This window comes from Pristiophorus japonicus, chromosome 5 (genome assembly GCF_044704955.1).
Source record: "Pristiophorus japonicus isolate sPriJap1 chromosome 5, sPriJap1.hap1, whole genome shotgun sequence".
In the NCBI taxonomy this organism is placed as follows: Eukaryota; Metazoa; Chordata; class Chondrichthyes; family Pristiophoridae; genus Pristiophorus; species Pristiophorus japonicus.
This window is the reverse complement of record NC_091981.1, coordinates 201,984,158-202,056,246: the sequence shown is the minus strand read 5'-3', so window position 1 is coordinate 202,056,246 and position 72,089 is coordinate 201,984,158. Positions and strand designations below refer to the sequence as shown.

Here is a 72,089-nt window from a genome sequence, read left to right as displayed (position 1 = left end):
CCTATCGGGTGTAACTTGTGATGGGGAAGGCAATCTAGACATTGCATCAGCATTACTGTGATCAGCTGATTGTCTATATTCAATATCATATGTATATGCTGACAAAATCAAAGCCCATCTCTGCATTCGGGCTGCAGCTAATGTTGGAACTGGGGACTTTGGATGGAGGATTGCTGTTAGGGGCTTATGGTCCGTAACAATGGTAAACTTACAACCATGCAAGTATTTGTGAAACTTCTTGACCCCAAAAATGAATGCCAAAGCTTCCCTTTCAATTTGCGCATAATTACTCTCCACCGGCACTGAGAGTGCATGAAGCAAAAGCAATTGTTCTCTCCTCCCCACTACGTAATACATGAGAGATTACTGCCCCAACTCCATACGGAGAGGCATCACATGCTAGCTTAATCTCCTTAGATATGTCATAGTGAACTAACATGGTGCTCACTACCAATTTTCTTTTACACTCCTTGAATGCTGTATCGCATTCTTTTGACCACTTCCAATGGACCTGTTTTTTTCAAAAGTTCATTCAGTGGATGTAATAATGTAGCCAAATTTGGTAGGAACTTCCCATAATAGTTCAAAAGACCCAAGAATGAATGAAGTTCAGTGACATTCCTGGGAGTGGATGCATTTCTGATTGCATCCAGTTTTTCCTTGGTCGGATGTAAACCATCTTTGTCTACTCTGTACCCTAAGTAATCCACTGAGTTTTTAAATAACTCACACTTATGAGCAGACACTCGTACTCTGTGCTTCTCTAGCCATTTGAGGACTTAATTCAATATGTTATTATGAATTTGCCTATTTGGTGCTGAAATTAGTGTGTCATCCAAATAACATACTACCCCTTCAATACCTTGCAAAATCTGGTTCATCACCCCTTGGAATATGGCAGGGGCGGAAGACACTCCAAATAGTAGCCTAGTAAATTGATATAGGCCTACATGAATATTTATAGTCAAACATGACTTGGACTCCTCATCTAGTTCAAGCTGTAAGTAGTCATTCGTAAGATCCAGTTTTGAGAAGATCTGACCACCTGTCAGTGTTGTGAACAAATCTTCTATATTCGGCAATGTATTGGGGACATTACCCTCTAGAACCTGGTTTACGGTTACTTTATAATCACCACACAATCTTACCTTACCATCGGACTTAGGTACAATAACAATGGGTGTAGCCCAATTACATCAATCTATCTTACAAATAATGTTCTCAGTCTCTAGTCTTTTGAGTTCTTGCTCAACTTTCTCCTTGAGTGCATATGGTATGGAACGTGGCTTGTAGTAAACCGATCTAGCGTCCTTCTGTACCCTGACACTCGCCTTGAAGCCTTGGATCGGACTGCCCATTTCGCAGAACATCTTCGGATACTTCTTGATAACCTCATCCATTGATGAAAATCTCGCTTCCACACAGAACATCTCACTCCAATCCAGCTTCAGTGAGCTCAACCAATTTCTTCCTAGTAAGGCAGGCTTGTCTCCTTTCACTACCATTAGAGGCAAATTCTGAAATTGATCTTTATATTTCATCGGTACGGTGATACGGCCTACCACAGGAATTTTCTCTCCAGAGTAGCCTCGCAGCTCTATCTTGGATTTCTCTAGTTGGAAATCACGCAATTTGTCGAGGTACAGCGACTCCACGACTCCAGTACTACACTCATGGATGCACCTGTGTTGATTTCCATTGGTATCTTGAATCCCACAACAACTATTTGGATTTTGATACTTTCCGAATCGCTGTCCGTTAACCTTGTGCTCCTGGTGACGTGTAACTCTAACATCTCCTCATCCTGTTGTTGTTCTTCCATGCTATGTAGTCTCTTAGAATTTCTACTCATAGCTTTGAACACTGGATTCATAGCTTTGAACGCTGATTTACCCTTCAATTGGCATGCCTTCGCAAGATGCTCAATCTTTCTGCAGAAGAAACACTCTGCCTTCACGTATGGACAACTTTGAGCAATGTGTTGTCCCAGGCACCTATAGCACGACTTTGACGCTCTGATATAATTTCCAGTTTCTGAGACTTTGGGCCGCCATCGTCTTTTACTTTGAACCTGCAGGTGATTTACCTCGGTTGACTGACGACCGTAATTATTATTTAATTCTCGGGAATATTGTTCGGCCATGCCCATCGACCTCGCTGTCTGACAAGCAATCTCAAAAGTCAAGTAATCCGTCATCAATAACTTCCTTCTGATCACATCATTTTCCACCCCACAAACAAAACGATCCCGTAATGCTCGGTTTTGAAAGTTTCCAAAATTACAGTACACCGATAGCTTTTTTAATGCAACGATGTAATCACTGATACTTACATCAGTCTTTTGATTCCGATTCCCAAAACGATAGCTTTCAGCAACGGTTTGGGGTTATAGTGCTGCTCCAGCTTCATTAAAATCTCTTTAAGCATTGTGTCCTTTGGCTCATCAGGTACAAGCAGATTTACCAGCCTTTCATACAATGCTGGATCTGCCTCCGATAAGAAGATTGCATTACAATACCATAGTACTATTTCGAAGAAGAGCAGTGGAGGACACAGGACGGCATTTTCCTGGAGGCGGGTCGGGTGGGAAAGTTGATATTTTTGGGAGAGAGACGGGATCCCGCTGTCAACCCATTCCCACGCATCTTTCTCTCGGACGTATTTGCTGGTACGGCAGCGACACAACTGGCAGAGGCAGGTAACCTAATTTAAATCATTATAATCTTGTTTTCAAACAGTTAAGCACCTTTTTCCCCCTACATTTTGGGCCAAAATTGGGTGCCCGGGGTGGCGCAAACGTGGCGCAAATGGTCTTTTGACTGAGCCCGGCAATAACATCGACTACCGGCATATTCGGCAGGATTTTGCGGAGGCGCCACAGCACTATGGAGGCGATGCTTAAAGGCGAGGTGGCTGAAGTAAGTAAAAACAAAACTTACCTCTTTCCTTCCAGCTTTTCTCGTAGGTTCCAGCCCGTGATCGATCAGCCTGGCACTCTGCTTGAGTGCCGTGTTGATCACTCGGGATCACGGCTGCCGTCATGGTCCAGGTAAGTTGTTTTTGTTTTGCAGAGGCTGCAGCAATGGCCCTTCCCTTTAAGAGAGGGAAGGAGCCTTTCAATGCGGCAGTGCTGCACGGCCCAGTGTGCAGCGTGCACACCTAACGCCTCGCCTGCTGCCGATTGCACTCCAGGAAGGAAGTGGAGCTCCTGATTTAGCGCTTCACTTCCTTCTTGGAGTGCAAACGGCGAAGTTTTTAAAAGTTTGAAATCTTTAGCGCCTGATGCTAACTTTTCAAACATTCAAAAGATAGCACCCCAAATGGGCCGATAGTCAATTGCTCCCCTTTAAAATTTCAGAGTAACTATTTGTACCAACTGCTTTCTGCGCACGCATCCTCCCGACATCTGAAACCAGAACCAGAAGTGGGGCCCCGAACACGTTCATTCCCAAACCACCGAGCCCTAAGCCTCCGATCAGGCCCCGGCTGTGGTGGGGGAAAGAGAGAGAGAGCCTTGGGGGTGGGAGAGAGGGAGAGAGAGCTTTAGGGGGGAAGAGAGCAAGCCACGGCGGGGAGGGGGGAGGGGGAGAGAGAGCCTTGGGGGTGGGGGAGAGAGAGAGAGATTTGGGGGGAAGAGAGAGAGACACGGTGGTGGGGGGGGAGGGGGAGAGAGAGCCTTGGGGGTGGGAGAGAGAGAGAGAGCTTTGGGGGGGAAGAGAGAAAGACACAGAGGGGAGCGGGAGAGAGCTTTGGAGGGGGGGAGAGAGAGACATGGGGGGAGAGGGGGAGAGAGAGACACAGTGGGGGGAGAAAGATGTGGTGGAGGGATCGGAGGGGAGAGAGGGAACTCAGGGAGAACGGATCACGTTCTTCCAACCCCCTTTACACCCACATCCATTTTCTCGGAAAGCGTGGTGCGTGTGCTACAAGGGACATCGTTGGACTGGATGAAATCCAGAAGTCAGGAAACTGTCACTATTCACGTCATACCCAATAAACCTGTTAACAATCCACACACAATGCCCCATCTATGGGCGTGAGAGGGGGAGCAAGGGACTTGCGCTGGGGTAAGGGACTTTGGCTGGGGGAGAGATGTGTTCTCTCTGACCTCTGAAGTCAAAATGGATCATGTTACAATGTGCAAAGTTAGGCTGGGTGGTTCCATTTACAAATTCCAGAGAAACTTCAGGGTGTGGCTTATCAGCCAAGGGGACCAATCAGCAATAGGTCATAATGGAGAGCCAATCAGAGCTGCCATTCAGTTACTGCAAATAGTTGCATCCTTAAAATTTACCTGGATGGTCACGTGAACCAGGTCTGTCAAGCTGAGGTGGTGGTTGAGTGGCCATTGCTCCAGCTGATTAGTTGATAGCATGAAATGTACTATAAAAACTCATATCTGTCAGCTGATCACTTTCCTCAGGCAGAAATTGTTGCTCACTGCGTTCCCAGCACAGATTCTGCAGGCTGCAAGTCTTTCTAGCAAAGCCTCCTCATTGGCAGATTGCTTCTGTTATCTCTACTTCACCCGCCATCTATTCCATTAACATGGGTGCCTTTTATACTGTCTGAACTTAATCCTCAGAATCTCACCACGATGAACCCCAGCAGCACCAGCAACAACACCATCAACCTTCTCAACAATCATCTGATGCTGCACAGGACAGAGGGCATCAGCACCCAAGCACATTGATGCCTGAGAGGCCAGGGATGGCCCCATCATTGCCAGATTTACATAACTTGACACTGTACATCCATATGGCTGCCACATGATGCGCCAGGTTGGCACCACCCCACACAAACACCATAAAGCATCCCTATAATGACCAAACCATTCCTTTCACACTCAACACCATTGCTGGAGGTTCTTTTATGTCTCACCATTCACTGCAACTCATTAAGCCACTTCCAAAGTTGCACACAAATGTGTCCAATGTGGGAAAGTGATGACATCACATTAACAGAAACTTTACATAAACATTGGATAAAACACCCAAGTGGCTACCCTTATGAATCTATCTGTGTGTCATCTTTCTCTTCCACGTGCTTCTATGAGATGCTAGCCCAGTGGCATCAGCAGAGGTAGAGACAGGCTGCTCACTTCCCTGTTGCCAAGGAGCTGGACAGCACAGTGCTGCACAGCAGTGGGGCCATGAGGACCCACAGCTACACTGACATCCCACCTAGAGTGAAGGTGTATGAGTCTCTGCCATCTATTCTCCATAGAGACCATGTGCTCCTGTAAGTGGCGCATTAACTGCTCCACATAGGTGGCCATCCTATCCATGGAGCAGCCTACAGTCACCATCGCCTGCGAGTGGTCTAATGTTGGAGATGCATTCCTCCATTCTCTGAACACTGGCAGTCACTTTGGTTGAAAAACCTGTCAGAGACTCCTGCACTTGTTCTTGCAACTCCAGGATCGCCCTCTTTTTGGATGGCCCCCAAGGCTCAGCGTCCACATGCAGCTGATCAGAGCTGGGAACATCCTATGGCCTCTGGCAAGGACTCCCCATTGCTGCCCTGTCTCCACCATCTGCTCTTGCTCACTTGTGAGTTGTGATACACCAGGTGACAAAACTACTCTATCTCGCGTGGGACCCACCAAAGTGTGCGCATCTGCGCTGGTGCCGGGTGCGCTTATGTCTGGCGATGATCATGGCTGGGGGAGACAGCACTTGCACTGGGGTAAGGGATTTTGGCTGGCGGTGGGATGCACATTTCAAAGAAAATAACCCCAGCCTATCCAATCTTTCCCCATAGCTAAAATTCTCCAGTCCAGGAAACATCCTCTGAGTCAATTTTGGATCCAAATTGCCACTTTGCCCTGGATCCCATGGGTTTTTACTTTCATGACCAGTCTGTCATGGGGGACCTTATCAAAAGCTTTGCTAAAATCCACATACACTACATCAAACATTGAACCTCCTTGTTACCGCCTCAAAAAATTCAATTAATTTAGTCACGCATGACCTTCCCTTAACAAATGCATGCTGACTGTCCTTGATGAATCAATGTTTTTCTAAATGAAGATTTATCCTGTCCCTCAGGATTTTTTCCAATAAATTCCCCACCACCGAGGTTATGCTGACTGGCCTGTAATTACTCGGTCTATCCCTTTCTCCCTTTTTAAACAAAGGTACAACATTAGTAGTCCGCCAGTCCTCCAGCACTACACCTGTAGCCAGAGAGGATTGGAAAATGATGGTCAGAGCCTCTGCTATTTCCTCTTTTGCTTCTCTTATCAGCCTGGGATTCATTTCATCTGGGCCTGGGGATTTATCCACTTGCAAAGATGCTAATCCCCTTCATATTTCCTCTCTAACTATGTTTATTTCATCTCGCATTTCACACTCCTCCTCCCTGATTGCAATATCTGCATCGTCCCTCTCTTTTATGAAAACAGACGCAAAGTATTCATTAAAAACCATACCCATGTCTTTTGCTTCCACACAAGGTTACCTTTATGGTCTCGAATAGGCCCTACTCTTTCTTTAGTTATCCTCTTGCTCTTAATGTATTTATCAATTATCTTTGGGGTTTCCTTGATTTTACTTGCCAATATTTTTTCATGCCCTCTCTTTTTTTTCCTAATTTCTTTTTTAATTTTACCCTTGCACTTTCTATACTCTTCTAGGGTTTCTGCAGTATTGAGCCCTCGGTATCTGTAGGCCTTTAAGGGAGCAGCAGCCACTAGGAACACTTGGTATTTGTCCTGAATATTTAAATGACCTGAAGCTGGAAATACAGATGGGTTTGTGGGCATTGAGACAAAGCACACCTGGAGTGCACTCATCCAAAGTTGAAGTCATGCAAGAGGAGGGGAGGACAACTGATTCCCAGATGTGCACATGTGTGTGTGAGGGGGAGGGAATGTTAATAGTTGTATTCCCAAGTCACACGAGTATAAGTAGCATTCTGCAGGAAATACACAAAAAGGTTCCAATCGCCCATCCCCAATGCAGAAACTGCCAAGATTTATCAGCGTGTTTGGATAACGAGTGAAGGACTGAAACAAGGGATGTTATACTTGGCAGTAATAAAAGAAAATTTGCTGAAGAGACAGAGGGACTGCGGTGTACTTCTGGGATTCTGCATGTCCGGGCAATCAGCCCTTGTACATATCATTTCTTTGAAACTAAAGAATTCCATATCACAAGGATTGAAAAACACTTCATCATTTTAAACATGTGATAGTACACACCAGAGTTTAATGTGGGTCATGTCACCATTCTGGGTTTTGTCTCACTCAGAGCTTAAAAGCACTGATATAGTAATATTTAAAAAGTTGAAGGTGTGTCCACAGTGCGGGAGGGGGAGGCAGGTCCAAGTTTGTGATATTAAGCTCTGCCCCTTATTTACCTCGGTTCCCTTCACATGGAAAACACATGCAGGGAGTCATCGCCCGTCTCTGTCTGTTTGCTACTGATATCCTGATTCATATCTTTTCTACCTCCAGCCTCAACTACTCCTCTACTGTCCTGGTCGGCTTCCATTCTCCATCTTTTATAATCTTCAGCTCATCCAAAATTCTGCTGCTCATAACTCATGTTCTTCCTCCACAACCATTTTTGCTGGCCTACATTGGTTCCTCGTACCCCAAAGCCTCAAATTTAACATTCTCACCCTTTTGTTTAAATCTCTTCAGTAACACATTTCTTCCTATAACCTCGTTAAGCCCTACATTCCCTCCTACCCCCATCCCCCAAAGTCTCCATTCCTCCAGGGAATACTGCGGAAGGGGAATTCACATCAGTGGGTGTAGGGGATTGAGGCATGGAGCAGCTGGCCTGTGGGTGAGGAGAAATATAACTAGGGGGAAATTGTGCATTTAAAATCTGGTCTAGAGGGAATTACTGTAAAAGGGGAAATAAAATCTGTTGGGGGAAGCCTGTCAGGGGGAATTGCAGCTCTTAGGGGGTTTGAGAGAGAAAAGATAGACCAGCCATTGGGTGGAGTGGAATGGGAAATGCACCTAGTGGTGGAAAAGGTTGAAGAATTGGTCATTGTGGGGGGCTACAATCTTTTTATTGGGAAGGAAGGGGCTGAAATCTGGTTGGCAGGAAGGGGGCAAAACATTGGTCATGGGGGTGGGGTGAAGGAAACTGAAATTTTATTTTGGGTATTAAAGGTTGAAAACTTGCTTAATCTGGAGGGATTGAGAGCAGAAAACCTGTGCTGTGTGGAGGGAAAGGGGCAAAATGTTTAGCTGAGAAGGTGATGGCTGCACTTGCTGTGCATTTGGTATGGGATTGTCGCATTATGGTTAGATTCATTCCTGTTATAATCAATTGGTCACATAACGTTTCTGGATTGATGTTGCATGATTAGGAGAAGATATGACATCTGTTGTGTTCTTGTTGGACACAAGGAGACTTGGCTTAGCTGCACTGCGAATTGGGTGTGCAAGGTCATGCGTCTGATCTTGCGACTTGCACACATGCATTGCAAGGCTTCAGGGGCAGCATGAGCCTTACACAATCAGTCCTCACATGGTCAGTTCTTGAAATGGGCCTGAATGGGTCCTGAATTCAGAATCAGAAGTGCTGCCAACTGAACTAAGCTAATCTTAATAAATAGAAACGTGTAACGCGCAATCCATGCACTTCAGTGCTTTCATGCTCAACATTTATTTTCATTGTTTTATTCGCAGGGTGTCGCAGCATCAACTGCAGGAGAGATGAGAAACAAAGTTTATCGCAGGATGAATTGTCCAATTAGTGCTGCCAGCTTAGACAATTTGGCACAGAGGCCAGCATGCCTGATTCAACATACTTATTATTAACTTTGATGGAGTGATAATCATGCAGGGCTTGCTGACCTCCATACTCGAATTATGAATGTGCATTCCCATTGCGCAAAGCCCTGTTCCAGGAATACTAAATAATAATACGAACCCATAAAAAACTTCAGAGTAGTCAAGTCCACTGCCTTTGTTGTTGCTGGGTCCAAAAATCCGCAGTGGCTATTCCGGAGTAAGTGTGAGATTTGCCACCACCGAATCTTCCGTGCTGACTCTGCAAAAGTTCTACTGTTGGTTCAGGGGATGCTGGATTAAAGTACTCCCTACTTTTTAAGGTTTTTTTAGGGGGGGGCTTTTATTCTTCTGGGGTTGAGACCAGAATCTAGGCTCAATAACTCCCCAATGGGGCCCACAGCCATCATTTACCAGGTACACCATTGGCAATGATCCACCTGGCCTCTGTTAAGTTGGGGACGTGGGAACTCTTGGCATTGCGAGTCCCCCCTCCTGTCTCAATGGCCTTGTTTAGTGCAGGTGCAGACTCCACCTGAACAAGGTCAGACAGAAACTCTGGGCCAAGGCATATCTGGGTCCCAGCCTAATTTTCAGCCCTTCTGGCACACTCCTGCCCTACTGTGTCTAACTTGGAAGCAGATGCCTGAAATCTGTTTGTTTTGTTGGGTATTACTTTAATGTCCAATGGATTGGTGGGGTTAATACAGGTAAAGGGGTCTGGCTTGCTTGGGCTTCTTCTTGTTCCTAAGAAGTCGTGGGGGTGAAAAAGGTTTAGGCCCGCAAATGGTACAGGGAGCGAAGCGTGATCTGCCAACGCCTGTTCAAAGTGGTGCAAGCAGCACGCAAAATTTATTTTGCCTGCTCCTTGGAATGATTGCAGCGCTGAGCTCAGTGCTAAACGCGCTGCTGGTTGGCTCAGCGCTCTGGGGAGGGGTTGGGGGGGGGTGTGGAGAGCAATATCAGGTGCTGTCCACTGGCCAATAAAATTCTGCCGAAGCTCTCTGCACTTCTTTGTTGCAGAAGTGCCTCATTGTTACTGTGGATGTAGCCATGTTGAAACAGGGAAGAGAAAGGGCAAGGTGCTTCTCAGATGCAGCACTGGAGGCCTTGGTCCAGGGGGCACACAAATGAAGATAGGTCCCCTACCTGCAGGGGGCAGGAGGCTTTTCAAACAGAATGTCAGAAGGCAATGGGAGGAGATAGCCCAAGATGTCAGTGCCACCAATGTCGTCCCCAGAACCTGGATCAAGTGCCGCAAGATGTTCAATGACCTCATATGAGTGGTCAAGGTGAGTAAATGCATTTTCAAATGCCATATCTGCGCCACTAGACGCATACATTGCTCAATGCATCACCCACCCCCGCCCCCCATCACTTTGGGTGGGGTTGGCTTCCAACGCAGTGTTTTTTAAAACAATGCATGTGATCACAGGAACTCAATTTGTGCTGCATGTAATTTGTGCCTAAAATTCCTCAATCTTTTGCGCTGGTTTGGCCAATTTGGGGCAAATTGTGCTGGAAAAACCAGTACAACCTAACGCAAACTCTACCCCCAGATGTTGGAGATACTGGGTCTGTTTTCCTTGGAACAGAGGAGGCTGAGGAGAGACCTGATCGAGGTGTATAAAATTATGAGGGGCCTGGATAGAGTAGATAGAAAGGACCTGTTATCCTTGGCAGAGAGGTCAGCAACCAGGGGCCATAGATTTAAAGTAATTGGGGGGAGGTTTAAAGGAGATATGAGGGGAAATTTTTCACCTGAAGGGTAGTGGTGGTCTGGAACTCACTGCATGAAAGAGTGGTCGAGGTAGGAACCCTCACCACATTAAAAAAATACTTGGATGTGCACTTAAAGTGCCGTAACCTACAGGGCTATGTACCAAGAGCTGGAAAGTGGGATTAAGCTGGATAGCTCTTGGTCGGCCACCACGGACACGATGGGCCAAAATGGCCTCCTTCCCTGCTGTAAATTTCTATGATTCTATGTATAACCAGAAGGCACACTTAAAAGAATTTGACATGTACTTTATAGATAGCCCAAAATTGCGTGCCACAAAATGTTGCCAGTCAAGCTTCTCCACATTTATTGCTCACCCATGACAAGTTCTCATACAACTTTCCACTTCCTCTATAATATCTTACACATACCCATAACTCAGTAGAGCACACCTTTATGATTCATCTTACAGTGAAAGCTCACACCTTCCAGAGCCTCATAGCAAAGAGGTGTAAAGTTAACAAAGTAACTATTTGTACTGCACTTTTCTTTGACAGACAGGCCCACACACCCACCCACTGCCCACATTGCACTTTTTTGACTGACAGGTGATAAGCCCCGCCCCTGTTAAGCTCCACCCCCCCCCCCACCCCAGCCCGAATCATTGCTTCCACATGGTGCCGAGAACCGGGATTGAGGACTGAGACTCTGCTGATTCCTTCACCGACTCGCTCCATAGCCAACTCGCAGGACTCGCTCCCTCGGGCGTGGGCCTGAGAGTGACCGGCGGTCCTGGGCACGAGAGAAGCTGGGGGTGGGGCAGAGAAAGAGAGAGACTGGGGGGAGAGAGGCTGGGGGCGAGAGAGAGGCTGGGGGGGGGGGGTGGTGAGTGAGAGGCTGGGAGGGGGTGGAGAAAGAGAGAGACTGGGGGGAGAGAGGCTGGTGCGGGGGGAGGAGAGAGAGAGACTAGGGGGAGAGAGGCTGGGGGAGGGGGAGAGAGGCTGGGGAAGGAGGAGAGAGGCTGGGGGAGAGTGAGAGAGGCCGGGGAAGAGTGAGAGATGCTGGCGAGGGGAGAGGCTGCGGGGGAGAGAGGCTGGGGGGAGGAGAGAGGCTGGGGGAGGTTGGAGAGAGAGAGAGACTGGGGGTGAGAGGCTGGGGGAGAGTGAGAGAGGCCGGGGAAGAGTGAGAGATGCTGGCGGGGGGAGAGGCTGCGGGGGAGAGAGGCTGGGGGGAGGAGAGAGGCTGGGGGAGGTTGGAGAGAGAGAGAGACTGGGGGTGAGAGGCTGGGGGAGAGTGAGAGAGGCCGGGGAAGAGTGAGAGATGCTGGCGGGGGGAGAGGCTGCGGGGGAGAGAGGCTGGGGGGAGGAGAGAGGCTGGGGGAGGTTGGAGAGAGAGAGAGACTGGGGGTGAGAGGCTGGGGGAGAGTGAGAGGCTGGGGGAGAGTGAGAGGCTGGGAGAGAGTGAGAGAGGCTAGGGGGAGAAAGAGAGGCTAGGGGGAGAAAGAGAGGCTGGGGGGGGGGTGGAGAGATAGAGAGCTCGGGTGGTGGGGAGAGAGAGGCTGGGGGAGAGTGTGAGAGGCTGGGGGTGAGAGAGAGGCTGGGGGGTTGGTGGAGAGAGAGAGAGAGAGACTGGGGGGGGGCAGAGAGACTGGGGGGGAGAGAGAGGCTGGGGGGGAGAGAGGCTGGGGGTTGGGGGGAGAGACTGGGGGGAGAGAGGCTGGAGGAGGTGAGAGTGAGAGTCTGGGGGCGTAGAGAGAGCCTGGGGGGGAGAGGGAGGCTGGGGGGGCAGAGAGATAGAGAAACTGGGGGGGTAGAGAGACTGGCGGGGGGGGGGGGCGGGGAAAAGACTGGTGGGGGGGAGAGCCTGGGAGGGAGAGGGAGGCTGGGAGTGGGGGGGGCAGAGAGATAGAGAGACTGGGGGGGGAGAGACTGGTGGGGGAGAAACTGGGGGGGAGAGAGGCTGGGAGAGAATGAGAGAGACTGGGGCAGAGAGGCTAGGGGGAGAAAGAGAGGCTGCGCAGGTCTATGATGGCGACAGCTGCAGGGGATGTGTACCGGGCGGCCGGCTGCTCACAGGGCAAAATTAAATGGGCAGATGTCTCTCACTGTGCTTCTTCAATTTGCAGCATCTCAAGATTATTTCTTTGTTTTTACAACATTTCACTCAAGGGGCACAAATGCAACTTGATGCAATTCTCCCTGGTCACTGGGTAGGTGGCAAAGGCACATCTCCTCTGACATGCACTAGGTAGGTCTGAAGGGGTCTTCAAAATGATCTATTTGGTTGATGTTGTGTCCGTGCAACCTGCCTCAGGTGCAGGCAGATCCCCTCAGATCATGCCTCTTGAAATCCTTGTCCTCTAGCTGCCTGAAGGCGCATGTGTTATGCTCCTCCAGGGCTGACCAGTCAGAAAATACCAGGCAACCGCCATATTTCCAGTGCTTGGTCCAATTTAAGGCCCCATCCACCCCCGCCAACATGCCCAGTGTAGAGGAGCAGAGCATCTTCCCTTATGTTTCATTGACAGTACTCTTATTATTGGGCAACCCGATAGATGAAATTGCACTGCAAAACATCAATAAAAGTAAATAAAAACATCCGCAATCAACTTCTAACTTTCTAAGAACAAAAGATTATAGTTATTTGATCATGTATCTGCACACTTTTACAGTGCAGTGCCAAGAGTGAGTAACAATTGTAATGGGTATCCTTCGAACACTTGCAACGTTTTCTTTAATAGTGTATGAATATATAGATGTAATTATCAATTGACATATCTGCTGGATCAATCAAAAGAGGCAACCAAGAGCAAGACCATCGGCAGGCAGCATATGTAGAACTGCACATACTCCTTCCAAATGCTGTCCCCATCCCTTTCTGTGTGACCATTGCCACATACATTTCCAGGAGGCTCCAGGGGCCTGCTCCTCCAGCATATTTTACATTTTAAACACAATTGATACATTTTCAACGTGACCTATTATTAATAAAAGAAAGAAGTTGTACTTATATATTGCTTTTCACATCCTCAAAATATCCCAAAGCACTAAACAGAATGACATTTAAAGTGTACAACAACAGCTTGTATTTATATAGCGCCTTTAATGTATTAAACATTCCAAGGCGCTTCACAGGAGAAATTATCAGACAAAAATTTACACCGAGCCACATAAGGAGATATTAGGTCATATGGTTTTAAGGAGCATCTTAAAGGAGGAGAGAGAGGCAGAGAGGTGCAGAGGTTTAGGGAGGGAGTTTCAGAGTTCAGGACCAAGGCAGCTGAAGGCATGGCGAGCGATTAAAATCAGGAATGCTCAAGAGGCTAGAATTGGAAGAACACAAAGATCTCGAAAGCTTGTAGGATTGGAGGAGGTTACTGATACCACTGTGAATATTTGCACAGGGTCTTCTGTGTCCTTTTCCATATGTGCACTGTATGGGGGATGGGCGGCAGAGCCTAATCGCCATCCTGCCTCCCCAGAACTCTGCATGTGCACCTGACGTTATGGCTGCTCAAGCACACCAGAGGTTCCAAATGCCCATGCACTATGGCCTGCGACCTAAACCACGTTTCCTCGGCTTCCTCTGGAGAAGGTCAAGGGATTGGAGGGGTGTGGGGAGAGGAAGGGGGAGAGGAGTGGAGCTCAGTGGGGGAAGCAGGGGGCGGGGGGGAGAGAGGAGCTTGCAGGGTGAGGGAAAGAGGAGCTTGGAGGGGATGAACAGGTCAGGAGCTTGGCGGGAGGGGGGGGTGAAGGTCGGGAACATGGAGGAGGGGAGAGCAGGTCAGGAACTCGAGGGAGGGGGAGAGCAAGTCAGGAGCTCGAGGGGGACGGGGGGCAGGTCAAGAGCTCGAGGGAGGGGGAGAGCAAGTCAGGAGCTCGGTGGGGGAGGGGAGAGCAGGTCAGGAGCTCGAGGGAGGGGGGGCAGGTCAGGAGCTCGAGGGAGGGGGAGAGCAAGTCAGGAGCTCGGTGGGGGAGGGGAAGCAGGTCAGGAGCTCGAGGGAGGGGGGGCAGGTCAGGAGCTCAAGGGAGGGGGGGCAGGTCAGGAGCTCGAGGGAAGGGGATTAGGTCAGGAACTCGGAGGAGGGGGAGGATTTCAGGAACTCGGGGGAGAGGGAGGGACTAGGTCAGGAACGCGGGGGAGGGGGAGGATTTCAGGAACTCAGGGGAGAGGGAGGGATTAGGTCTGGAGCGCGGGGGAGGGGGAGGATTTCAGGAACTTGGGGGAGAGGGAGGGATTAGGTCAGGAACGCGGGGGAGGGGGAGGATTTCAGGAACTCGGGGGAGAGGGAGAAGTTCAGGAACTCGGAGGAGGGGGAGAACAGATCAGGAACTCGGGGTGGGGGGTTGATTAGAGCACGGAGAGAAGTGTGAATGGGGGAAGAACATGATTGAGGCCTAAGGCGGGGGGAAGGAGAAATTAGAGTGAGAACATGATTCAAATGGGAAGATGGATCACCTTCTTCCCCTCAGTTAGACGGAGCAGGTGAATGGCCTCTCCCCAGTGTGGATTTGCTGGTGTGTCAGTAACATTCGCGCCACACAAGTGACAGGCAATGACTATCTCCAACATTCAAGATTCTAACCACTGCCCCTTGATATTCAACGGCTTTACCATCGCTGAATCCCCCACCATCAACATCCTGGGCGTAACTATTGACCAGAAACTTAACTGGACCAGCCACATAAATACTGTGGCAACAAGAGCAGATCAGAGGCTGGTATTCTGTGGCGAGTTTCTCCTGACTCCCCAAAGCCTTTCCACCATCTACAAGGTACAAGTCAGGAGTGTGATGGAATACTCGCCACTTGCCTGGATGAGTGCAGCTCCAACAGCACTCAAGAAGCTCGACATCATCCAGGCCAAAGCAGCCCACTTGATTGGCATCCCATCCACCACCTTAAATATTCACTCCCTCTATCACCGGCGCACCGTGGCTGCAGTGTGTGCAATCTACAAGATGCACTGCAGCAACTCGCCAAGGCTTCTTTGGCAGCACTTCCCAAACCTGCGACCTCTACCACCTAGAAGGAGCAGGGCAGCAGGCACATGGGAACACCAGCATCTCCAATTTTCCCTCCAAGTCACACACCATCCTGACTTGGAAATATAGCGCCGTTCCTTCTTCATCGCTGGGTCAAAATCCTCGAACTCCCTCCCTAACAGCACTGTGAACGAACCTTTATCACATGGACTGCAGAAGTTCAAGAAGGCGGCTCACCACCAACTTCCCAAGGGCAATTATGGTTGCGTAATAAATGCTGGCCTTGCCAGCGATGCTCACATCCCATGAACAAATTTTTTTAAAGGGACTAATCAGAAATCTGGTCCAATCTGTTGCAAATAAACAGTGCCTACAGAGATGGGGAGGGGTAAGGCCATGGAGGGATTTGAAAACAAGGATGAAAATTTTAAAATGAAGGTGCTGCCAGACTGGGAGCAAATGCAGGTCTGTGAGCATAGAGTTTTGGATGAGCTTGTTTATGTAGGCTGGAAGTTAGGAAGCTGGCCAGGTGAACATTGGAATAGGCAAGTCTAGAGGTAACAAAAGAAAGGATGATGGTTTCAGCAGCGGATGAGCTGAAGCAGGCTTGGAGTTGAGAGATGTTACGGAGGTGGAAGTAGGTGGTCTTAGTGATGGAGAGGATAAATGGTCGGAAGCTCATCTCAGGGTCAAATACAACACCAAGGTGGCAAACAGTCTGGGTCAGCCTCAGACAGTTGGCAGGGAGAGGGTTGGAGTCGGTGGCTAGGGAATGGAGTTTGTGGAAGACTACGGTTTCGGTTTTCCCCATATTTAGCTGGAGGAAATTTCTGCTCATTCAGTACTGGATGTCGGACAAGCAGTCTGACAAATCAGAGACACTGGAGGGGCCGAGAGAGTGAGGACACTTATATTGAAGACACAATGGGTCCTTATAGATTTATCCACATTCAACAGACTAATATACAATTTCCCCCCAAATCTATCTGACCATTCACTCTCCCCTTCACAAAGGCACTCCCTTCCACATTACACAGAGACAATCTCACTCCTTGACAATCTTCTCACTGCCCATCCCAGCTGCAGCTCGACCCGATGCTGCTGATTCGTTTGAGGAGCGAACTCTGCGCTGCTGATCTATCATGAAATCTAGAATAGACACTTGTGTCCCACAGCACAGTTCCCGCTCCCAAAGCAAAGCAGCTGCATCAGCCAGGACCTGCAGCCCGGACCAGCAGTGAGGAGATCATCCAGGAGCGAAGATTCAGTGATTTCTCAGCCAGATCCCTTGGGGCAGTCAATGAGACACTGCAGAGCTTAAAGTTATACAGAGTTGCTGCAATCTATATGCCTGGCTTTGTCCCTGTCCAATTTTTAGGAAGATTTAAATTTAATCCACAAACTTGTTTACTCTTGCACAGACCACAGGCATTTTCCTACTTGCTGTGGCAATGACCTTAAATGAAATTGCAAAATAAAGATGTTGGCATACAAATCAAGAGGAAGAATTTTGATAGAGTTGATAGAGACAGATTGATTTCACTGGCAATTTCACGGTTGATAACCAGAGGACACAGATTTAAAGTAATTGGCAAAAGTGCCGTGGTGGGGGGAGGGGAGGGGGGAAGGTGATAAGGAAAACTATTTTTTACGCAGCAAGTTGTTATGATTTGAAATGTACTGCCTAAAAGTGGAAGCAGATTCAATAGCAACTTGAAAAAGGGTATTATATACTTGAAAAGAAAACAATTGCAAGGCTTTGGGGAAAGAGCCAGGGAGTGGGACCAATTGGATCGCTCTTTCAAATAACTGGCACAGGCACGATGGGCAGAATGGCCTCCTTCTGTGCTGTGTGATTCTGTGAAATGAGACAGGCTATTATATTGAGTTCAGTTGACCATTTATAACTAATTAATGAATAACACAATGACAGCAGTGTTACAAGGCTGCAATACAAGTTAGGTTCAGATGATTGAGCCAAATCAGTGATCCTGACTAAAAGCAGAAAATGCTGGAAATATTCAGTACGTCAGGCAGCATCTGTGGAGAGAGAAACGGAGTTAACCGCCGGAAATTTCTGGAGTCCATGTGGGTGGGATTGGATGCGGGTTGGGTGGGAAATTTGAAATATCTTGGAGCGGGTCGGGATCCCGTACTCACGTGGCTTTCCCTCGGGCGCATTTGTCAGTGCAGCAGCGACCCGAACGGCAGAGGTGGACAACCTCATTTAAATAATTATCAGATAGTTGTCAGATTCTTAAGTGCCTTTTTATGCTGACTTTTCAAATTTCCCTGCATGGCCACGCTATTCATGCAGCTCGGGAACTACATCTGTCAACCTGAGGCGGGAGTTGATTAGTTGACAGCATAAAATGTACTACAAAAGCTCCCAGCTCACAGCTGATCACTTTCCTCAGGCAGAAGCTGTTGCTGACTACATTTCCAGCACAGATTTAGCTTTCTGCAGGCTACACGTCTTTCCAGAAAAGTCTCCAGCCACTGTCACTTCATTGGTACAACCTCTCTCACCATTGGAAGATTGCTTCTGTTATTTCGACTTGACCTGCCATCTATTCCATCAGTATGGGTGCCGTTTACACTGTCTCACCTTGGTCCTCAGAATCGGACCACAATGAGCCCCAATACCAGCAGCACCAGGCACACCAACAACAACACCACCAACCTTCTCCTCAATCACCTGATGCTGCACAGGACAGAGGCATCAGCGCAGGCCGACACCGCACAGAGGGGGACTGGGGGGGGGGGTACTCCCAACACAGGGTATACAGGCAGAGGAGGAGCTCCCTCAATATGACGGAGCAGCAGTGCCAAAGGAGGCTCAGGCTATCGCGCCAGATCATCGCAGACATTTGCACATTGCTGGAGCAAGATTGCAGTTCAGAAGAGCGGGTGGCTACGCCTTACCAGTAATTGTCAAAGTAACCTGGGCCCTCACCTTTTTTGCCTCAGGCTCCTTCCAGGGATCTGTAGCAGACATTTGTGGCATCTCGCAGTCGGCCACCCACAGATGCATCGCACAGGTCACCAATGCCATCTTTGATAAGTCAGCCAGTTATATCAGCTTTGCCACTGATGAAGCCAGTGTTACTGAGCAGGTGCTCAGCTTTGCGGCTCTGGCTGGTTTCCCATGGGTGCAGGGCATCATCGACTGCACACATGTCACCATTATGGCACCCATCATAACCCAGGAGTCTTTGTCAACTGCAAAGGCTTCCCTCGCTCAATGTGCAGCTGGTCTGCAACCATGGGAAGATCATCATGCATGGTGGGACAAATTCTCAGGCAGCTTCCATGACTCTTACATCCTGCACCAGTTCACCCTCCCTCAGCTCTTCACTCCTCCAAACAGACTTTCTAGCTGGCTGCTTGGAGACAAGTGCTATCCACTGAAGATGTGGCTCATAACACCCTTGATGAGGCAAAGTACTAAGGCCAAGAAAAGATATATGGAAAGCCACATTTCCACCAGATGTGTTATAGAACAGACAGTAGGCATGCTGAAAATGTCTTCACAGATCTGGAGGAGCCCTTCAGTACGCACCAGCCAGGGTCTCCAGGGCTGTTTTTTCCAATCTGCCTTTGCTCAGCCTTGAATATAAGAACATAAGAAATAGGAGCAGGAGTAGGCCATACAGCCCCTCGAGCCTGCTCCACCATTTAATACGATCATGGCTGATCCGATTATGGATTCAGGTCCATTTCCCTGCCCGCTCTTCATAACCCCTTATTCCCTTATCGATTAAGAAACTGGTTATCTCTGACTTAAATTTATTCAATGTTCCAGCTTCCACAGCTCTCTGAGACAGCAAATTCCATAGATTTACAACCCTCTGAGAGAAGAAATTCCTCCTCATCTCAGTTTTAAATGAGCGGCCCCTTATTCGAAGATTATGCTCTCTAGTTCTAGTCTTCCCTATCAGTGGAAACATTCTCTCTGCATCCACATTGTCAAGCCCCCTCATAATCTTATACATTTCGATAAGATCACCTCTCATTCTTCTGAATTCCATTGAGTAGAGGCCCAACTTACTCAACCTTTCCTCATAAGTCAACCCCCTCATCTCCGGAATCAACCTAGAATATAATTAGCATCCACAGTCTCCGGATCACAATCCTCTGAGTGAAGAAAGTCCTCCTCATCTCAGTCTTAAATGGCCGACCCCTTGTCCTGAGACTGTGACCCCTAGTTCTAGACTCTCCAGCCAGGGGAAACAACCTCTCAGCATATACCCTGTCAAGCCTTCTCAGAATCTTATATGTTTCAATGAGATCACCTCTCATTCTTCTAAAGTCCAGAGAGTACAGGCCTCTTCGACTCAATCTCAGATCACAGGACAATACTCTTATCCCAGGAATCAATCCAGTGAACCTTTATTGAACCGCCTCTAATGCAAGTATGTCCGTCCTCAGATAAGGAGACCAAAACTGAGCACAGTACTCCAGATGTGGTCTCACCAAAGCCCTGTACAGTTGTTGCAAGACTTCCTTATTCTTGTACTCCAACTCCACTCCAATAAAGGCCAACATGCCCTTTGATTTCCTAATTGCTTACTGTCCCTTCACGCTAACTTTCTGTGTTTCTTGTACAAAGACACCCAAATCTGTCTGAACACCAACTTTTAAAAGTTTCTCACCATTTAAAAATATTCTGTTTTTCTATTCTTCCTACCAGTGAATAATTTCACATTTCCTCGTATTATACTCCATCTGCCACTCGCTCAACCTCCCTATATCCCTTTGCAGACTTTTTTTTTTGGGGGGGGGCAAATTGTAACCACAAACAAACGTATGAGTTGGGGTCGGGTGGGAAGTTAAAGTATTAAGGATCTGAATCCCACCCAGAACCCGCCTCCAACCTGCCCACTTCCAGCAGGCAGATATAAACACCATTTTAAATTTAACTGTAGATGGTCAGGTTTCACATGCCTCGGGAAGACGAAGACTGCTGGATCTAGGAGGTAAGTGCCTTTACATTTACCTGCTGTATCCAACATACCTGCTTAACCAACCGCACCCCCACCCCACCCCCCGCGATAGGAGATCCCCCCTTAAGGCCTCCGATCTACCCGACCCCCTCCCAGGCCTCTGATCACCTTCGTGGCCTCCCTCCCTCCCTCACCACCCCCATCCAATCATCTCCAAGCCCATCGATGTTCTCTCCCTTCGCCCGACCCCCCTCCTTCATGCCAATCTCTTTCTCTCCCTCCCCTACGCCTAATCCTTCACCCGGGCCCTCGCAATGCCCCGGCCCCCAATCGATCGCTCGATCAACCAGTTTCTGCATTTCTAGTGTTTCATAAGAGTAGGGTTACTGCAGATACACTCCCAGTCTTAGGGATATCTCCCCCCATAACCCCATGAACGTCGATAGAGTCAGAGGAGTTCAACAGTAGGGGCGATCCTGGCATTATGGCTGGATTGCACCACTGCAGATTTTCTAGGCCAATTGCATTGTGAATGAGAAACTTCTGCAAAACCTCAATTGGAAGAACTTCCTCTCTGATTGCCAAATTAACTTCAGAACAAATTGGTAAAAAACATAGAAGCTGCAACACAGATGCTGGCCATTCGTCTCAAACAGTCCATGTCAGTATTTATTCAAACAAACAGTCTTCATCACATTTACCCACTGCAACAGAGAACCAGTGGATGCGGTGTATTTAGATTTCCAGAAAGCATTCAATAAGGTGCCACGTAAGAGGTTACTGCACAAGATAAAAGCTCACAGGGTTGGGGGTAATATATTAGCATGGATAGGGGATTGGCTAACTAACAGAAAACAGAGAGTTAGGATAAATGGGTAATTTTCCTGTTGGCAAATAGTAACAAGTGGGGATCGGTGCTGGGGCCTCAACTATTTACAATCTATATTAATGACTTGGAAGAAGGGACTGAGTGTAAAGTAGTCAAGTTTGCTGATGATACAAAGATGGGTGGGAAAGCAAATTGTGAGGAGGACACAAAAAATCTGCAAAGGGATATAGACAGGTTAAGTGAGTGAGCAAAAATTTGGCAGATGGAGTATAATGTGGGAAAATGTGAGGTTATCCACTTTGGCAGAAATAATAGAAAAGCAAATTATAATTTAAATAGAGAAAAATTGCGAAGTGTTGCAGTTCAGAGTGACCTGGGTGTCCTTGTGCATGAATCACAAAAAGTTAGTATGCAGGTACAGCAAGTAATCAGGAAGGCAAATGGAATGTTGGTCTTTATTGCAAGGGGGATAAAGTATAAAAGCAGAGAACGGCCTACTATAGCTGTACGGGGTATTGGTGAGGCTACACCTGGAGTACCACGTACAGTTTTGCTCTCCGTATTTAAGGAAGGATATACTTGCATTGGAGGCTGTTCAGAAAAGGTTCACTAGGTTGAATCTGGAGATGAGAGGATTGACTTATGAGGAAAGGTTGAGTAGATTGGGCCTATATTCATTGGCGTTCAGAAGAATGAGAGATGATCTTATTGAAATATATAAGATAATGAAAAGGCTCGACAAGGTGGATGCAGAGAGGATATTTCCATTCACAGGGGAAATTAAAACTAGGGGACATAGGGCCAAATTTTGGCCATGACTTGCATCAATTTTTTTGGAGTAAGTTGTTTTTTCTGGCGTAAGTTAAAAAATGCCATTTCACCCCCCAAAATTTGCTCCAGAGTATGTCAGCTAGGTATGATTTTTTTTGGTCAGTTTTATTTTCAAAAAGGGGCGTTCCCAGACACGTATGCCAGTTTTGGCCATTTATGCCACTTTGGCCAGCAAAAACTTACTCCAAATCGACATAGGGGTCAGCGTATGTGGCCAGCTCTGAAAAACCTTGCGGGCAGTGAAGAAAAAGCAGTGCACAGTCGGCAGACATTAGGGCAGGGATAGGGGAGGGAAGGGAACTGGAGAGGACCTCAACATGCAAGCACCAAACATTGCAAGGAAAAGCTCAAACAATTAAAATACTAATAAAAATGAAGTAAATCCTACCGGAGAAATGTGAGCTGCTGGCCGCGATGTCACGAGGCGGGCGGCGGGGGGGTGGGGGGTCGTGGTAGCCAGAGAGAGAGAGAGATGCTGGTATACAAAACACTCTTTCTCTCCCCTCACCACCCAAAAACACTCTTTCTCCAACCCCCAAAACTCTCCTCCTCCCCCCCCACCCCATGCACACTTTCTCTCCCCTTCCCCAATCCCAATATACTCTTTCTCTTGCCCCCCCCCAAAACTTTCCTCCTCCCCCCGCCTCCCCCCACTGCCAAAACTCTCCTCCTCCCCCACCCTAACCCCAGCCCACCTCAAGCATAGCCACTAAATAAAAAGTAGAACTAAAGCCCTACCTCGCTCGGGAACTCAGCGGGCCGGCCAGCCGGTGCAGGAGGCCACTCGGCCGGGGATAGGGTGCGGCGAGATCGGGTGTCCCTTCGGCCGGGGATAGGGGCACATCACAGTAGCGGCAGGAGACAAGCCTACCTTGATAGGTAGAAACTGGTTGGGATCACTGAAGCTAGATTGGAATGAGATTTTTCGCGTGGAAACGAAAATTGCATCGAAAGATGACGTCATCAATCAGTATCCGAAGGTGTTCCACGAAACAGGCATTCCGATCCAAGACTACAAGTTGATACAGGAGAGGATGGTCCCGAGGCGGGAATGTGCTTTGAGCCAGAAGCAAGATCTTCCTCATGGCTCTCATGTGTCGTTGGCAATGGGGGTGCAGCACCTTGGGGTGCAGTGCCTCGCTCTGGAACCAGTGTTCCTGGCTATCACCTCCAGGGCCTCCACCATCCGCGTCACATAGCCGGTCATGGTGGCGGACATGCTGACCAGCTGTTGGGATATGCCCCCATTGTCTGGAGGATCTGCTGACTTATCTCAACACTCCTCCTGGACAAGTGTACCATATCCCCACTCAAATCAGCCTCTCGTGGAGCAGGCCTACTGCTTCGAACCAACCTCTGTGGGGTCGGCGCCATCATCGAGACACCTGGTGTGCCCTGCAGCAAGGTGCTTGGGCCCATTACCTCCACGGTGGAGGAGGGCATGGCCGCAGGAGCACTAGATGTAATCGGTGTCGAATGCATTATGGAGCTTGGCGATGCACACTCCTCGAAGTCGGCACTGTCATCCATAGAGAAGACACCCAGCAGCTCTACGGGCGATAATCGGGGCTCCTCAGCACCAGATGTCCGATCGCCCGGCGAGTCCGGCCACGCACCCCCACCTTCTGGGCTCGGTGGTGTTGCATGGGGCCATGCTGCTGGCTGAGCTGAAACACATAAATGAGGTTATTAGAGGAGAAGGGGGTGCTAGGGTCACAAGGTGATTCCGACGCTACACACAGCATATGCACGACAAAAGCAGCACCAATATCAAAATCATCACAGACATCTCATTTCATGATCATGACCAAATTTTGCATTGCAATGATTCTCATGAGGCCATCATTATTTAGAGAACACTTTTATCAATCATCTGTCATATATTATTGGTCGGATATGAGTTGATGTGGCATCTATTGACTTTACATCACGCAATAGTGTAACATCAAGTTCTGCTGCTGCATGCGTGGCCGACCGGGGGTGGCTCCCCACTAGTGCCAGTGCCAGCTCCTCGATATTGGTGAGCTCGCTGATGACTGGTGGCCCACCACCCATTCGCCTCTGCTTGGCCCTATCCTTTGAAACCTTCTTCTGTAAAAGTTAACACCAGCACGACATGGCATGAGATAATTGTGTGAGATCATTGCTAGGTACTGTCACAGAGACTGATATAACACATAACCGACAGATTTAATCATGATTATTATGAAATTATCATTATTTACCTAAAGACGTACACCGTCAACGCAGGCTTTGAATAAAACATTCCCGGTATAAATGCAAGATATCACATCTGATTTTAATCACTCATTACACTCATAATTCAATTTATATAAATATATAAGTAAAAGTAAATAAATGTAATACTTACTCTGGCGAATCCGACAAGGTCGTTCCAGCGCTTGCGGCACTGGTTGCCCTCACGGACCTTTTTCGTCACCGATGAAACCACCTCAGCTATGTCGGCCCATATCTTCTGATTGACCTTTGGGATGGGCTTCCCACGCAAACTCCGGGTCAATTGACCCCAGCGTGACTCCATCTCCTGTAGAAGGGAGGCATTTGCCTCGTCAGAGAATCTCCGAGCTCGTTTTCGTACCCCCAATAGTTCCTCTCCCACCTCACTGCTTTCGCCAGCGCCCTCAGTCTCCACAGCGTGCTGTGTCGCCTCCTCCATCCCTTCCATTTTAACTATATATTTTTCCCCCAAAACTCCATGGGAACAATGTTATTTATGATCACAAGTCTTTTTGCTGCTGGTAAATCTCCCTCTTACCTCCCACAACAGCCAAACAGCCACACAACATGCCCACACACGCTTTCAGCTCCTCTCTGCTCCCTCTCCCTCCTCTTATGCGCATGTATTGATGACCCCTGACCTCCTGAAACTCGGAAAACAACCGTTGCCATGGTGTTGCTATGGACGCCGACAGTTTACAGCAGAAGATTGCTTGCGGTAACACCCATTTCATAAAATGGAAAGCTGGGGTTTTGAAAATGGACGATAATCCACCGATCTCAAAACCCATATTTAATCATGGAAATAACGCCCATTTTTTGGCAATCTGCACAAAAGTGGAAAGTCTAGCGCTGCTTCAAAGGGTGCAGCAGTGTGCACAGTACAAATTGTAAAATGTGCCCTCATCAACCAAAAGTTTGTCGCCATCCTCTGCTTGCTCCATGACGACATGCAAGCCGTGATCCTGACCAACGGATCCACCACTGACCCAATCCACGCCGGACCGGGGTCAAGCAGGGCTGCGTCATCGTGCCAAGCCTCATCTCGATCTTCCTCACTGCAATGCTCCACCTCACCCATAACAAGCTCCCTGTTGGAGTGGAACTAATCTATAGAACCAGTGGGAACCTGTTCAACCTTCGTCGCCTCCAGGCCAGATCCAAGACATCCAATCCTCTGTCGTCGAGCTACAATATGCGGATGACGCTTGCGTCTGCACACAATCAGAGACTGAACTCCAAGTCTTCATCAACATCTTCACCGAGGTGTACAAAAGTATGGGCTTTACACTAAATATCCGTAAGACAAAGGTCCTTCACCAACCTGACCCCGCCACACAGCACTGCCCCCCAGTCATCAAGATCCATGGCATGTCCCTGGACAACGTGGACCACTTTCCATTCCTCGGGAGCCTATTAGCAGCAAGGGCAGACATCGACGATGAGGTTGAACACCGCCTCCAGTGTGCCAGCTCAGCCTTCAGCCACTTGAGGAAGATCGTGTTCGAAGATCAGGCCCTAAAATCTGGCACCAAACTCATGGTCTACAGGGCTGTAGTGATACCCACCCTCCTGTATAGTTCAGAGACGTGGACCATATACAGTAGACACTTCAAATCGCTGGAGAAATACCACCAACGATGTCTCCGCAAGATCCTGAAAATCCCTTGGGAGGACAGATGCACCAGTGTTTTTGTTCAGGCCAACAGCCCCAGCATTGAAGCACTGACCACACTCGACCAGTTCCATTGGGCGGGCCACATTGTTCGCATGCCCGACACAAGACTCCCAAAGCAAACGCTCTACTCGGAACTCCTACATGGCAAGCGAGCCCCAGGTGGGCAGAGGAAACATTTCAAGGATACCCTCAAAGCCTCCTTGATAAAGTGCAACATCCCCACCGACATCTGGGAGTCCCTGGCCAAAGACCTTCCTAAGTGGAGGAAGAGCATCCGGGAGCACCTCGAGTCTCGTCGCCGAGAGCATGCAGAAAATTAGCGTAGGCAGCGGAAGGAGCGTGCAGCAAACCAAACTCCCCACCCACCCTTTCCTTTAACGACTGTCTGTCCCACCTGTGACAGAGACTGTAATTCCCATATTGGACTTTTCAATTACCTGAGAACTCACTTTTAGAGTGGAAGCAAATCTTCCTCGATTTCGAGGTACTGCCTATGATGATGATGATGGCTCCAAATCCAAGGAAACGGCAGTTGTCGTTGGATCACAAACTGGCTAATTTTCTGATTACTTATTGTAATACTCCTCATACAACAACTGGTAGAACACCAGCAGAGTTGTTTCTCAAACGACAGCCATGAATCAGGTTCTCATTGTTAAAGCCAACTTGGCACAGTCAGTAGAAGAGAAACAATTAAGACAGAGAGAGAATCATGATAGAGGTAGAAGTAAGAAAGAGAAGCGTGAAATTGAATCAGACGTTTAGAGTGAAGAACCATCACCATAAATGATTAAAGTGGTTACCAGGAAGAGCAGTGAAGATATGTGGTTCTCGCACATATTTGGTCAAGATGTTTGATCATGGAAAGGTTAGGTTTGTTCACATTGATCATATTTTATCTACAGATGTTGAAGGCGTTGAAAATTGGAATGATTCAATTATTTCTGATGAGTCAGACAGTCTTGTTACAAGTAGAGTACCAGTAACAAACCCTACATCAGATGTACTAGAAACAAGTCCAAGAGAATGTCAGAATTTAAGTCTGAGTCCGAGTCAGACAGACAAACAGTCTGAAGTTGTAAAGAGTCAAAAAGTAGATCAAGGGTTGCCCTCGGGGAAAAACTTTCCTTAGGCTCAGTCTAGAATGAGTCTAAGTTTGACACCAAGTTTGGAAAGTTCTGTTCAAGAGAGAAGGGGGCTGAAATTCAGCTCCCCAAAAAGGCCACTTACTGTCGCAAAGCATCGGCCAAGTGGCGGTGTCAAGTGGCCACCAACTTCCGGTCCACTGGTCACTGCCAGTGAAATTCAGCTCGGGGATTTTCCGACGGTTCCCACTTCAGCCCCACCGCTGCCGACCAGTCCTATGCGACTTATAAACCTGTATCATGTTCGTTAGCTTGTTAATAAGTGTTATTTTTTATTGAGTGTGGAAACGACATGAAGGGTTCTTCATTCAATAAATGCCATAACAAATTTTAATGCCAGATGTTGTTAACATAAATCATTTTATGTGTGTGGCAATATTCCCTCTAATTTATGTTCATGCGCAGTCTCTTTAAATTTTCTATGCAGCTGTAGTATCTCTTCCAGTGGCAAAAGCTCTTTAAAGTTGGATTTCTATTACTAGTTTGAGCATTTAATCATGTTTAATGGGGAATATTGTCACAGGAGAAGTACGTTCAATCAGAGTTGATGCTGAACTTTATACTTACATTTCAGAGCTGGGACTGACATTAAAGAGTGGGAAGGGTGCCAATCCCTTCTCAGATGTACGGCATGTAGACTAAAACAGACATATTGCTAATGTTGTTCATTTTTAGGATACCTCTGGGCATTCTTAGAGCACTTTTCCTACAAAGTGCAACACAAAGGGAAATATTGAAGATGGTTGAAAACTAGTACAGCAGATTCAAAAGGGAAGCTAGAATGACACAACTGAGAGAGACGGAAGACTGACCACATAGTCAAAATTACAGCACGCAATTACATCATACTCAGCTCTCAAACATTCTCACAAACTTTCTCTAGACAAAGTAGTTTGCATTTAGCTAAGCATAAGGCCATAAAACTGGGTTCTGCCTAAAATACAGAGTAGAAAATATTCACTTATTAAATCCAAATTTATAGAAATAGGATTTCTTTTAATAGAAGTGCAGACAGTGGAGGGACTTAGCAAGCCCATACGTCACTGTGATTCTATCATGGAGGTCATTGGTTGGGCAGCTTTAGAACATAAATGGAAGAAAAATATGTTCTAGGTTTGTATAATTGTAATCCTGTAGTTTCCATGTATAAATATGTTTCAGCAGCAGTAGCGTTACACCACAAAATCTATGTACTGGTCTATGTAACTGGTCACAGATTTATTAGGTCCCTGTTTCTCCTCTTTACAGATATAGGTCACAACTCCAGGAGCACGGTGCTGGTCCCTCTCAACATTAAATATCACCACACCATTCATCACACCTTGAAAGATGCACCAGACTATAGATGCTGACCCTGATTTTCCTTGTTGGATAGCTTCATTAGAAGAAGAACTAGTATTTATCATACAATCATAGAATCTTACAGCGCAGAAGGAGGCCATTCAGTCCGTTATTCTTGTGCTGGTTCCTTGAAAAGCTGTCCAATATGGTCCCACACCTCAACATTTTCCCCACAACCCTGCAAATTAGTCCTCTTCGAGTACATAAAAAGCCCATCAGTTGGAGCGGCAGGAGTTCGTCGAGGAGGCGCAGGAGGTCGGAGGGAGGCCTATAAAAGGCCCAACAGTTGGAGCGGCGTGAGTTCGACGAGGAGGCCAGCTGGTGCAGGTGCAGGGAGAGAAGGCAAAAAGAAGTAGAAAGAAATCGAAGGGTGACATCACAGCCAATGGGGTAAGTGATTGGCTGGTGATTCGTGAGTAGTTTTTCTTTTTCTTTTCCTTTATCAGTAGGTAACCTTTATCACTGTTGTTGCCAAATTAAGTTAATCTAGGGGTTAAGTCATGGCAGGAGAACTTGGACACGTGTCACGCTCCTCCTGTGCTATGTGGGAACTCAGGGACGCTTCCAGTGTCCCTGCCGACTATATGTGCGGGAAGTGTATCCTGCTGCAGCTCCTGACAGACCGCATTGCGGCACTGGAGCTGCAGGTAGATTCACTCTGAAGTATCCGCGATGCTGAGGATGCCGTGAATAGCACGTTGAGTGAGTTGGCCACACCGTAGGTAAAGGTTACACAGACAGGTAGGGGATGGGTGACCAGCAGGAAGAGCAGTGGAAGGAATGTACGACAGGGATCCCCTGCGGTCATCCCCCTCCAAAACAGATACACCATTTTGGGTACTGTTGGGGGGGATCACTCATCAGGGGAGGGCAGCAGCAGCCAAGTTCATGGCACCATGGGTGGCTCTGCTGCACAGGAGGGCAGGAAAAAGAGTGGGAGAGCAATAGTGGTAGGGAATTCTATTGCAAGGGGAATAGGTAGATGTTTCTGCGGCCGCAATTGAGACTCCAGGATGGTATGTTGCCTCCCTGGTGCAAGGGTCAAGGATGTCTCAGAGCGGCTGCAGGACATTTTGGAGGGGGAGGGTGAACATGGTTCATATAGGTACCAAGGATATAGGTAAAAAACAGGATGAGGTCCTACAAGCTCAATTTAGGGAGCTCGGAGTTAAATTAAAAAGTAGGTCATCAAAGGTAGTAGTCTCAGGATTGCTACCAGTACCACGTGCTAGTCAGAGTAGGAATTGTAGGATAGCTCAGATGAATATGTAGCTTGAGGAGTGGTGCAGAAGGGAGGGATTTAAATTCCTGGGACATTGGAACCGATTCTGGGGGAGGTGGGACCAGTACAAACCGGAAGGTCTGCACCTGGGCAGCACCAGAACCAATGTCCTAGGGGGAGTGTTTGCTAGTGCTGTTGGGGAGGGGTTAATCTAATATGGCAGGGGGATGGGAACCTATGCAGGGAGACAGAGGGAAGTAGAATGAGGGCAGATAGAAAGAAGAAAAGTAAAAATGGAAGGCAGAGAAACTCAAGGCAAAAATCAAAAAGGGACACATTGCAGCAAAATTCTAAAGGGGCAAAGTATGTTAAAAAAGATAAGCCTGAAGGCTATGTGCCTCAATGCGAGGAGTATTCATAATAAAGTAGAAGAATTAACTGTGCAAGCAGCAATTAACAAATATGATATAATTGGCATCACGGAGATGTGGCTCCAGGGTGACCAAGGCTGGGAACTTAACATTCAGGGGTATTCAACATTCAGGAAGGATAGACAGAAGGGAAAAGGAGGTGCGGTAGCGTTGCTGGTTAAAGAGGAAATTAACGCAATAGTAAGGAAGGACATTAGCTTGGATGATGTGGAATTTGTATGGATGGAGCTGCGGAATACCAAAAGGCAGAAAACGCTAATGGGAGTTGTGTACAGACCACCAAACAATAGTAGCGAGGTTGGGGACAGCATCAAACAAGAAATTAGGGATGGGTGCAATAAAGGTACAGCAGTTATCATGGGTGACTTTAATGTACATATTGATTGGGCAAGCCACACTGGTAGCAATACGGTGCAGGAAGATTTCCTGGAGTGTATTTGGGATAGTTTTCTAGACCAATATGTCGAGGAATCAACTATAGGACTGGCCATCCTAGACTGGGTGATGTGTAATGAGAAAGGACTAATTAGCAATCTTGTTGTGCGAGACACCTTGGGGAAGAGTGACCATAACATGGTAGAATTCAGTATTAAGATGCAGAGAGATACAGTTAATTCAAAGACGAGGGTCCTGAACTTAAGGAAAGGTAACTTCGATGGTATGAGACATGAATTGGCTAGAATAGACTGGTGAATGATACTTAAAGGGTTGACGGTGGATAGGCAATGGCAAACATTTAAAGATCACATGGATGAACTTCAACAATTGTGCATTCCTGTCTGGAGTAAAAATAAAATGGGGAAGGTGGCTCAACTGTGGCTGACAAGGGAAATTAAGGATAGTGTTAAATCCAAGGAAGAGGCATATAAATTGGCCAGAACAAGCAGCAAACCTGAGGACTGGGAGAATTTAGAATTCAGCAGAGGAGGACAAAGGGTTTAATTAGGAGAGGGAAAATACAGTATGATAGGAAGCTTGCTGGGAACATAAAAACTGACTGCAAAAGCTTCTATAGATATATGAAGAGAAAAAGATTAGTGAAGACAAACGTAGGTCCCTTGCAGTCAGATTCAGGTGAATTTATAATGGGAACAAAGAAATGGCAGACCAGTTGAACAAATACTTTGGTTCTGTCTTCACGAAGGAAGACACAAATAACCTTGCGGAAATAATGGGGACCAAGGGTCTAGTGAGAAGGAGGAACTGAAGGAAATCCTTATTGGGCAGGAAATTGTGTTAGGGAAATTGATGGGATTAAAGGCCGATAAATCCCTGGGGCCTGATAGTCTGTATCCCAGAGTACTTAAGGAAGTGGCCCCAGAAATAGTGAATGCATTGGTGATTATTTTCCAACAGTTTATCGACTCTGGATCAGTTCCTATGGACTGGAGGGTAGGTAATGTAGCACTACTTTTTTTAAAAAGGAGGGAGAGAGAAAATGGGTAATGATAGACCGGTTAGCCTGACATCAGTAGTGGGGAAAATGTTGGAATCAATTATTAAAAATGACATAGCAGCACATTTGGAAAGCAGTGACAGGATCAGTCCAAGTCAACATGGATTTATGAAAGGGAAATCACGCTTGACAAATCTTCTAGAATTTTTTGAGGATGTAACTAATAGAGTGGACAAGGGAGAACCAGTGGATGTGGTGTATTTGGACTTTCAAAAGGCTTTTGACAAGGTCCCATACAAGAGATTGGTGTGCAAAATTAAAGCACATGGTATTGGGGGTAATGTACTGACATGAATAGAAAACTCGTTGGCAGACAGGAAGCAGAGAGTGGGGATAAACGGGTCCTTTTCAGAATAGCATGCAGTTACTAGTGGGGTGCCGCAGGGCTCAGTGCTGGGACCCGAGCTATTTACAATATATATTAATGATTTAGATGAAGGAATTGAGTGTAATATCTCCAAGTGCAGATGACACTAAGCTGGGTGGCAGTGTGAGCTGTGAGGAGGACGCTAAGAGGCTGCAAAGTGACTTGGACACGTTAGGTGAGTGGGCAAATGCATGGCAGATGCAGTATAATGTGGATAAATGTGAGGTTATCCACTTTGGGGGCAAAAGCATGAAGGCAGAATATTATCTGAATGGCGGCAGATTAGGAAAAGGGGAGGTGCAACGAGACCTGGGTGTCATGGTACATCAGTCATTGAATGTTGGCATGCAGGTGAAGAAGGCAAATGGTATGTTGGCCTTCATAGCTAGGGGAGTTGAGTATAGGAGCAGGGAGGTCTTACTGCAGTTGTACAGGGTCTTGGTGAGGCCTCACCTGGAATATTGTGTTCAGTTTTGGTCTCCTGATCTGAGGAAGGACGTTCTTGCTATTGAGGGAGTGCAGCAAAGGTTCATCAGACTGATTCCTGGGATGACAGGACTGACATATGGGGAGAGACTGGATCAACTGGGCCTTTATACATTGGAGTTTAGAAGGATGAGAGGGGATCTCATAGAAACATATAAGATTCTGACGGGACTGGACAAGTTAGATGCGGGAAGAATGTTCCCGTTGTTGGGGAAGTCCAGAACCAGGGGACACAGTCTTAGGATAAGGGGTAGGCCATTTTGAACTGAGACGAGGAGAAACTTCTTCACTCAGAGAGTTGTTAACCTGTGAAATTCCTTGCCGTAGAGAGTTGTTGATGCCTGTTCATTGGATATATTCAAGAGGGAGTTAGATATGGTCCTTACGGCTAGGGGGAATCAAGGGATATGGAAAGAAAGCAGTAAAGAGGTACTGAGGGAATGATCAGCCATGATCTTATTGAATGGTGGTGCAGGCTCGAAGGGCCAAATGGCCTTTTCTTGCACCTATTTTCTATGTTTCTCTGTTTCTATGATTAATCTCATATCTTTGTCCATTGTCAACACCATGACCACCGCAATTGAAAACATAGACAGTCTAACTCGGCACAGGTAAGTACATTTAAAAGTTCGAAAAGGTTGATTTTTTGTTTTGAGGGCATTTTTGTCAGTCAGTTAATTATTTTTTGTCATGAGTCATTGTTTGATTTTCTGCAGGACCATGACAGGCATAAATAGGTTATCCCATGGGAATTCACTGATATCAAGTGGTGAGAAAAACAGAAGGATCACCAGAGGGATGGTAAAAGAAAGAAAGATTTGGATTTATATCGCACCTTTCACGACCACCGGACGTCTCAAAGCATTTTACAGCCAAATAAGTACTTTTGGAGTGTATTCACTGTTGTAATGTGGGTAGGCAGGTTAGGATGCACAAGAGGTGCACTATCCAGTTTGTTGGATGGTTACACCTTTCATGTTGAATTCGGTGGTTGGTTGCTGGGGCCATCACCAATAACAAAGGAAGCAAGTGCCCCCCTTTTATCAGGGCGCAACAAATAAACTGCAAATCAAACCAAATTTAAATGAAACCTAACAAATTATATTTTTGTTTCTGGGGGTGATGAAGCACTACAGTCCCTCCAGTGCCCACTGGTCACGGAAGGCCTCAAGCATAGCGGCAGAACCTGCACGCTCCATCTCCAGGGACACCCGGGCGCAAACATAACCACGGAAGAGAGGCAGGCAGTGTTGGATGGTTACATGTCATACATTACATGGTATTACATGAAAGAAGCCATGCAAGGGTAATCATCAGCTATCAAAACCTGATTTATTTCACCTGCCGAGATGCTACCGATCATAGTTAGAGCCATTTTCGCAATCACCTGGCAACAGCTGTGGAAAACTGTCTTCACAAATATCAGGCCAGCAATCAAGATGCAGAGCAGTAAGTATACATACAGCATAGAACAGTGGCAGAACCATTCAGTTGCTCCCTAAATCTCATCCATGGAGCCTCCATTTCCTTCAGTTTTGTCTGTCGCTTAGTACCCTGGTCTTTCAGTCCCATGCAAGGGCTGAGAATGAGTTGAGCCCTTCCAAAGGGTTTTAGAATTTCTGTTCCCCATGACAACACTTCCTCTTAATTATCCACAAATATCTACTACAAGCGTGTGCCTTACACTTGACCTGTTCTGCACCTGGATCTGTAACTAATTCTACAAATAAGCTGATCCAGGAAATATGAGTGCCACTCAGATAGAATTAGCAGCAGTTCATAACAGTTTAGATGTGACATACACCAGCAGAAAAAAATCACCCCCACATACACCAAAGTTTGTGTGATTTAGAAATGGAAGCATAGGGTGAAATATGTCTTTAGGTTGTGGAAGGGCAGTGGTGGTGGCTGATAAAGGGACAGCTGCTGTTGAACAAAGGCTTAGCATAGCCCTGTGCACTATTGAGTCACTTTGTTATTCTAGCTTCATGAGGCCAGCCATTGAATGAGGGTACCTCATGAGCACAAATGGGTTCTCCAGAGACTTGTCTCCTTGCAGACCATGTTGAATACTGGATTTGTTACAATTGTGGATTCTACTATCCAGTTGCATGTTGTTGTGAAGCAAGTTTTGACTGTTCCATGAAGCATCATTGAGCAACATGCAACATCAGTGGCACTGGCTGGGGTGACCTCTGCCATGCAACAGTGAGCAAAGTTGGATCATCTCTGTTGTTGTAAGTAGTTTTTAGCAATGTGTACTGAAAGTCGGGCTCTAATTAATGTCATTTACAATGGGTAACTGAGCCAACAATAACTCATAAGTAGAATTGAAAGATATGGGAGGTGAGGGTTATGGGGAGTGGGCAGGAAAGTGTTGATGCCAAGATCAGATCAGCCATGATCTTATTGAATGACGGAGCAGGCCGAGGGGCTAAATGGCCGACTCCTGCTCCTATTTCTTATATTCTTATGAGCTAACTATAACAGGATGGTTCCAGCAGCAGGAGGGAGGATAAATCAAAAAGTTGGAACTCACACATTTCTAAAATGTTGGTAACCACGAACCATATTTAGGGAGATTTCAATTAATCTAGGATCTTCAAAAGATTTAGTTTGCTCGTTATAAACACTATTAATCACAGCATTAAAGAAACTGATTGTAGCTGGAGATGGGCTTAACATAAACAGATAAATACTGAGCTTAACCATAATGAAAGTATTAGTTTGGAGACGGCAAGAATTACCCAGGGATACTTCAGGTTTCATGTTTGTACAAGCAGGATGTGGTTCGCACTGTTTAACCTGCAAAACTGTTTATGCGAAGGGGGACCAAAATACTCTTGTTGTTTCTTGTGGCAGTGTGGTTACATTGATTAACCTAGAGAGTCCTCTGCAGTCCTGCTATGTCCCAGTGGGTATTCAAGTGTCTAGACATTAGAACTGTCAGTTAAAAAATAAATTAATGTGCCATTTATAGTGACAAATGGGAACTGAATGAATGTAGAATTCTGCTTTTATTTGCCATTGTAAATGGCATGAATTCAAAATAAGTTGACTTTTTAGGTGTTCGGCCTTCTTGGCAGAATTTTAAAGTCAAAGATGACCAATGTAACTTCAAGATTTGTTTTATTATCACTATAGAAAAAGTGACTGTGATAAAATCAAACTTGGGAATGCCCCAAAAAACATGCAAATGATCAAACTACTCCAGGCCACTCTTTTCTTGTTCATCTCAGTAATGCAGCAGTTTTTCAGCACCAGTATTGTTAATGATTTTAAAAGCACTGGCCCAGATTTTCCTGGTGACTTGAGTCATTGTAATGATACATCTACATCGAAGTTTCCCTTGAATGCCGCAAAAGAAAGAGGAAATTATGGGCTGGTTTTGCGGTAAAAATAGCGGTGAGGCTAATAGTGCTCACTGTTATTAACGTGTAAACCGGACAACAACTTCGAGGACAGCACTTGCGCACATAAATGCGTAAATCAAGCAGTTGCTGTCTGAGATGCCCTGCTCCTCCAAAAGCTGCATGATAACGGTATCTCATTGAGAGACTCACCATTGAAATACATGAAATGGTGTGAAGTTGCTGTTCTTACCTGATAAATACAAACTAAACTCACCAGAAAAAGGTAGGGCTTGCCTATTCCATATAAGTAGACCTTTAACAGTGTGATGCATCTTAATTACTGCCCAATAACCTCTCGGGCTCTGAAAATTAACTTTAACAAGTATGGACTTTCATTCCTTCAGATTTTAATAAATGTTGGAGATTGAATTTCTTTTGCATTTTTTAAACTTTTTTGTGCCTTTTATTTCTCTCTCTTAATCCAATATTTCCCTCTCTTTATTTTGCATTCTGTACCTGATTGATTTGAAGTTGAATTCAATATTCCAACTAATCTAGACTCTACGCTGCTCATTAACAATTTTTCAATCTGACTGATTAAGGAGATATACAGTTGCTTGACCTGTTCACACAGGTCCCAGATGCTCTGTAGAGGGCACAGTGCTTTTTGGATGGATGGCTGACAGGAATTTCCAGTACAAATGCCCATAGTTCACCACTGACCTCAAAATGCAGCACTCTGGAGTAAGTGAATTACAGCTTTGGCCCGGATTTTTCTCTCCGCGACAAAGGAGATTTCCACTAATCTACTGTCTTTTCCAGTGCGGCACTATCTACAGGGGATCTGTGGCATCTGTGAACAGGACAAGCAACAGCGAGGCTCTTCAACTAATCAGATTGAAGTATCCTCACTAAGAGTGCAAACCAGGAAGTATAAAGTAGGAAATATAACTAGTTTAAATGATGTACAGAAAGATAAATAAAGATAGCAAATACAGATGGGAATAAGAGAGAGAGATAAAAGTTACAGATAGAAAAAGTAAATCCCATTCACTAATTTTCTTCTGAGAGACTCCACACTTCTAAAATTACTTTTTTAGGGCTAGAAAGGTTGTTCAGCAGTAATTATCAATTATCACGCCGTTAAAAATTCACTTACTCCTGAATGCACCAGCCCTAACTTTTTCAGCCATTTTTAATGCGGAACTAGTAGACAAATACAGCAGGTTCATGCCATTGTAATTATTTCAATGCCGTATCTATTGGCAAGGACTGCAACAGCGCATCCTGTGGAGGAGCAGGGTATCTCTAACAAGGCAGTAACAGGTATTAAGTATGAGTATAAGCAAAAGGAAGAGTAGCAAAGTGTCCTGTTGAGATTGGAGGACAGGCTTGAGCAGCAAGGCAGGCAACAACTGGTAGCACTGGGACAATGCGTAGTGTTACATAAGAACATAAGAACATAAGAAATAGGAGCAGGAGTAGGTCATACGGCTCCTCGAGCCTGCTCCGCCATTTAATACGATCATGGCTGATCTGATCATGGACTCAGGTCCACTTCCCTGCCCGCTCCCCATAATCCCTTAATCCTTTACCGGTTAAGAAGCTGTCTATCTCTGTCTTAAATTTGTTCAATGCCTCGGCTTCTACAGCTCTTTGAGGCAGTGAATTCCACAGATTTACAACCCTCTGAGAGAAGGCATTTCTCCTCATCTCTGTTTTAAATGAGCGGCCCCTTATTCTAAGATCATGCCCTCTAGTTCTAGTCTCCCCCATCGGTGGAAACATCCTCTCTGCATCCACCTTGTCAAGCCCCCTCATAATCTTATACGTTTCGATAAGATCACCTCTCATTCTTCTGAATTCCAATGAGTAGAGGCCCAACCTACTCAATCTTTCCTCATAAATCAACCCCCTCATCCCCGGAATCAACCTAGTGAACCTTCTCTGAACTGCCTCCAAAGCAAGTATATCCTTTCATAAATATGGAAACCAAAACTGCACGCAGTATTCCAGGTGTGGCCTCACCAATACCTTATATAGCTGTAACAAGACTTCCCTGCTTTTATATCCATCCCCTTTGAAATAAAGGCCAAGATTCCATTGGCCTTCCTGATCACTTTTTGTACCTGCCTATATCCTTTTGCATTTCATGCACAAGTACCCCCAGGTCCCGCTGTACTGCGGCACTTTGCAATCTTTCTCCATTTAAATAATAACTTGTTCTTTGATTTTTTTCTGCCAAAGTGCATGATTTCACACTTTCCAACATTATACTCCAGCTGCCAAATTTGTGCCCACTCACTTAGCCTGTCTATGTCATTTTGCAGATTTTTCTGTCCTCCTCACACATTGCTCATCCTGTCTTATTACACAGGACCAGATCGAAGATAACCTGCCCCCTGGTTGGTTTCATTACATACTGTTCAAGCAACCCGTCCTTTATGCACTCTATGAACTCTTCCTCAAGGCTACCCTGACCAATTTGATTTGTCCAATCAATATGGAGGTTAAAATCACCTATGATTATTGCTGTTCCCTTTTTACAAGCCCCCACTATTTCCTGATTTATACTCCAACCAACAGAGTTGCTACTGTTAGGGGGCCTATAGACTACTCCCACTACTCCCACTATTTCCCCTTATTATTCCTTATCTCCATCCTTGTTTCAACATCCTGATCATTTGAGCCAATATCGTTTCTCACTATTGCAGTGATTCTATCCTTTATCAATAGAGCTACCCCACCTCCTTTTCCTTTCTGTCTGTCCTTCCGGATTGTCAAATGCTCCTGAATATTTAATTCCCAGTCCTGGTCATATTGCAACCATGTCTCTGTGATGGCTATCAGATCATACCCATTTGTATCTATTTGTGCCGTCAACTCACCTATTTTGTTATGAAGGCTACCTGCAGTTAGACAAAGTGACTTTAAATTTGTTTTTTTACCCTTTTTTCCTGCTTGTTTTCTCTCTCCTTCAAGCTCACTTTCTTTATTTTTACTTTCTAAATCCAGCTTTACTCCCCTCTAATCTACTGAATCTATTTTCAGGTTCCCATCCCCCAGCTAAGCTAGTTTAAACCTTCCCCAACAGCACTAGCAAAGCTTTCCACGAGGATATTGGTCCCGGCTCTGTTGAGGTGTGATCCGTCTGGCTTGTACAAGTCCCACCTCCCCCAGAAGCGGTCCCAATGCCTCAGGAAACTAAAGCCCTTCCGCCTGCACCATCTCTCCAGCCACAAATTCATCTGCTCTATCTTCCTATTTCTCTACTCATTGTAGTGTTGTAGAGCTATATTCAGAGTAAGAGAGTTGTGAAGAGGAGTCTGACCTTGGCATACCTGGCAAGGTCATTAAATCTTTTGCAGTACTCCAGCCTTGCCCTGGGTGTTGTGCTGTTAGCTCTAACTTACTCAACCACCACTCTAGATATGTTGATTTATATTGGGGGGCGCCCATCTGCTGTCTTAGTGTTAAAGGAACTCCTTCCTAGCCCTGACTTCTTCAATAAACACTTCCACTGCAGTATTGGAAAAATAGGGTGCCCTAGCTGTCAATATCATGCCAGTTGCGCCACCAGTGCAATTTCCATACACCACCAATGAAAACTACGATTCCCCCTTAAGAGGTTCAGGTTGGCTTTAAGAAGCAACTGGCTTTCCAGATTTCCTGCCCTCCCAAACGGCGAGCTGCCTATATGCAGGAAGATTAGTGTTGGCAGCTTGTCACTCATAATAAAATGAGGCTGGATCAACAAAATCGATTGGGCCTTCCTCCGACATTATCAGGAGGTCAGAGTGAATGTCCCGCCCACCGCCCACCTGATCTGTGCCTGAAACAAAAATCAACCCGCACAATTGAAAAGAGAAATAGGCCAGTAGGAATTGCAATTATAGGGGCCCTCAAACCTTTTCAGTATCAAAGAGATTGAAGTACCTTTCCCAATGTCGGGGTATTAGCAACTTCATGAAACACTTTCAGGAGTATGAGATCCAATACAAGGGGCCATCATTTTGCAAATGACTGTAAGAAAACAAATGGAGCCCTGTAAACCTGAAGGAAGCTTTTAACTTAAAGGATCTGATCCATGGTGAGAGTTGAGTTGAAAGAAAAGGGTATAAATAGTCCTGAATATCATCACAGAATCATTTATAATTCATATAGATCAGAATAAAACCATCGAAACTTCTAATTAGTATCCCCAGGATTAATCGCAACCTGGCCACTCCCAAATCACACCACAGGAATGGCCTAAATAACATAATGTTTCTTCAAATCAGATGTCAATTGTTAGTGCTATTTTCATAGCAACACTCTCTGGTAAGCTGAGTTAGTCACTCAAAGTTATTGGCCGGGAGAGGATCCAATTCTCTCAGGCCTCCTGAAAAATAAAAAATAAATTCCTGTATTTTCATCTGCTGGGCAGGTTTGAAGATTTGAATCCATTCCTCCAATTGTAGCTGTAAGCCTGTGCTTATTTCGTTTTATTAAAGGCATAGGCAATAATATATCCTGAGTGGTACCATGGCTATCTCCCAGAGATAGTATTAGGTTCTAAAACTTGAGGAAAACCAACAAGGCAGATATTGAGGTTCTCAGAAGCTGCCAGGGTTAGAATTGCTGCAAGATGATCCAGGAGCCCCATCATGCCAATTTTATCAGCCTTAATCTCAGAATTAAGTAGCTCTGGAATAAAAATTAATTAATCGTTGAATAGGATTGGTGATAATTAGAGTAAAATATGCAATCCAAAACTCTCAGGTTACACCTTCACCACACATTCCAAGACCATGCTGAAAGACCAGAGTCATACCAGAGTGAGAGATAAACTGCTGAGCATCTTACTTACCGAAGGCTTAAGAACATAGACTCCAGTTTTCATGAGTTGCAAGGCCCGCCCATTTGCCGCCCAAATGACCACCGATGGCTGCCGAGCGACCAGGCAATACTTTGCCTGAAAGATTCCTCTAAAAGATGTGGCAGTACCGCCCAGCGGCCAAATAACAGCGTACGCCGTCAATCTGGGCAGCAGCGGGCGAGAGTTCTCAATCTCGGTGGCAAATGAGCTTGCCGCCCAAGTGCCACCGAGGATGGAGTTGGGCCCAGGGAGTGGGGTAACTCTGAAAAATAAAAAACATTACCAAAAAAAAATACCGGAACACCTTCAGGGGACCCCATCCAGGAAAGTCGCTGTAAAAAAAAAATGTTTTTAAGACATTCACTAGCCTTTTCTTGTAGATCTTCATACCTACCAACGGAGTTGGACCTGCCTCCACGCAGCAGTCTTTCCCCCTACTGGCGCCGACTCCCGCCCGTACCAATCTGGTATCTCGGCGGGCAGGAGGCCACTTACGCGACTTGGCCGCCAGAGGACGTCAGTGGGCGGTTCCCAGCGATACTCCCCACCCGCCCACTCCAGCCCAAATGGAAAATGGCGAGGAGAGGAAAATGGCAGCAAATCTCGGCGGCAGCAGGAAAGGCCACCAGAATCAATGCCATTATGTAAACCTGCATCCTTAATTGAAGTATAAGCTATGTATGGTCCCATGACAAGAAAAAGGTGCGAGGCAAAGGCAGGAGAATTTAAGGACATAGGAACATAAGAATTAGGAGCAAGTATAGGCCATATGGCCCCTCGAGCCTGCTCCGCCATTAACAAGATCATGGCTGCTCTTCGACCTCAACTCCATTTTCTCGTCCGATCTCCATATCCCTTGATTCCCCTAGAATTCAAAAATCGATCTATCTCAACCTTGAATATGCTCAATGATTCAACATCCACAGCCCTTTGTGGTAGAGAATTCCAAAGAGGGAGACTCAGTGTTAAGATATGTAAACAAGTAATAAAATAATTGGCATACTTTTTAATAGGCTTCTGAGGAAGCTCTCAGCAGAGACTGGAACCCAGCATATCTGAGTCCCAGCCTAATTTATGGGCCTTCTCCCATGCTGCTGCCTGACTTACAGTGGGACCATGCCAGAAACCATTGTTTCTTATGATCAGATGTGCACTCCCATAGGTACAGTACTTTCAAAAGCAGTTGTGCGCTATAAATTGGGAATAACATTGGTCAATCTTTGTCTGATGCAGAATATCTTAGTGTATACACACCAATGCGTAACATGAATTAAGATTTCTTTCATATAAGGGCATTGTGATGTAAGTATTTTTCTCTTTAAACTAAATTCTACTTGTTTTGACCTATTAAATACTGATTCCAATCCATCTTATTCTTTGTAGGCTGTATATGTCTATCCTTATCTGAAAACTATATGGATGCACAGCTTTACAGTGTCAATCCAAATCCCAGAGAGTGTCATTATTATTCTTGTTTCAGTATTCATGAACAGCAACAATACACATTATTAGTTTCTGGAGACCTCCATCTGATTATGCAACTTTTTAACTAATTGAACTTTAATATTCATGATGCAATTAATTAAGCAATGGAGATGTGGAGGAACATCCCACAATTTGGACCATGTGTGCTATTTTCTAGTTGTACCCGCCGATGAATCACATGGTTAGATTATTCTACAGTGATAATATCAAAATAACCTCTCACGATCTTCAATTTGTAATATTTCATCTCTATTTTTAGCTGTCACTTGCATTATTTACATTTTACTGAGACTATATTATAAATAAGTACAGATGGTAGAAAATGAGTAATAAGTCTGTAATTTCATGTCATAGTCACAAAAGGTATCCATAAACCACTTAAATTTTGCTCATGGTTTATTTCATTGATTAAATTACAGACATCACTCACTCTCAGCTCTATCATTTTTTATTCATTCATGGAATGTGGGTGTTGCTGGTGAGGTCAGCATTTATTGGCCATCCCTAATTGCCCTTGAGAAGGTGGTGGTGAGCCACCTTCTTGAACCACTGCAGTATGCCTGGTGAAGGTACTCCCACAGTGCTTTTAGGAAGGGAGTTCCAGAATGTTGACCCAGTGACGATGAAGGAACAGCGATATATTTCCAAGTCAGGATGGTGTGTAACTTGGAAGGGAATTTTCTTAATTATTGCTTTCAATTTAAGGCAGTTAAAGGCATGGGAAAGAGTTCTAACAATTTCACGCTACAACAGCTGGTATCTCTGTAGGTGACATTCCCCATTCTCACAACAGTAATTTGGTCTCATTTTAAGGAGTCAATCAATAATCCTTAAATTGAAGGGAAATGGTGCGGTTTTACTAAAAACTGTTTTCATCTCTTCATCCAGATTGGAACTATTATAGTGAAATAGACTGAGCCCCTGATTTCACCCCCCCCCCCCCCCACCCCTCCTCTATACCTCATATTCAAATTATACCTTATGTTCAAACCATGGTAATAATCTAAATTTTCAAAGAAATTAAGGCCTTGGTAACATTTACCTGTTTTATTCTTGATGACCTCAGAAATCTCCCCTTTCAGTTTTTGGAACTGTATCTTGTATATCCTAGGGCCCATCTGCTGAACACCTGTAAAATACATATATTCAATAACATTCCACTTAGTAATAAACCCTGAGGACTGACAAGGCCCTTATGACCCAGATTGAAGTGTCAGTTGATCCTGGGAATCAAATCTGTGATCAAGACAAAGCAAAGACATTAAATGCTGGACCACCAGCTAAACTGTATTATGATCTTGTTCAGAACCATCTTACTTTGATGTCCAACATTATTTCCTCATTATAAAAGCAAAATACTGCTTTCAGGTCATTTCCTTGGTCTTGTGTAACTCTCATTCCTTTGTTTATTACCCATTGTTGTGAATTGGTTTAGGCTTGGGTGTGCCTTCTATTGTGTAACTGTGGTGGTGGTTAGCTATCACACACCATTTATCCAACACACTTTAGCCTTTTTTGTTTATATTTCTTGGGTGTTTTTGTATGTCCTGTCTCTGCCATATTTGGGGCATCTCTAATTTGTGTGTTACTTTCTCAGCATTAAATTGAACACATGTAAGGCTGCTGGAGATTACAGCGATAGGGTAGGATTAGTGTATGGGAATATCTGTACTCGAGGATGAAGATTTTAGATTTGACCTGTTGGGAGATGGGAGCCAAGGTAGGTCAGAGGGCTTAGTGCAGAACAAAATGCGAGTGGAAGTTTTATATGGTCTGGAGATTATGGGGTGTGGAGGTTGAGAGGACAACAAGGAGGGTATTGGAGAAGTAGAGTCCTGATGTGACATTGGCAGCAGTGGGGTAAGGTAGCAGTGATTGCAAGTAATATTGTGGAAGTGGTGTTAGCAGTAGATAAGATATGAGATTGTAGCTTAGCTCTGATTCAAACATATTGTGCAGTTTGTGTGCAGTCTAGCTCATCCTGGTAGGAGGATAGAGCCAATGTCCAATATGCAGAGTTTTAAGCAGAAGCTGAAAACAATGTTCAATTAACGAAAAGTCTGGATCATCCAGGCCTTGATATCAAACAGACAGAATGGAGGCGGTTGTGAGGTCGAGAGGATTTAAACACCAACAATTCAACCAGTGAGCTGGGGTTAACTGGAAAATGCAATCCTTCTTAAGGAAGAGGAGACCTCTTATCTAGAAGCCCGGATGAGGGGTTGATTCCTCAGTGGGGATAATTTAATCACATGTTTACCAATGCAGGTATGCCTAAGTCTTAAACTGATCTGAGTTCAGAAAATTTCAATCCATTTGACTGCTTCAAAATGTGTCCAGTTATGGAAGGAGGTGTCTTGGTTTCTGATGATATGTTGATTGCCTTAGCGCAGAAGAGATTCAAATTTTTAAACCCAAGTGCTGCAGCTTGAAAAACCTGATGATGCCCTAGAAGTGGATAAAACAGATCTCTGAATTCAAATTCAGTTTTACATTAACTCTTTAGAGTAGATTTTATGAGGGTCCACCATCAATGTGGAGCCTTGCTGTGAGCATGCAAATATCAAGGGGCCGATATTGCCCTCAGTGACAAATCAGGGAGGCACTTCGAATTAGCTGGAAATTTAGCGCCCGGCGGGAGCTGGAAAATTTTTCTTTTTAACTCTGACACCGCCTTCCAGCATTTTCATCATAGACAGTCCCTCGGAATCGAGGAAGACTTGCTTCCACTCTTAACATGAGTGGCTGTACAGTCCAATACGAGAACCACAGTCTCTGTCACAGGTGGGAGCACTTTAGAAGCTGTTGGAAGCGGTATTGGGGCGGTATTGGGGCGGGATCGGGGCAGTGTCCAAGGTCAGTGCAGCGATGATGACTTAAAGGGGAGGGACGCTGCAAGGCCTAGTGAAGTCTCCGTGGAGTCCACTGGGCCACCAGGGAGGGGTTCAGCAGTCCGGCACCCAAGCGGGGGTGTATATAATGTATTTTTGTACTTCAATTTTTTTCTTTGCCTGTTCTCTTTACCACTTTTGCAAAAATATTTGTTTTGTATCTAAGACCTTCCTGCATTATTTTTATTTGTTAGCTTCAAATTACAAAACAGCAGCAAAGTGCTGTGAATGAGAATCTCATTGGGTGTGCCCAGTGCACTGCACAAGAGGGAATTTCACGTAGGAGGTGTTACATGTAGGAGTGACAGCACCTCGGAGGTATGTTCTTATCCATCAGTACCTCTGAACTAGCATTTATAGATCCTAATATTCATACCTGGGCATGTCTGAGGATGTCTGTCTTCACCACTTATGCTGCGTTAGATTGGCTGTGACAGAGCTGTGCAATTTCCTCCACATTGACTCAAGACAACTTCCAAGAACTGGAATGGCTTTTCCTGTAGCCACGAAGGTCACCAATGCAGTAAGTTTCTGTGTTACCTCATCCTGCCAGACCACCACTAGGACATCCGCCAAATCAATTAGTCTGCTGTCCATACCTGCATAAACCAGATGATGTGTTTACTGGGGGAAAATTCATTCGTAGCTTTTGCAGTGAAAAGGAGGCAGCAGCTGGAGAGTTCACCGATATTTTACCATGTGGCAGGCTTGCCAAAAATGCATGGAATTATAGATGGCACTCAATTTCAGCCCACATGTACAAGGCATTATGCTCTTTTTTATGGCAATACCAGTTCAGAATTTGAACACCTATATGTTTCAGTGCATGCCATTCAGTGTGCTCCACTAGAAGTGCAACCTAAATCTTTTGAACAATGAAAGAATGTTATGTAAAGCGGAACGGTTATCTCTGTTTTGCTCGCTATGACCCGGAGATAGTTTAAGCTTACATTCATACCACGTCCTTGCTGCCTCAATAGTAAAAACGTAAGCTATGTTGGGATACTTACTTTGGCACTCCAACACATTTCTTCTTCATTTGTTACAGATGCTAATGATCTGGACGACTCTATTTTTCTCATGGGTTACATTTATCCATGAGTTTGCACCACAGCACCAAGGATGGCTATCCTCCTTTGCTGCAGCTCCTGAAGCAGAACTTACACGATGCCCTCCTCAAATAGAGGAATATGTCACATTTACCTCCTTTCAGACAAATATTTGAGCACGGAATCACTAAGTTTTCTGTGAACAAAAAAGCTACTTTGGCTCAGTAAAAACTTGCTTCCGTTTAATGGTGAACAGCAGCTCTTTAATACTTGCTGCTTTGACAATTTCCACAAACCTCCGAACCAATGTTATTGTTGGCCAGGCATCTTCTCTATTACAATGAGAAGGAAGGGCCTTCCCTTTTGTGTCCAGCACAGAAATATCTCTGCCATGGTCGAGGGGGGAGGGTAAACAGCCAGTTGTTGTGGTGCATATAGGTACCAATGATATAGGTAAAAAAACGGGATGAGGTCCTACAAGACGAATTTAGGGAGCTAGGAGCTAAATTAAAAAGTAAGACCTCAAAAGTAGTAATCTCAGGATTGCTACCAGTGCCACATACTAGTCAGAGTAAGAATCGCAAGATAGCTCAGATGAATACGTGGCTTGAGGAGTAGTGCAGAAGGGAGGGATTCAAATTCCTGGGGCATTGGAACCGGTTCTGGGGGAGGTGCGACCAGTACAAACCGGACGGTCTGCACCGAGGCAGGACCGGAACCAATGTCCTAGGGGGTTGTTTGCTAGTGCTGTTGGGGAGGGGTTAAACTAATATGGCAGGGGGATGGGAACCTATGCAGGGAGACAGAGGGAAGTAGAATGGGGCAGAAGCAAAAGATAGAAAGAAGAAAAGTAAAAGTGGAGAGCAGAGAAACCCAAGGCAAAAAGCAAAAAGGGCCACATTACAGCAAAATCCTAAAGGGGCAAAGGGTGTTAAAAAGACAAGCCTGAAGGCTCTGTGCCTCAATGCGAGGAGTATTCGGAATCAGGTGGACGAATTAACTGCGCAGATAGCAGTTAACGGATATGATGTAATTGGCATCACGGAGACATGGCTCCAGGGTGACCAAAGGCTGGGAACTCAACATCCAGTGGTATTCAACATTTAGGAAGGATAGACAGAAAGGAAAAGGAGGTGGGGTGGCGTTGCTAGTTAAAGAGGAAATTAATGCAATAGTAAGGAAGGACATTAGCTTGGATGATGTGGAATCTGTATGGGTGGAGCTACGGAATACCAAAAGGCAGAAAACGCTAGTGGGAGTTGTGTACAGACCACCAAACAGTAGTAATGAGGATGGGGACAACATCAAACAAGAAATTAGGGATGCGTGCAATAAAGGTATAGCAGTTATCGGGGCGACTTTAATCTACATATATATTGGGCTAACCAAACTGGTAGCAATGCGGTGGAGGAGGATTTCCTGGAGTGTATTAGTTTTCCAGACCAATATGTCGAGGAACCAACTAGAGGGCTGGCCATCCTAGACTGGGTGATGTGTAATGAGAAAGGACTAACTAACAATCTTGTTGTGCGAGGACCCTTGGGGAAGAGTGACCATAATATGATAGAATTCTTTATTAAGATAGAGAGTGACACAGTTAATTCAGAGACTAGAGTCCTGAACTTGGGGAAAGGTAACTTCGATGGTATGAGACATGAATTGGCTAGAATAGACTGGCAAATGATATCTAAAGGGTTGACGGTGGATAGGCAATGGCAAACATTTAAAGATCACATGGATGAACTTCAACAATTGTACATCCCTGTCTGGAGTAAAAATAAAACGGGGACTGTGGCTCAACCGTGGCTACAAGGGAAATTAAGGATAGTGTTAAATCCAAGGAAGAGACATATAAATTGGCCAGAAAAAGCAGCAAACCTGAGGACTGGGTGAATTTTGTAATACAGTAGAGGAGGACAAAGGGTTTAATTAGGAGGGGGAAAATAGAGTATGAGAGGAAGCTTACTGGGAACATAAAAACTGACTGCAAAAGCTTCCATAGATATGTGAAGAGAAAAAGATTAGTGAAAACAAACGTAGGTCCCTTGCAGTCAGATTCAGGTGAATTTATAATGGGGAACAAAGAAATGGTGCACCAATTAAACAAATACTTTGGTTCTGTTTCACGAAGGAAGACACAAATAACCTTCCGGAAATACTAGGGGACCGAGGGTCTAGTGAGAAGGAGGAAATGAAGGATATCCTTATAAAGCGTGAAATTGTGTTAGGGAAATTGCTGGGATTGAAGGCCGATAAATCCCTGGGGCCTGATAGTCTGCATCCCAGAGTACTTAAGGAAGTGGCCAGAGAAATAGTAGATGTATTGGTGATCATTTTCCAACAGTCTATCGACTGTGGATCAGTTCCTATGGACTGAAGGGTAGCTAATGTAATACCACTGTTTAAAAAAGGAGGGAGAGAGAAAACGGGTATTTATAGACCGGTTAGCCTGACATCAGTAGTGGGGAAAGTGTTGGAATCAATTATTAAATTCCTGGTGAGGCCTCACCAAGGCCCTGTACAACTACAGTAAGACTTCCCTGCACCTATACTCAAATCCCCTAGCTATGAAGGCCAACATACCATTTGCCTTCTTCACCGCCTACTGTACCTGCATGCCAACTTTCAATGACTGATGAACCATGACACCCAGGTCTCGTTGCACCTCCCACAAAGATGAAATAGCAGCGCATTTGGAAAGCAGTGACAGGATCGGTCCAAGTTAGCATGGATTTATGAAAGGGAAATCATGCTTGACAAATCTTCTGGAATTTTTTGAGGATGTAACTAGTAGAGTGGACAAGGGAGAGCCAGTGGATGTGGTGTATTTGGAGTTTCAAAAGGCTTTTGACAAGGTCCCACACAAGAGATTGGTGTGCAAAATCAAAGCACATGATATTGGGGGTAATGTTCTGATGTGGATAGAGAACTGGTTGGCAGACAGGAAGCAGAGAGTCGGGATAAACGGGTCCTTTTCAGAATGGCAGGCAGTGACTAGTGGAGTACCGCAGGGCTCAGCGCTGGGACCCCAGCTATTTACAATATACTTTAATGATTTAGATGAAGGAATTGAGTGTAATATCTCCAAGTTTGCAGATGACACTAAACTGGGTGGTGGTTTGAGCTGTGAGGAGGAAGCTAAAAGGCTGCAGGGTGACTTGGACAGGTTAGATGAGCGGGCGAATGCATGGCAGATGCACTATAATGTGGATAAATGTGAGGTTATCCACTTTGGGGGCAAAAACACGAAGGCAGAATATTATCTGAATGGCAGCAGATTAGGAAAGTGGGAGGTGCAACGAGACCTGGGTGTCATGGTTCATCAGTCATTGAAAGTTGGCATGCAGGTACAGCAGGCGGTGAAGAAGGCAAATGGTATGTTGGCCTTCATAGCTAGGGGATTTGAGTATAGGTGCAGGGAAGTCTTACTGTAGTTGTACAGGGCCTTGGTGAGGCCTCACCAGGAATATTGTGTTCAGTTTGGTCTCCTGATCTGAGGAAGGACGTTCTTGCTATTGAGGGAGTACAGCGAAGATTCACCAGGATGGAGGGACTGACATATGAGGAGAGACTGAATCAACTGGGCCTTTATACACTGGAGTTTAGAAGGATGAGAGGGGATCTCATAAAAACTTACAAGATTCTGACGGGACTGGACAGGTTAGATGCGGGAAGAATGTTCCCGATGATGGGGAAGTCCAGAACCAGGGGACACAGTCTTAGGATAAGGGGTAGGCCATTTAGGACTGAGATGAGAAGAACCTTCTTCACTCAGAGAGTTGTTAACCTGTGGAATTCCCTGCCGCAGAGAGTTGTTGATGCCAGTTCATTGGATATATTCAAAAGGGAGTTAGATATGGCCGTTACGGCTAAAGGGATCAAGGGATATGGAGAGATAGCAGGAAAGGGATACTGAGGGAATGATCAGCCATGATCTTATTGAATGGTGGTGCAGGCTCGAAGGGCCGAATGGCCTACTCCTGCACCTATTTTCTATGTTTCTATGTGAAGCTTCAATTTACCCATCTCACAAAATGAGAACTTTTGTGCTTTGTATTGCTTGACAAAGTGTCTTATCCATAATCATTAGAATCTTGAGGAACGGATTTTCTCCGTAGTTACATTTGGAAGCACTCTTACATTGTGAAAGATCCCACAGTACTATTACAAAGAAGAGTGAGGGAAGTTTCCCCGGTGTCCTGGCCAATAATTATCCTTCAAACAACATCACTAAAACTGATTATCGGGTTATTATCACATTGCTGATTGTGGGACCTTGCTGTGTGCAAATTGGCTATTGCATTTCCTACATTACGATATTGACTACATATCAAAAATTACTTCATTACTTCATGACCTTGGGATATCCTGAGGTCATGAGATAATTCACTAAGCAAAATCCTGAATCATAGATTTTCAGAACTGAAATTGTTGCATACAAGGAGTTAGTGCGAAGCTTTTAAAATCTTTTTGGCCATGCCATTCACCGCAAACACAGCAGGGCTGACAATGTAAGCCCAGCACTGAACAGGCACCCAAATGAGCTGACCTTGCATAATAACGTGAGGTCTTCTCATTTAAATAATTTACAGCTTTCCCAGCATTCAATTCATGACATGCTGAGAGAGATACAAATGTGGCAGCCTGAAATATCACTCAAAGCAATAGAAGGGCTGTATAATATCGCCATTTATTTTTTCACAACATTTTTGGGTTTTCATGACCCTTTCAAAGACAGGAGCAAAATTTTTTTTTTTGATTGGCCTCCCCTGAAATGGCCATTGCAATTGGACACTGAACAATTAGAGTGTTGCACAGGTGCTCCAGCCAAGTTATGGGGAAGCCCTCTAATTCGTGTGGAATTTGGGGCCTTGAATTGGTATAGTGGTAAACAGGCTATTAGCACGAAGACATTTCTCAACCACATTGTCCTGTGCTCAGAACATCAAGCCTTAGGCCTCAATGCCTGATAAAAGAGTGCCCTATACAGTATTTGAGATGCAGCACACTGCATTATCAGCCCTACTGTCTCAAACATTCTCTATTCTTTATCCCTGAAGTTATACCATGGGAGACTTTATGAATTCAACTGAAATTCCTCTCCCCACTGTTTCAGTGGAAGCGTTACCCCATTTATTTGAAACAGTTTAAAGCCTCTATGTTAGTATCACACTACAGTATCCGGGTCTATATTTTTCTATTCTTTTCTGTATTTGTTGACATACTAGCATGTTACTTCTGTCATTTTTCACGAATAAAAGTTGCTGATAACCTCTTTAGGAAGTTATAACAGTGCTCCCTACCAGGAGTGTGTCAATATTTATGGAGGAGTCTGTACAGTAACATTTATAAAGTTCTGACAAAAGGTCATCGATCTGAAACGTTAACTCTGTTTCTCTCTCCACAGATGCTCCTTGACCTGCTGAGTAATTCTAGCATTTTCTGTTTTTATTTCAGATTTTCAGCATCCACAGTATTTTGCTTTTGTAACATTTACAAAGTACTGCCCTAAAGTAGATCATGTTGAAGTTGGAGGGGAACAATGAAACAGTTTGAAATTTCTACTCAAAGTCAGTTGTAAAGTTTCTACATAAATAAAATAGGAACATTCCCATTAACTATAGTGTCACTGGAGCAGAAGTTTGTAATATTTATTAGTTTCATACATTACCTATTTAAAAAAACCTCTTGACTGTCTAATGGATTTTGCTGGTAAGGGAGTTGAGCTCCAAAGGGTTACTGCACAAAAAACACGAGTAAAAACCAGGTCACTATAATGTGGTAGGCAGCCATGTTCAGGAAAGTCGTTTATTATGCAGTCCCTTACTCTCAGAAGTCAGCATTTTCTAATATTGAGCTTTAGTGCCCTAAAGCATCAAAATCCATTGCTTTTACCACTGGGACCTGATCTCTGTCGCTCTGCAGTAACCAACAGTAAGCAGGAATCCTACACAAAACACGTGAAATAGTTAAGAGATCAGATACAGATTACTTCTCATGTGATTGACTAGAGGATGTGGATAAGGGTCAGTTTTTGGTTACCACCACATTACCTGAAATTAGTTCCTAGTATGAAAGGTGTAATGTATGAATAAAGAGTCTGACCAGATACTGTGAGCTCAAAGTAAAGTGTGACCTTAGTCTTTTATTGCAGGTCTTCAGAGTGCCTCTCCAGCTTGTGAGGCCTCCTTAAGTACAGGTTAAGGATTCCAGGGATCCCTTGGGACTCCAGGGGATGAGCCCTCTGGTGGTTAAACAAGGTATTTACAAATTTACACATATACACACCCTCCCGCCCCCGCAAAGTTTATAGTGTGACTATTTACAAGGAGAGTCGATCTGGGGCCTTTCTTTCCCTGGTTGATCGTCTCGGTGCAAATGCTGGTTTTGGTGAGTAGTTTGTTGGGCCCTCGCTGGGCTGCTGTGCAGCTGGCCTTGCTGGGCTGCCTGGTGTGGTGAGTCCTGCTGGGCTGCTGCGGGTGATGGGTACTGCTTTGTGGTCAATCGCTGTGTCGGTTGCCACTGGTGTGTGTGTTGGGGAGTCAAAAAAGGTAGGGTCGAATGTAGGTTGCTCTGGATAGTCTGTGAATCTGAGTTTGATTTGGTCCAAGTGTTTCCTGTAGATGAGTCCATTTGAAAGTTTGACCTGAAACACCCTACTCCCCTCTTTGGCCACGACAGTTCCGGGAAGCCACTTGGGATCTTGTCCATAGTTCAACACAAATTCAGGATCGTTAATCTCAATTTCGCGTGACACATTTGCGCTATCATGATATGTACTTTGTTGAAGCCGCCTGCTCTCTACCTGTTCGTGTAGATTAGGGCGGACCAACGAGAGCCTTATCTTAAGTGCCCTTTTCATGAGCAGTTTAGCGGGTGGAATCCCAGTGAGCGAGTGGGGTCTCGTGCGGTAACTAAGCAGGACTTGGGATAGGCGAGTCTGCAGCGAGCCTTCAGTTACCCTCTTCAAGCTGTGCTTGATTGTTTGCACTGCTCTCTCTGCCTGACCGTTGGATGCTGGTTTGAACGGGGCAGATGTGACATGTTTGATCGCATTGAGGGTCATGAACTCTTTGAATTCGGCACTGGTGAAACACGGCCCGTTGTCACTCACAAGGACATCAGGCAGGCCATGCATGGCAAACATGGCCCGCAGGCTTTCAGTGGTGGCAGCGGACGTGCTTGCCGACATTATCTCACATTCAATCCATTTGGAGTACGTATCTAAAACAACTAGGAACATTTTTCCCAAACATAGTCAACATGGACCCTAGACCACGGTTTGGTGGGGCCAAGACCATAAACTTAGTGGCGCCTCCCTGGGTATATTGCTTAACTGTGAACATGTTTTACATTTGTGCACGCAGGACTCTAAGTCCGCATCGATACCGGGCCACCACACGTGGGATCTGGCTATCGCTTTCATCATTACAATGCCTGGGTAGGTACTGTGGAGATCACGAATGAAAGTGTCCCTGCCCTTTTTGGTACCACTACCCGATTACCCAACAGAAGGCAGTCTGCCTGTATAGACATTTAATTTTTGCGTCGCTGGTACGGCTTTATTTCTTCCTGCATTTCTAATGGGACACTGGACCAACTCCCATGAAGCACACAGTTTTTTTACTAAGGACAGTAAGGGGTCCTGGCTCATCCAGGTTCTAATCTCTCAGGCGGTAACAGGTGATTGCTCACTCTCGAATGCTTCCATTACCACAGCTAAATCTGCAGGCTGTGCCATTTCCACCCCTGTGGTGGGCAATGGCAGCCTACTGAGAGCATCGGCACAGTTTTCTGTGCCTGGCCTGAGGCGGATGGCGTTGTTATATTCGGACAACGTGAGCGCCCATCTCTGGATGCGGGCCAATGCATCATATTTATTCCCTTACTTTCAGAAAAGAGGGATATCGGTGGCTTATGGTCAGTTTCCAATTCAAATTTGAGCCCAAACAGATATTGATACATTTTCATTACTTCATAAACACACGCTAACACTTCTTTTTCAATCATGCTGTACGCCCACTCAACCTTAGACAGACTTCTGGATGCATAAGCAACCGGTTGCAATTTCCCAGATTCATTAGCTTGTTGCAGTACACACCCGACACCGTATGATGACACATCACATGCTAGTACCAAACGCTTACATGGATCATACAATACAAGCAATTTGTTTGAGCATAACAGTTTTCTAGCTTTTAAAAAGGCATTTTCTTGGCTTTTACCCTATACCCATTCATCTCCTTTATGCAATAGAGAGTGTAGCGGTTCTAACAGTGTGCTGAGACCCAGTAAGAAGTTACCAAAGTAGTTCAGGAGTCCTAGAAACGACCGTAGCTCCTTCACGTTCTGTGGCCTCGGTGCGTTCTCGATTGCCTCCGCCTTCGAATCGGTGGGCCTGATGCTGTCCGCCGTGATTCTTCTCCCCAGGAACTCCACTTCAGGCACCAGGAAAACGCACTTCGAGCATTTTAACATGAGCCCACATGATTAAGCCGACTAAGAATCTCCTCCAGGTTCTGCAGATGCTCGACTGTGTCCCGATCTATAACCAAGATGTCATCCTAGAAGAGCACGATATGCGGGACTAACTTGAGTAAGCTTTCCATGTTTCTCTGGAATATCACCACGGCTGATCGAATCACAAACGAGCATCTGTTGTAGATGAAGAGGCCTTTGTGTGTGTTGATGCAAGTGAGGCCCTTCGATGATTCCTCCAGCTCGTGCGTCATGTAGACCGAGGTCAAGTCCAGCTTCGTGAATGTCTTTCTTCCCGCCAACATCACAAAAAGGTCGTCTGCCTTTGGTAGTGGGTATTGAGCCTGCAGGAAGAAATGATTGATAGTTACTTTGTAACCACCACAGATTCTGATGGTGCCGTCTCCCTTGAGGACTGGAACAATCGGACTGGCCCACTCGTTGAATTCGATAGGCGAAATGATGCCCTCTCGTTGCAGCCGGTAGAGCTCGATCTCCACCCTCTCTCTCATCATGTACGGTACTGCTCTCGCCTTGTGGTGGATGGGTCGCGTCCCCAGAATTAGGTGGATCTGCACTTTTGCTCCTTGGAACTTCCCGATGCCTGGTTCGAACAGCGAGGGGAATTTGTTTAGGACCTGGGCACACAAAGTGGGTGAGTGCGCTCGGACGTCGTCCCAGTTCCAGCGTATCTTTCCCAGCCAGCTCCTGCCGAGCAGCGTGGGCCCATCGCCCGGTACCACCCAGAGTGGTAACTTGTGCACCACTCCATCGAAGGAGACCTTTACAGTAGCACTGCAGATTACGGGAATCAGTTCCTTTGTGTAAGTTCTCAGTTTAATGCGAATGAGAGTCAGGACTGGCCTTAAGGCCTTGCTGCACTACAATTTATCGAAAGTCTTTTTGCTCATAATGGACTGGCTCGCGGCCGTGTCCAGCTCCATTGACACCGGGAGTCCATTTCATTCAACCTTCAGCATTATCGCGAGACACTTTGTGGTAACTGTGTGCACCCCATATACCTCTGCCTCTTCGGTCTGAGGCTCTGGCTCGTCGTGATCCACTGGGGATCTGCCCTCCTCTGCAACATGGTGGTTTGCAGGATTATCAGGGTTCGCAGCTCACCTGCACATATGTTGGAGATGTCCCATTGTTCCACAGCCCTTGAAAATGTATCCGTTGAAGCGGCATGAATGGAAACGATAATCACCTCCGCTGCGCCAACAAGGTGTTAATGGCCTAGCATTCATCACCCTTGATGGTGGACTCTGAGACATCTGTGGACATGCAGCTGCAGGAATGTGAGGCCTGCCCTGTACGTTATGATTTGAAAACAACATTACTTTGTTCACAGTACTTGTAGCAGCACTCGTGTGCTGAGAGATTTGTTTGGTATTGTCACAGGTGGCGATGAACGCCTGGGCTATCGCTATGGCTTTACTCAAGGTTGGGGTCTCTACAGTCAAAAGTTTGCGAAGTATTACTTCATGGCCAATGCCAAGTACAAAGAAGTCCCTGAGCATGTGCTTCAAATGTCCTTCAAATTCACAATGTCCTGCTAGGTGTCTTAGCTCAGCGACATAACTCGCCACTTCCTGGCCTTCAGACCTCTTGCACGTGTAGATCCGGTACCTCACCATCAGGACGCTTTCCTTTAGGTTAAGATGCTCCCGGACCAGTGTGCACAAATCATCATACGATTTCTCTGTGGGTTTCGCTTGTAGGGGAGGATGAAAACCCCCTCATTTTACCCAGAAGGAAAAGGGCTGTGGGATCTGTCTGTACTGCAATGAATTGAAACTGAGACGGTTTGACCTTGGCAGAGCAGTGATTGGATGGGGGAGGATACCAGAGGGCCAATGGTAAGGCAGAGTCAGCCCGAAGCATGGGGCTTTCAAGCCAATGGGAGAGCACTTGCTCAAAAACTGTGGGATTGACTCATCGCCATTATCGGGCTATTGTCTTCCCCATGTTTACACTATGGAGGGAAATTATGCAGACCTTCAGAAAACTAGGGAACCCAAAATAAACCAAGGGCCGACAGAATTGCTACAGGAGGCCAACCCAATCAACCCCTACTCAAACCTTGAGTAGGTTAGAGAAAACTGAATTGGAGGGTAATTATGCAGACCTTCAGAAAACTAGGGAACCCAAAACAACCCAAGGGCCTACACAATGGCTACAGGAGGTCAACACAATCAACACCCACTCAAACCTTGAGTAGGTTAACATCAGTGGAAAAAAACCCCGTAATAATCTAAAACTGCTGCATTTTTCAAAATCACAAAGTCCACCAATGGGAAGGATCGATTTCAGCAGGAGAGGCGGACTGGATAATCTGGCTATAAAAAAGGGTTTCTGACGCAGTGCGTGTGGTTTCCTGCTCTCGTGATCCAACAACCAGCAAGCCTCTCGACACTGAAGGAAAACCAGTGTCCGAAGACACCGAAGATAGAAGAAACAAACCACCAGACTGCAAAAGGCACAGTAGTGAGTATAACCTCTGGTCCCCAGAACTCCCAACTCAGTTAGGCCAGGAAAGGTGGGAGGTTGGGCATTGTACTGCTAAACTTGTGTAAAAATTTTCGTTGTGTTCGTTTAGTGGGATTTAGGGGGATTGTTTTGTTGGTGTATTGCTGTTTGTTGAGATACACCTTGTCAAATAAATTGGAAGCCTAAGTTCCTCTTGGAATCACCTTGTCTCAGTTCTATTGTATTACATCTCCTGATTGTGAGTCTTATGTCAGAACAGTGTAAGGGAAGCTAGGAGCGCCTTGAAAATGCTCAACTGTGTGTCACAGGCTAGGGAAGAAGGGGTTAGGAGTGTTTGACACTCACAGGTGCCTCACAGGCTAGGCATAAGCTGTGGGGACGCACGAGTCTCAAAACCCCCTTCATGAGCTGTGGACACAGGGTACCTCACAGGCCAGGCATAAGCTGTGAGGGCAGAAGCCCAGAGAGAGACACCCAAGGCACAACAACACTCCCCGAGAGCCCCTTACACGCTGGAGCAAGCAGATTTTTCATGACGCCATACGTTGGTGCCCCGCAAACTGTGAGGAGAATCACCCTTTGTTTGGCAGCGTTCGCTTCTCCTTCCAGCTCGTTGGCCACGAAGTATTGGTCGAGTCGCTCCACGAAGGTTTCCCAATCATCTCCCTCCAAAAATTTCTCCAGGATGCCCACGGTTCTCTGCATTGTTGCAGTGGGGTTCGATATCTGTATCTCATCGCCAGTTGTAATGTTTGAATAAAGAGTCTGACCAGATACTGTGAGTGCAAAGTAAAGTGTGACCTTAGTTTTTTTTATGCAGGTCTCCAGAGTGCCTCTCCAACTTGTGAGGCCTCCTTGAGTACAGGTGCTCCCAAGGGATTCTGGGATCCCTTGGGACTCCGGGGGATGAGCCCTCTGGTGGTTAAACAAGGTATTTACAGGTTTACATATATAACAAAAGGAATTTAAGGGCTGATTTTGCAGCCCTAGCTAAGTACTAGGAATGTTTGGCTGCTAACACAAAGCTAGCCAACTGCACACTGAATGGATTGCCTGCGGTTTTCCATGGTCAACTCATTTTCATAACTGTTCATAGCTTTGACCTTGAGCAGGAAGCCTAATTGTGGAAGAGAAGGAGAAGGAGAGATCATGCTTCCTCTTAAAGTTAACGCAATTTGGCCACTTATTTGTGGCCCATTATGGGGCTGGGAGTTGAGAGGTAGGCAACAATTTTTACAGCCTGAAAAAAAGGCTTGAAATGCATTCTAACCCTTTAGCCTGAAAAGAGAAAAGGGAAAATAAAGCAAAAAATAAGAAAAAGGAAACTCACTTTGGAGGCACAAAATGGAGTCTGCAAGAAAGTGATGTAGCAGCGCTGCATCCAATCCCTGACCATGTGGAATCAGACAACGTTTAAGAGGGGATCGATCAAGTTAATAGGGGTATTCTACAGACCATCTAATAGTGGAAGGAAAGTGATTGAAGAAACATTATGTAAATCCAGGAAATGAGTAAATTACATAGAATAATAATCATGGTAGATTTCAAATCCCCCCAAATAAACTGGCAATATGAGGTGGGTAAACGGAGAAAAGGAATGGAGTTTTTAGAGTATGTTCAGGACTCATTTCGTATCCAGTATATAACAAAACCAATAAGATAGGAATCTCTACTAGAGCTAGAAATGGGAAATGAACCGGGCAGATAAGATAGGTAAATGTAGGGGAACATCTAGGCAATAGTGATCATAACATAATAAGGTTTAAAATAATCATGAAGAAAAACATAAGTAAGACAAAGATCAAAGTAATTAATTGGAAAATGCTCATTCTGAGGGGATGAGAATAGAATTAGGGAAGGTAAATTGGGGAAAAAATTGACAAAGAGATAGAACAGCAGTGAGGAATATTTAAAATGGTGATCAATAGAGTTCAGGAGAAATATATTCCACTAAAAAACAAGAACAAACAAGTCAATAATTAAACAATAATAAAACATCATGGATGATTAAGGAGGTAAGGATAACATTGAAACTAAAAAAACATACACTAAGTACATAGACAATAAAGGAGAGGATCAAAAAGGGAATATGAAGAAGTTAGGAAAGAAATTTTAAAAATGGAAAACTAAACTGGAATAATGAAATTTAATTATCGAGGGATATAAAAATAATTAGTGAAGTATTCTATAGACACATAAATTACAAAATAAAAATCAGGAGAGGGATAGGACCATGAAAGAATGCATAGGCTAAAATCACAGATAATGACAGCAAAATGGCAGAAATATTGAATAGTTACTTTGCCTCAGTATTTACCAGGTAAGCTAACAAAGTGGGCATGACATTAGAAGATCAAAAAGGATATAAAGACATTTAAGATGGAAAGGAGAGAGATAATTAATAAACTAATCAAACTTAGAGAGAATAGAAACATAGAAACATAGAAAATAGGTGCAGGAGTAGGCCATTCGGCCATTCAATGAGTTCTGAACATGCAACTTCAGTACCCCATTCCTGCTTTCTCGCCTTACCCCTTGATCCCCCTAGTAGTAAGGACTACATCTAACTCCTTTAGTGAATTGGCCTCAACAACTTTCTGTGGTAGAGAATTCCACAGGTTCACCACTCTCTGGGTGAAGAAGTTTCTCCTCATCTCGGTCCTAAATGGCTTATCCCTTAGCCTTAGACTGTGACCCCTGGTTCTGGACTTTCCCAGTATTGGGAACATTCTTCCTGCATCTAACCTGTCTAAACCCGTCAGAATTTTAAACCTTTATATGAGGTCCCGTCTCATTCTTCTGAACTCCAGTGAATACAAGCCCAGTTGATCCAGTCTTTCTTGATATGTCAGTTCCGCCATCCCAGGAATCAGTCTGGTGAACCTTTGCTGCACTCCCTCAACAGCAAGAATGTCCTTCCTCAAGTTAGGAGACCAACACTGTACACAATACTCCAGGTGTGGCCTCACCAAAGCCCTGTACAACTGTAGTAACATCTCCCTGCCCCTGTACTCAAATCCCCTCGCTATGAAGGCCAACATGCCATTTGCTTTCTTAACCGCCTGCTGTACCTGCATGCCAACCTTCAATGACTGATGTACCATGACACCCAGGTCTCGTTGCGCCTCCCCTTTTCCTAATCTGTCACCATTCAGATAATAGTCTGTCTCTCTGTTTTTACCACCAAAGTGGATAACCTCACATTTATCCACATTACACTTCATCTGCCATGCATTTGCCCACTCACCTAACCTATCCAAGTCACTCTGTAGCCTCATAGCATCCTCCTCGCAGCTCACACTGCCACCCAACTTAGTGTCATCCGCAAATTTGGAGATACTACATTTAATCCCTTCGTCTAAATCATTAATGTACAATGCAAACAGCTGGGGCCCCAGCACAGAACCTTGTGGTACCCCACTAGTCACTGCCTGCCATTCTGAAAAGTACCCATTTACTCCTAATCTTTGCTTCCTGTCTGCCAACCAGTTCTCAATCCATGTCAGCACACTACCCCCAATCCCATGTGCTTTAACTTTGCACATTAATCTCTTGTGTGGGACCTTGTCGGAAGCCTTCTGAAAGTCCAAATACACCACATCAACTAGTTCTCCCTTGTCCACTCTACTGGAAACATCCTCAAAAAATTCCAGAAGATTTGTCAAGCATGATTTCCCTTTCACAAATTCATGCTGACTTGGACCTATCATGTCAGCTCTTTCCAAACGCGCTGCTATGACATCCTTAATAATTGATTCCATCATTTTACCCACTACCGATGTCAGGCTGACCGGTCTATAATTCCATGTTTTCTCTCTCCCTCCTCTTTTAAAAAGTGGGGTTACATTGGCTCCCTCCACTCCATAGGAACTGATCCAGAGTCTATGGAATGTTGGAAAATGACTGTCAATGCATCCTCTATTTCCAAGGCCACCTCCTTAAGTACTCTGGGATGCAGTCCATCAGGCCCTGGGGATTTATCGGCCTTCAATCCCATCAATTTCCCCAACACAATTTCCTGACTAATAAGGATTTCCCTCAGTTCCTCCTTCTTACTAGACTCTCTGACCCCTTTTATATCCGGAAGGTTGTTTGTGTCCTCCTTAGTGAATACCGAATCAAAGTACTTGTTCAATTGGTCTGCCATTTCATTGTTCCCCGTTATGACTGCCCCTGATTCTGACTGCAGGGGACCTACGTTTGTCTTTACTAACCTTTTTCTCTTTACATTTCTATAGAAGCTTTTGCAGTCTGTTTTAATGTTCCCTGCAAGCTTCCTCTCGTACTCTATTTTCCCTAACCTAATCAAACCCTTTGTCCTCCTCTGCTGAGTTCTAAATTTCTCCCAGTCCCCGGGTTCGCTGCTATTTCTGGCCAATTTGTATGCCACTTCCTTGGCTTTAATACTATCCCTGATTTCCCTTGATCGCCACGGTTGAGCCACCTTCCCTTTTTTATTTTTACGTCAGACAGGGATGTACAATTGTTGTAGTTCATCCATGCAGTCTCTAAATGTCTGCCATTGCCCATCCACTGTCAACCCTTTAAGTATCATTCACCAATCTATCCTAGCCAATTCACGCCTCATACCTTCAAAGTTACCGTTCTTTAAGTGCTGGACCATGGTCTCTGAATTAACTGGTTCATTCTCCATCCTAATGTTGAATTCCACCATATTATGGTCACTCTTCCCCAAAGGGCCTCGCACAACGAGATTGCTAATTAATTCTCTCTCATTACACAATACCCAGCCTAAGATGGCCTCCCCCCTAGTTAGTTCCTCGACATATTGGTCTAGAAAACCATCCCATATGCACTCCAGGAAATCCTCCTCCACCGTATCGCTTCCAGTTTGGTTAGCCCAATCTATATGCATATTAAAGTCACCCATGATAACTGCTGCACCTTTATTGCATGCACCCCTAATTTCCTGTTTGATGCCCTCCCCAACAGTACTGTACAACAGATCTGTACACAACTCCCACTAACGTTTTTTGCCGTTTGGTGTTCTGCAGCTCTACCCATATAGATTCCACATTATCCAAGCTGATGTCCTTCCTAACTATTGCATTAATCTCCTCTTTAACCAGCAATGCTACCCCACCTTCTTTTCCTTTTATTCTATCCTTCCTGAATGTTGAATACCCTTGGATGTTGTGTTCCCAGCCCTGATCATCCTGGAGCCACGTCTCTGTAATCCCAATCACATCATATCTGTTAACATCTATTTGCACAGTTAATTCATCTACCTTATTACGGATACTCCTTGCATTAAGACACAAAGCCTTCAGGCTTGTTTTTTTTAACACCCTTTGTCCTTTTAGAATTATGATGTAGTGTGGCCCTTTTTGTTTCTTGCCTTTGTTTACTCGGCCTTCCACTATTGCTTTTTACCTTTCTACCATCTGTTTCTGACTCCATATTACTTTGCCCTGTCTCGCTGCATAGGTTCCCATCCCCCTGCCATATTAGTTTAAACACTTCCGAACTGCATTCGCAAATGTCACCCCTAGGACATCAGTTCCAGTCCTGCCCAAGTGCAGACCGTCCCTTTTGTACAGGTCCCACTACTCCCAGAACTGGTTCCAATGTCCCAGGAATTTGAATCCCTCCCTCTTGCACCATCGCTCAAGCCACGTATTTATTCTAAATATCCTGCTCCCTCTACTCTGATTAGCACATGGCACTGGTAGCAATCCAGAGATTACTACCTTTGAGGTCCTACTTTTTAATTTAACTCCGAGCTCCCTAAATTCAGCTTGTAGGACCTCTTCCCGCTTCTTACCTATATCGTTGGTACCTACATGTACCACAACAACTGGCTGTTCACCCTCCCTCTCCAGAATGCTCTGCAGCCGCTCCGAGACATCCTTGACCCTTGCACCAGGGAGGCAACATATCATCCTGGAGTCTCGGATAAACCCTTGGATTGCATATGTGCATATTAAAAGAAGATAGAGACGAGATAGCAGAAGTACTTGCCTGGATGAGTGCAGCTCCAACAACACTCAAGAAGCTTGACACCATCCAGGACAAAGCAGCTCACTTCATCGGCACCCCATTCACCACCTAAAACATTCACTCCCTCCACCACTGGCGCACCATGGCTGCTGTGTGTACCATCTACAAGATGCACTGCAGCAACTCATCAAGGCTTCTTCGGCAGCACCTCCCAAACCCGCAATCCCTACCACCAAGAAGGACAAGGGCTGCAGGCGCATGAAAACAGCACCATCTTCAAGTTCTTCTCCAAGTAACACACCATCCTGAACTGAAATTATATTGCTGTTCTTTAGTCGTGACTGGGTCAAAATCCTGGGACTGCCTTGCTAACAGCACTGTAGGAGTACCTTCATAACATTGACTGCAGCAGTACAAGAAAGCGGCTCATCGCCACCTCTCAAAAGCAATTAGGGATGGGCAATAAATGCTGCCCTTGCCAGCAACGCCCACATCCCATGAGCAGATTTTAAAAAGCTATAACAGCTTGCTTTCTCCAAGCTCAGGTCTAGTATACCCTTCTGCTCTTAGACTTAGTCCCCTTCTCACTAACTCTCATACAGGCATATACAAAGTTGCGCAAACACCATACACAACAGCTTGAATTTTCCTCTCCCGCCTTACAACCGCCTGTTGCAAAAACATAAATCAGGCAGCCTGAAGTGGAAAATGAGTGTGACTATCATTTGGCCAATACCCTTTTCACTGTTAGAAACATAGAAACATAGAAAATAGATGCAGGAGTAGGCCATTCGGCCCTTCGAGCCTGCACCACCATTCAATATGATATTGGCTGATCATGCAACTTTAGTACCCTATTCCTGCTTTCTCTCCATACCCCTTGATCCCTTTGCCGTAAGGGCCAACATCTAACTCCCTTTTGAATATATCTAACGAACTGGCCTCAACAACTTTCTGTGATAGAGAATTCCACAGGTTCACAATTCTCTGAGTGAAGAAATTTCTCCTCATCTAGGTCTTAAATGGCTTACCTCTTATCCTTAGACTGTGACCCCTGGTACTGGACTTCCCGAATAACCCTGGAATCAGTCTGGTGAACTTTCGCTGTACTCCCTCAATAGCAAGAATGTCTTTCCTCAGATTAGGAGACCAAAACTGTACACAATATTCAAGGTGTGGCCTCACCAAGGCCCTATACAACTGCAGTAAGACCTCCCTGCCCCTATACTCAAATCCCCTCGCTATGAAGGCCAACATGCCATTTGCTTTCTTAACCGCCTGCTGTACCTGCATGCCAACCCTGATGTACCATGACACCCAGGTCATGTTGCACCTCCCCTTTTCCTAATCTGTCACCATTCAGATAATAGTCTGTCTCTCTGTTTTTACCACCAAAGTGGATAACCTCACATTTATCCACATTATACTGCAAATGCCATGCATTTGCCCACTCACCTAACCTGTCCTAGTCACCCTGCAACATCTTAGCATCCTCCTCACAGCTCACACTGCCACGCAGCTTAGTGACATCTGTAAACTTGGAGATATTACGTTCAATTCCTTCGTCTAAATCATTAATGTATATTGTAAATGGCTGGGGTCCCAGCACTGAACCTTGCGGTATGCCACTAGTCACTGCCTGCCATTCTGAAAAAGACCCGTTTATTCCTACTCTTTGCTTCCTGTCTGCCAACCAGTTCGCTATCCACGTCAATACATTACCCCCAATACCATATGCTTTAATTTCTCTTGTGTGGGACCTTGTCAAAAGCCTTTTGAAAGTCCAAATACACCACATCCATTGGTTCTCCCTTGTCCACTCTACTAATTACATCCTCAAAAAATTAAAGAAGATTTGTCAAGCATGATTTCCCTTTCATAAATCCATGTTGACTTGGACCGATCCTGTCACTGCTTTCCAAATGCACTGCTATTACATCTTTAATAATTGATTCCAACATTTTCCCCACCACCGATGTCAGGCTAACCGATCTATAATTCTCTGCTTTCTCTCTCCCTCCTTTTTTAAAAAGTGGGGTTACATTAGCTACCCTTCAAACCATTTTCCAATGTCATTTCTGTCAGCTACCTTATATAGGTGTCTAAAAGCAAATGAAGGCAAAAAAGAAGTAGAAAGAAATCGAAAGGTGACGTCACAGCCAAGGGGGTAAGTGATTAGCTGGTGATTGGTAAGTAGCTTTTCTTTTTCTTTTCTATTTTAATAAGTGACCTTTAGCATTGTTGTCGCCAAATTAAGTTAATCTAGGGGTTAAGTCATGGCAGGACAGCTCGGACATGTTTTATGCTCCTCCTGTACCATATGGGAAATCAGGGACACCGACGACTATATGTGCGGGAAGTGTATCCGCCTCCAGCTCCTGACGAACCGCGTTGTGGAACTGGAGCTGCGGGTGGATTCACTCTGGAGCATCCACGATGCAGAGAATGATGTGAATAGCAAATTTAATGAGTTGGTCTTACCGCAGCTAAAGGGTCCACAGCCAGATAGGGAATGGAAGATCAACAGGAAGAGCAGTGCAAGGAAGGTAGTGCAGGGGTCCCCTGCGGTCATCCTCCTGCAAAACAGATACACTGCTTTGGGTACTGTTGAGGGGGATGACTCATCAGGGGAGAGCAGCAGCAGCCAGGTTCATGGCACCGTGGCTGGCTCCGCTGCACAGGAGGGCAGAAAAAGGAGTGGGAGAGCAATAGTGATAGGGGGTTCGATTGTAAGGGGAATAGATAGGCGTTTCTGCGGCCGCAACCGAGACTCCAGGATGGTATGTTGCCTCCCTGGTGCAAAGGTCAAGGATGTCTCTGAGCGGGTGCAGGATATTCTGTAAAGGGAGGGTGAACAGCCAGTTGTTGTGGTGCATATAGGTGCCAACGATATAGGTAAAAAACGGGATGAGGTCCTACGAGACGAATTTAGCGAGCTAGGAATTAAATTAAAAAGTAGGACCTCAAAAGTAGTAATCTCAGGGTGCTACCAGTGCCATGTGCTAGTCAGAGTAGGAATCGCAGGATAGCTCAGATGAATACGTGGCTTGAGCAGTGGTGCAGAAGGGAGGGATTCAAATTCCTGGGACATTGGAACCGGTTCTGGGGGAGGTGGGACCAGTACGAACTGGACGGTCTGCACCTGGGCAGGACCAGAACCAATGTCCTAGGGAGAGTGTTTGCTAGTGCTATTTGGGAGGAGTGAAATTAATATGACAGGGGGCTGGGAACCTATATAGGGAGGCAGAGGGGAATAAAATGGAGACAGAAGCAAAAGATAGAAAGGAGAATAGTAAAAGTGGAGGGCAGAGAAACCCAAGGCAAAAAACAAAAAGGGCCAATTTACAGCAGAATTCTAAAGGGTCAAAGTCTGTTAAAAAGACAAGCCTGAAGGCTCTGTGCCTCAATGTGAGGAGTATTCGGAATAAGGTGGACGAACGAACTGCACAGATAGCAGTTAACGGGTATGATGTGATTGGCATCACGGAGACATGGCTCCAGGGTGACCAAGGCTGTGAACTCAACATCCAGGGGTATTCAGCATTTAGGAAGGATAGACAGAAAGGAAAAGGAGGTTGGGTGGCGTTGCTGGTTAAAGAGGGAATTAATGCAATTGTAAGGAAGGACATTAGCTTGGATGATGTGGAATCGGTATGGGTGGAGCTACGGAATGCCAAAAGGCAGAAAACGCTAGTGGGAGTTGTGTACAGGCTACCAAATAGTAGTATTGAGGTTGGGGACAGTATCAAACAAGAAATAAGGGATGCGTGCAATAAAGGTACAGCAGTTATCATGGGCGACTTTAATCTACATATATATTGGGCTAACCTAACTGGCAGCAATGCGGTGGAGGAGGATTTCCTGTCGTGTATTAGGGATGGTTTTCTCGACCAATATGTCGAGGAACTAACCAGAGAGCTGGCCATCCTAGACTGGGTGATGTGTAATGAGAAGGGACTAATTAGCAATCTTGTTGTGCGAGGCCCCTTGGGGAAGAGTGACCATAATATGGTAGAATTCTTTATTAAGATGGAGAGTGACAAAGTTAATTCAGAAACTAGGGTCCTGAACTTAAGGAAAGGTAACTTTGATGGTATGAGGCACAAATTGGCTAGATTAGACTGGCAAATGATACTTCAAGGGTTGACGGTGGATAGGCAATGGCAAACCTTTAAAGATCATATGGACGAACTTCAACAATTGTACATCCCTGACTGGAGTAAAAATAAAACGGGGAAGGTGGCTCAACCGTGGCAACAAGGGAAATTATGGATAATGTTAAATCCAAGGAAGAGACATATAAATTGGCCAGAAAAAGTAGCAAGCCGGAGGACTGGGAGAAATTTAGAATACAGCAGAGGAGGACAAAGGGTTTAATTAAAAGGGAGAAAATAGAATACGAGAGGAATCTTGCCAGAAACATCAAAAATGACTGCAAAAGCTTCTATAGATATGTGAAGAGAAAAAGATTGGTGAAGACAAACGTTGGTCCCTTGCAGTCGGATTCGGGTGAATTTATAATGGGGAACAAAGAAATGGCAGACCAATTGAACAAGTACTTTGGTTCTGTCTTAACAAAAGAAGACACAAATAACTTTCCCGATGTACTAGGGGTCCAAAGGTCTAGTGAGAAGGAGGAACTGAAGGATATCCTTATTAGGCAGGAAATTGTGTTAGGGAAATTGACAGGATTGAAGGCCGATAAATCCCCAGGGCCTGAAAGTCTACATCCCAGAGTACTTAAGGAAGAGGCCCTAGAAATAGTGGATGCATTGGTGATAATTTTCCAACAGTCTATCGACTCTGGATCAGTTCGTATGGACTGGAGGGTTGCTAATGTAACACCACTTTTTAAAAAAGGAGTAAAGAGAAAACGGGTAATTATAGACCAGTTAGCCTGACATCAGTAGTGGGGAAAATGTTGGAATCAATCATTTTGGATTAAATAGCAGCACATTTGGAAAGCAGTGATAGGATTGATCCAAGTCAGCATGGATTTATGAAGTGGAAATCATGCTTGACAAATCTTCTGACATTTTTTGAGGATGTAACTAGTAGAGTGGAAGGGGAGAACCAGTGAATGTGGTGTATTTGGACTTTCAAAAGGCTTTTGACAAGGTCCCACACAAGAGATTGGTGTGCAAAATCAAAGCGCATGGTAATGTACTGACGTGGATAGAGAACTGGTTGGCAGACAGGAAGCAGAGAGTCGGGATTAACGGGTCCTTTTCAGAATGGCAGGCAGTGACTAGTGGAGTGCCGCAGGGCTCAGTGCTGGGACCCCAGCTCTTTACAATATATATTAATGATTTGGATGATGGAATTGAGTGTAATATCTCCAAGTTTGCAGATGACACTAAACTGGGTGGCAGTGTGAGCTGTGAGGGGGACACTAAGAGGCTGCAGTGTGATTTGGACAGGTTAGGTGAGTGGGCAAATACATGGCAGATGCAGTATAATGTGAATAAATGTGAGGTTATCCACTTTGGGGGCAAAAACATGAAGGCAGAATATTATCTGAATGGTGGCAAATTAGGAAAAGGGGAGGTGCAGTGAGACCTGGGTGTCATGATTCATCAGTCATTAAAGGTTAGCTTGCAGGTACAGCAGGCGGTGAAGAAGGCAAATGGTATGTTGGCCTTCATAGCTAGGGGATTTGAGTATAGGAGCAGGGAAGTCTTACTGCAGTTGTACAGGGCCTTGGTGAGGTCCCACCTGGAATATTGTGTTCAGTTTTGGTCTCCTAATCTGAGGAAGGATGTTCTTGCTATTGAGGGAGTGCAGCGGAGGTTCACCAAACTGATTCCTGGGATGGCAGGACTGACATATGAGAAGAGACTGGATCGACTGGGCCTGTATTCACTGGAGTTTAGAAGGATGTGTTAGGTGTAGAATTTGAAGATATTGACCGAACAACAACAAAGGAATGGGGATGTATGTATAAGTAATGATGGTGTTTGACTTGGTGGGGAACTTGAAGGTGATGGCATACTCACGACATTACTGCTCATGACTTCTTAGCGGTAGAGTTTGCAGGGGAGTGAAATGCTGTTGAAGCAAACTTTGTAAGTTGTTGCTATGCATTCTGTAGATTGTACATACTGTAACCATTGTACACCGGTGGTGGAAGGACTCGATAATGAGTCCAGATGTATGGACTGCTTTGGAAGCTAACTTCCTGTATGGTATCAAGTTTCTTGCTGCATCTGCATCCATCCAAATGAGTGGACACTCCTGACTAGCACATGGTAGATGGTAGAGACACTTTGAGGGGTCAGAAGGTAAGCCACTTTGCCCTGCTCTTGTAGCCACAGTTTTGATATAGCTGATCCAGTTAAGCTTCTGGTTAATGATGACACCCAGGATGTTGATGATGGGGGAACTAGTTTTGCTGTTGAATGTCAAGAGGGAATAGCTGGGCTTTTTTTGTTGAGATCGTTATTACTTAGCACTTAAACAACATGAACATTACCTGCCACTTGCCATCCCAGGTCAGGATGTTATCTAGGTCCTGTTGAAGGCTGGCATGGGCTGTTTCATTATTAAAGGAGCTGTGAATGCAACTGTGGAATCATCAGCAGACAGCTCGATTCCTGACCTTATGACAGAGCAAAGGTCATTTATGAAGCAGCGGAAAATGGTTTCGAAGAGAATGTTTCCCTGAGGAATTCCTGCAGTGATGTCCTGAGGTTGTGTTGGCTGACCTCTGACAACCACAGTCAACTTCCTTTGCGTCACTTTGACCCCAGTCATCGGAAGGTTTTCCCTTTGACTCCCACAGCCTTCAACTTTTCTGGGGCTCCTTGGTGGCAGACTCAGCCGAATGCTGTCTTGATGTTGAGGGCTGCTACTTTCACCTCGCCTCTGGCATTCAGATCATGTGTCCATGTCTGGATCAAAACTGTGCTACGATCTGAGACCAAGTGGTTCTGGTGGAGCTTGGAGCATCAGTAACCAGGTTATTGATGAGTAGGTGTGACTTGATGGCATGATTGGTGACTGCTTTCATCTCTTTACTGATGATTGGGAAGAGGCTGACAACAAATAATTGGACAGGTTAGATTAATCTAATTTTTATGGATAACACATACATGGGCGAGCTTCCATGGTGTTGGGCAGATACCAGTGTCATAGCTGTACGTTTTGCACAGGACTTCACCACTACCACTGGTATATTGTCAGGGCCCATAGCCATTGCTGTGTCCATTGCACTTAGCTGCCTCTTAATATCATTTAAACTCAATCAAATTGGCTGGAATCTGGTAAGAGGTCTAGTAGGAGCATCCACTTGGCACTTTTGGCCAAAGACACTTGCAAACACTTCAGCCTTGTCTTTTGTATTGTGCTGGGCTCCACCACAGTTGAGGATGAGGATTTTCTGGAGTCTCCTCCTCCTTCAGTTAGTTGCCTTATTATTCATCAACATTCACAATTGGATGTGGTAGCTTTGCTCTGATCCATTGGTTGTGGGGGCATTAGCTCTGTCTAACACCAGGACGCTTCCTTGCCTAGGATTCCCTTTCCCTCTTGGCTCCTACTTGCATTCTTCTGGAAGTTGGTATGTATCAGCTCACTTGGCATACCGACATCAGATCATACATTGGATCTCTGACAGCTCAGGGCTGAGGAAACTCCAGGCTTGGGAGTCCATGCTCCAGTCCTAGCCTTGATTTCCCCCCTTGCCACCATTAGCCTTGTATGAGATGGATGGAGACCATTTCTGAGATGGACAATTTCTGGGCCCTTCCACCACATTCCTATTTTTGTTTGCCGGAGCTTGCTGAATACAGATTGGATACTGTGTTTTCCTGCATGACAGCAGTGACTACCCTTCAGAGATTGCTGTGAGGCACTTTGAGATGTCCTGTGGATGTGAAAGGTGTAAATAAAGCACTAAATTGAGGGAAATGCATCAGGAATTTCCTCAGAGGTTCTCCTACTTTGCCAAACATCCGGTGCAAACCCCAATTAGGCAGAGTGGGAGAAGTTCCAAGGAAATTACAAGCAATGGTCTTTGGACACAGGATTGAAAGGAAAGACTTCAGTCATAACTGGGGCTAACACTGGAATTGGCAAAGAGAATGCGAGAGACCTGAGAAAGCAAGCAGCCCAGATTGTCATTGGTTGCAGAGACACAGCAAAAGGTGTAGCTGCAGCTAAAGAAATAATAAAGGAATCTGGAAATCCTAATATAGTGAAAACATTGAATTTGGCTGACACCAAATCTATTTCGGAGTTTGGTAACAGATCAAAGATGAAGAGCAACAGATCAACATTCTGATCAATAATACTGGGGTGATGATTCTAAAACAATAAATGGGTTTAAGTTGCAATTTGGGTCAATCATTCAGGTCATTTATTATTAAACTATTTACTGCTTGATTTGATAAAACAGTCAGGTCCTTCATATATCATCAATGTCTCCTCTGCTGTATACAATGTGGGAAACAATAATTATGAAGAATTAAATAATGAGAAGAGCTGCTTTTCAGCAAAATCCTATGCACAGAGCAAACTAGCCAAGGAACTGGCCAGAAGACTAGAAGGGATAAAAGTGACTGTTGATTCTTTGTGTCCTGGCATGGTGGGGACTGAATTAGCAAGATACTTGAGCGCTGCAATACAGATTGGCACAGCAATGTTCTGATCTTTTACGAAATCTCCAGCAAATGCAGATTTTCAGTAAACATTCAAAAGGGAGCTGGATGGTTTCTAACTGTGGCTGATAGATATCACTATGTATAGTGGGTAGGTGAGGTATTGAGGATGAGACTCCTAGTCACTATGGTCTCTGACCTTGGAAAGCGAACTTGCATGATCACTTTGTCGGGTCTGAAGTCGTTTTTCCTTAAATTGGCCTCGGGGTTTTTTCTTTGTTTTTTTGCCCTTTGTGGAGACTGAGTGGCTGGTTGGTGAGAGGGCAGATGGAGGGTCACAGTGTGCATAAATTATACCCTGACAGTATGGGACAGGCAAAATTGACCAACTGGTCTTTTTCTGTCTTCAGTTTTCATATCCACATATTTGTTGTCAGGTTACTATTGCCCCCTTTCTCGCCTCAGACATGGCACAATGGGATTTTCCAATGGGAA

At 45.4% G+C, this 72,089-nt stretch overlaps 1 pseudogene; it reads left to right on the top strand.

The window, feature by feature from the left end:
* Positions 1–43,803: 43,803 nt before the first annotated feature.
* LOC139264134 (retinol dehydrogenase 11 pseudogene) lies at positions 43,804–71,644 on the top strand (annotated as a pseudogene).
* Positions 71,645–72,089: the final 445 nt, after the last annotated feature.